This window comes from Amblyraja radiata, chromosome 6 (assembly GCF_010909765.2).
Source record: "Amblyraja radiata isolate CabotCenter1 chromosome 6, sAmbRad1.1.pri, whole genome shotgun sequence".
In the NCBI taxonomy this organism is placed as follows: domain Eukaryota; kingdom Metazoa; phylum Chordata; class Chondrichthyes; order Rajiformes; family Rajidae; genus Amblyraja; species Amblyraja radiata.
In genome coordinates, this window is record NC_045961.1 from 64,149,164 (window position 1) to 64,216,456 (window position 67,293).

At 43.8% G+C, this 67,293-nt stretch overlaps 1 non-coding gene across 1 annotated transcript; it reads left to right on the top strand.

Moving 5' to 3' along the window:
• The first annotated feature begins 41,107 nt into the window (after positions 1–41,107).
• On the top strand, positions 41,108–41,245 carry LOC116974766. The gene has a single exon (XR_004412428.1). It is a non-coding gene; the product is annotated as a U4 spliceosomal RNA (small nuclear RNA).
• The last annotated feature ends 26,048 nt before the right edge of the window (positions 41,246–67,293 follow it).

Consider the following 67,293-nt stretch of genomic DNA (forward strand, 5'->3'; position numbering starts at 1 on the left):
TGAAAATCAAACTCCTGGGTTGCAGATTCTGCACAAACCACTTCTGGGACTGGGATTATCAGAACAAACCATCGACACCATGTCAGCATCCCTTCGAACATCCACTGAAAAACAGCACTTGTCCAGCATCAAGAAATGGGAGAAGTACTGCTTGGATAAAGGGACCACCTACTCAACTGCTACAGTTACCAACGTACTGGAATTCCTGGCGAACCTTCACCACTATGAAGGACTCAGCTACAGAGCCATCAACACGGCTAGAAGAGCCATGCCTGTCTATTTAAAACCAGCTCCAGGACAACAGGCAATGGGGTCCCATCTGCTGGTGGTCAAACTAATAAAGGGTATTTACAACTCTAACCCCTAGACCAAGGTACACTCATACATGGGATGTCAGTGTGGTCCTGACATACCTCAGGGAATGGCCACCAGCCAGACCCCTTAACCTGGAACAATCTATGCTCAAAACACTCAAGTTGATGGCACTTGTATCTGCACAGAGGGTCCAGTCACTACACCTATTGCGACTGGACAACATGATCACAGCTCCAGACCAGATCTGTCATTATCCAGCGACTGTCAGAGCAGACCAGGAACACCTAATCCAGTCGTGGAATTCCGGGCTTACCCACCAGAACCATGGTTATGTGCCATGACCCACCTACTATCCTATATAGACACAACCAAAATATTCGAGGGAGATGAAAAGCCTTGTGGGTCAGTCATAAAAACCTTATGGTCGGGTGACGAGCCAAACCATTGCGAGATGGCTCAAGCAGGTGCCAAAAACTGCTGGGATAAACACTAACATGTACACATTTTATTCCACCAGGGCAGCATCCATGTCGACGGCTAAAAGAATGGACATGCCTATAGACCACATCCTGGCTACAGCAGGATGGTGGGGGGAAAAGACCGTTCAGAAATTTTATAATAAGCCGTTGGCAAAACCTGTTTTATTTGCAGTAAAGATTACGGACTGCAAATATTTAATTTAAGCCCAGGGGAGCAATTTAATTCTTTGTTGTTATTGTTTAAAAAATACCATTGTGTTTTTCTACAAATAGATTCATTGGTTGATTACGATAACACTTCCTCCCTCAAGAACTTCGGCAGTGAGTGAAATAAAACTGTTACACGGTTTGAAATCACAGAGCTTTGAAGTAAAATAGTAAGATTAAACGAGAACTTACCAGTTTTAAGTTTGATCTGTATTTTATGAGGAGTTACGATGAGGGATTACGTGCCCTCCGCTCCCACCCTCATTATATGGATCAAACTAATAAATTGATGTCTCCTTATCTTTACTATGTTTACTTCAAATAACTGTGTCTATCTGTGAATCCACACCGCTGCTTGGAAGTATGCCGCGCCTGCGCACTGAGCGGGTTCTTCACGTAATCCCTCATCGTAACTCCTCATAAAATACAGATCAAACTTCAAACTGGTAAGTTCTCGTTTAATCTTACTATTTTAGTTCATATATCCATAAACCTTTGGAAATAAAGCATAGTTTATAACAAAGACAAACATCTCCTTAACTGTGTGACCACATAATGTGTATTTTCTCATCTACTATTTTGTCCTGCTCCCACTAACGTGACAGGTGAATGTGAACCTGGAGGCACTATTATCTGTAAGCAGCAATGTGAGAATAAATAAATCCTAGATAAATCCGTTCCAGAAATTACTTGCTTAATACTCTATCATTTCTACCACTGCCCATGTGTACTTCCAGGAGACATCTGAGGGAGTTGCTGATGATGTCTGGATGTGTTTGACACTGAATGTCAGCATCAGAGTCAACTACTAATCCAACTGTGTCACTGTGATTGGACCCTTTCCTCAATATTTGATATATGAATTAAAGGCTTTGAAGGGATTTGTGAAGCCTTATAGTTTGTTTTTCTCACCCACCTTTCACCTTAAGAGGTGAAAGAAATTGGTTGATTAATATTAAAATGTTAAGATCCCTTGGAGCAGTCTCTAAAATATAGCCAGCTCATTAATTGATGTTAAGACCTGTGCATTGTTTTTTCACTCTGAATATTCTTGCTGTCTCCATAGTCTCCTCAATGAATTGAAATTTTGAAACACTGGAATGCAATACAATATAGTTAAAAGGCCCAACTTTCAAAGCAACAACTTTAATTTGTCAAACCACTTTGATATCACACCAGTAAAACACCAAAGGGTTGTTTTACTCTTTTCTGAGCACTATAGAATAGTAAAATTAAACAAGAACTTACCAGTTCGAAGTTTGATCGTTATCTTATGAGGAGCACGTTGAGGGAATACGTGAAGAACCCCACCAGGACGCATGCGTGTCATTCTTCAAAGCAGCGGTGTGAAATCACAGATAACTGTAATGACTAAACATAGTAAGATTAGAGAAGAAGATACCAGTTGAGTATATGATCAAGGGTGGGAGCGGAGGGCACGTATTCCCTCAACGTGCTCCTCATAAAATAACGATCAAACTTCGAACTGGTAAGTTCTTGTTTAATTTTACTATTCTATAGTGCTCAGAAAAGAGTAAAACAACCCTTTGGTGTTACTTACTATTTTACTTCGGTGACTACGTGACTACTGAGTGACTACGTGAAGATTTTAAAGCTCTGTGATTTCATGCCGTGGAAACGAGTCCATGCATCACATCTGCCTTGATTATGGGAAGAAACATTATTAGACATCAATACGGCATTGAAATCAACGATAAATTTATTAACACCAAATTATAGCCCCTATTATGGGGTAAAATTATATTACAGAACTTAAAATTGTTTCTGCAAACGTTCCAGGTTTAATTACTGGTTTGTGATAAAATCGTTGGAAAGTTTTCTCCATTGACCATCCTGCTGTCTTGAGGATTTGGTCCATCGGAACATCCAACTGCATAGCTGCCGATGTAGCTGCAGCCCTGGTGGAGTGAGATTTAAAAATGTTGGTATCCACTCCAGCCTTTATTAGGACCTGTTTCAGCCATCTCGAGATGGTCTGGACTGACACTTTTTTGTGTGGTTGTTTGTGGCTGATTAAAAGTGCCATTTCTTTGCATCTGATGATTTTTGTATACTCCATATATAATAGCAAGTGTCTTACAATACAGAGACGATCATCTGTCGGGTAGGCCCTAAATTCTATTTATAGGCCTGCTGACCCCTGTCTGTTCTGCTTTACTAATTCATTGATCTGAAAAGTTAAGTTGCGAAATGAAGAAGTCATGTTGTCCAGTCTTAATTTATGTTGCGACTGGACCCTTTGTGCCGTGACCAAGGCCATCAGCATGACTGTTTTCAGTGTCAGTTTCTGTAATGACAGAGCTGTAGCTGGAGACCAGTTCCTTAATATGGTCAGTACAATGCTCACATCCCATATTTGGGAGTACCTGGTTCTTAGGGGATTGACATTAAAAATCCCCATCATAAATTTAGTTACTAGGGGTGTGTCCCAACAGAATGCCGCTCTGTTCCTTGCCATAGGTATGTTGACAGAGCACTTCTGGCGCAGTTGATGGCACTATAACTGAGCCCCTCATCATAATGGAGGCTTGCCAGGAATTCCAGAACAGACGGGATGTTCATTGATCTGTGGGTGATGTTGTTGTTGTGACAGTACATTTCCCATTTCTTGATGTACACCAAGTACTGTTTTTTGGTGGACTGTCTGTGGGCCGCTGAAATAATGTCCACTGTTCGGTCCATCAGTCCCAGATGCAGTAGAGGTGCTTTTAAACTCTACAAATTAATAAGTTTATATAATTATGACATGGGTGGCTTTCCCTTGTTACGGGATGAACCAGTAAATTTGGTCTATTCCGGATGGTGATGCATGGTTCTAATACCATGTCGAGTATCACCGGGAACCATGGTTGAGTAGGCCAATCGGGTACTATCAAAATACCAGACACAGAGACTTGCTGTATTTTCCTTAATACCCGACTGATGAGGCAGAAAGGAGGGAATGCATAAATAAACAATTTCCCCCAATGCAGCGAAAATGCATCTGTTGCCGCTGCCCCAGGGTCTGGTTCCTATGAAACATAGTTTGATAACTGGTGATTAAGCCTGGATGCGAATAGATTGATATCTGGTGTTCCATAACGTGCTGCAATATCAGCAAATACTTTTTTATCCAACATCCATTCGGTGTTTTCATTGAATTTGCGTGACCTGGTGTCTGCCACTAAATTTAGTTTACCTGGTAAGTAGGTAGCTGATATCCAAATATTTATCTGGATACACCATTGCCAAATTGTGTTGGCCAGATTGTCACATGATGTCGATTTGTTTCCACCCATATGGTTGATATATGCTACCATGGTGGTATTGTCAATTTGTAGTCTAACATGCTGGTGATATAACCCAGAACAATATGACTTAAGGCCATGGAATGCACCGAACATTTCCAGGTACTTTATGCCCAGTGTTTGTAATAATGATGCCTCCTGTGCATTCCATCTACCTCCACAGCTGGAGATGGTATTGGTAGCACCCCAACCAAGTGCACTGGCATCAGTTTGTAGTATGATTGGATTGGAACAATGCCAAATGTTATCTTTCCACCATTTTAGTTCCATTAATGACCACCATTAATTTTGAGTGCTCGTATTTTTGCCCTCTGTAAATTTTGATAATGTAAAGGTCCGAATTGTGTGGCTGGAAAGCCACTATTTTGCCAATTATTCTTGCTACCAATCTGATGGATGGTTTACTGATGTCAATGATTTTACTGCAAGCCTCTGTTAAGGCTGTAACCTTTTCCTTAGGCAAAGTCACTGACATGTGAACTGAGTTAATGGTGAACCCCAGATAATCCATTGTGGTAGAAGGCGTTCATTTGGATTTAACTGGATGGATGATAAAACCCAGTTTTTCAAATAATTGTTTTGTGGCTGTTACCGTTTGTTTAGCCAATTCCAAAGTTTTGCCCACAATAAGTATGTCATCTAGATATGCCATCACCATGTGTTTTTGTGTCCGCAGAAACGCTAGGGCTGGTTTCAAAATTTTAGTGAACAGCCTGGGGGCTGATGTTAGATCATTAGGTAGTGCTCTGTACTGCCATGGCTGACCCATCCAGTTGAATTTTAAATAACGTCTGTGGTCACCTCGTATAGGTACTGAATAGTAAGCATCTTTTAAATCGATGCTTGCCATGTAGTAACCTTTGGAAATCAATTGCTTAGCAGTAACAAAGGTTTCCATCTTGAAATGAATATATTGTACGAAAGTATTCAAATTAGTCAAATCTATGATGATGCGACAACCACCATCTTTCTTGTTTTTGATAAAGATATTAGACTCGAATTCCAGTGATTCGTGTTGGGTTTTCTCAATTACCCCTTTTTTATAAAGCCGCTCCAGTTAAGCGTGTGCTTTTGATTTTTCTTTGCCTGAAAGCACGAACATTCGGTTCGGTACATGCTGAACTGGAGGGTTATGTTTATGTATAAATTCTATGGTATATCCCTGGATACTGCTTAAAATATAAGTGTCGGTAGTTAACTTATTCCATGCATCCAGATAGAAGTGTAATCTCCCACCAACCTCCATGCTCCCTTTAATTCGTAAGGAACCAGACCCACCTACCTCCATGGTTACCAGTGGTAGGTTTACTTCTTTTTCAGTATCCTTTGTGGACGTTGAGGCGCCGGTGTCTGGGTCTGTGGTTGGGTTGGTGTTGGGGGTTTGCGCATTTTCCAGGAAGGCCGGTCTGGGCCATGGCCTAAAAAAGACCGATGTTCAGTGTACTTGGCCTTCGAGCTTTCACCAGTTTGTCTTGTCCGACTGGTGGGTGCGTAAGGGTGCTGTTTGTGGCCGAAGAAGGTTTTAGCTGATGTTGCTTTGATGAGCCCCAGGGTTTTTGCCTCCTCATCGAGTTCTTTCACTTGTTTGGATAGATTACCTCCAAATAGTAGGATTGGTGGTTTGGGGGTTCCAGGTTTGCACAGACCTGCAAATTTAGGGTCTAAAGCGGGTTGGATGGCACTCTTCCTAATACTGTTTATCTCGTATTGGGTGTTACAGAATAAAGCAAGTGCATCCTGTTGATCCTGTGACATGTCTTTTTCGTCTATTGTGCGGGCGAAAGCTGTAATTCCCGCTGTTAGGACCTTCAGTACTTTTTGGAGTTTCAAGTCCCTGGCTCTGATTGCTGCTCCGACGTGTTTCCATATGCATTGGTTCACACTGGGAACATTCAGTGATGTACAGTTCCCTGGTGGTAAGTGTCTTGCTGTGGTGTCCAATAATGCCTGTCCTTGTAGCTAATTAAATGACATATAGTCAATACTTGCAGCTAGTTTAGGTTCCAGTTTTGGCCAGTTAGGTCAGGTTGTATAAATTGGGACACCATATCCAGTAAATTTTTGTTTTCTTGCACCCCTCGCACACTTGGTGTTGGTTCTGCAAACCCCTCTTCAGGGTCAGCCCAGAATTGACCCCCAGTACTCCCCTCTGACGACACGCATGCGTCCTGGCGGGGTTCTTCACGTAGTCACTCACGTGACCGAAGTAAAATTGTAATTTATGCTTGGTGAATATATCATTCCAAACATTTCTATTTTAATCCACAACTTTCCCATTGCTATTCTTTGGGTTGGTGCTTGACTGGTTAATATAATGATGCATAGTGCCACAGAACAGGTTCAATCCCGATGTCTGGCGTTTTCTGTGTGGTGTTTGCAAGTTCTTCCTTTGACCGCTTGGTTTACTCCTGGTGCACCGGCTTCCTCCCATATCCCAAAGACAGTAGGGTTGTAGGATAATTGGACTCTGTAAATTGCCCCTAATGTGTAAGAAGTGGATTGAAAATGGTATAACATAGAACTAGTGTGAACGGGTGAACGATGGTTGGCGTGGCTCAGCAGCCGAAGGGCCTGTTACCATGCCGTATCTCCAAACTAAACTAAACTAAATTCTCTGGTGCGGTGTTCATTTCATCCTCCATTCTTGTTAAACCCTCTACTTTTATAAGAACTTTTATCAGAAAGGGCTAAGAGATCGCAGTAATGGCCAAAGGTAAACACAGATTGAAGAGCGGTGCTGAAGGCAGAAAACCATTGTCAGGCACAGCATGTGAGGGTAGAATTTGAATACCAAATGAATAAGGTTAGGTAGCCACAAACACCAATGTTGCTTCCTTCAGTTTTTGAAGACCAGGATGCTGATGTAAATCTATCCTATTTTCTGCTGACTGTTCAATGGCAATCTTTTCTTGTGAACAAGAGATGATCCTAGTGAGGAAATTAGGACAGGATGTACCTGGAGGAACAGCCTCCTCCTATTGATATCTAAATTTATGTGTCTTTGAACTTATTCATATTGACAGAAAGCAAAGAGCATGAGACTTAGCTGAGTGCAATATTTTGATGAGGTCATCATCCCATCAGTTTCCAATAGTTTGGGTTCCACTGAACGGTCTTTGACTGAAACTTTGTTTGTCTTTCCTTGGATGCTGCTCGTCCTGCTGAGAGTTCCTAGCATGTTCTGTTTTAATTTTAAGTTAAAATATTGTCACTGACGTCTGAAAGATGATGCAAATGTGAAGAGATGGGATTTGCAGGTGTGGAATGTTGCCGTCGCAATGGAAGGATGTGGTATGAAAGGTACAGCAGTGATGAAAGAGAATTATAAACAATACAATAGTGAATCATTGTGAATACCGGAGGGTGCAGTTACCTCAGGACAAGTCAGAGAACATTTGGGACTGAGGTCTTACCTCTGCCCTATCAGGTTCCTAAATATTTTTGTTTCTGCGTTCAGACCACGTGGTTTGCTTCATACTTTGGGACTTACTCTATTACATTAGTCAATTGCTGTTGGTCTATTCTCTTGCTGCTGCCAACCATTTTGCCCACATATTAAATTTATTGAATCTAAACCTGCATGTATCCACTAATTAAGTATCAAGCAATTTTACATAGCTCTTAAATGATAATGAATGTCTCTAATTTCATGGATCAATGGGCCACTGTACTGTAGAGGCTGTTGCTAACAGTAAAAGTCCTTGAACAAGATGTTTTAGACTGTAAGAAAATTGATCAAACAAAACTGATTCTTCTGATTTATCCTCTGGAGAAAGGACATACAATGCATTCAGAAAGTATTCAGACCCCTTCACTTTTTCCACATTTTGGTACGTTACAGCCTTATTCATATTTTTATCATGAATCTACACACAATACCCCGTACTAAAAAAGCGAAAACAGGTGTTTAAACATTTTTGCAAAGTAATTAAAAAGAAATAACTGAAATATCACATTTACGTAAGTATTCAGACCCTTTACTCAGTACTTTATTGAGGCACTTTTGCAGCGATTACAGCCTCAAGTCTTCTTGGGTATGACGCTACAAGCTTGGCACACCTGTATTTGGGTAATTTCTCCCATTCTTCTCTGCAGATCCTCTCAAGCTCTGCCAGGTTGGATGGGGAGCGTCGAAGCACAGCTATTTTCAGGTCCCTCCAGAGATGTTTGATCGGGTTCAAGTCCGGGCTCTGGCTGGGCCACTCGAGGACATTCACAGACTTGTCACAAAGCCACTCCTGCATTGTTTTGGCTGTGTGCTTAGGGTCGTTGTCCTGTTGGAAGGTGAACCTTCGCCTGAGGTCCAGAACGCTCTGGAGCAGGTTTTCATCAAGGATCTCTCTGTACTTTGCTCTATTCATCTTTCCCTCGATCCTGACTAGTCTCCCCCTCACCCCACTCACCATCAACAACAACAGTCACATCTGTGGAGTCTTTTATGTTCCTGGGAACCATCATCTCCAAGGACCTTAAATGGGGGGCCACCATCAACTCCTCAGTCAAAAAGGCACAACAGAGGTTGTACTTCCTGCGGAAGCTGAGGAAGCACAATCTGCAACAGGCAATGATGGTCCAATTCTATACGGCCATCGTATAGTATGTCCTCACCTTCTCCATTATGGTCAGGTTTGGCTCAGCCACCAAGCATGACATCTGGAGGCTGCAGCAAATCGTCCGAACAGCTGAGAAGATTATTGGCTAACCTTCCCTCCATTGACAAACTGTACACTGCAAGGGCCAGGAAGCGAGCAGGTAAGATCAACTCTGACCTTTTTCACCCTGGCCACAAACTCTTTGAATCACTTCCCTCTGGAAGGCGACACCGGACTGCCAAAGCTGCCACAGCCAGACATAAAAACAGCCTTTTTCCACAAGTAGTAGCTCTATTTTATTTTAATTTTTTATTTTATATGGATGTATGGAAATCTAATTTCTTCTCTGTAAAGCAATTTGGCTTCAACGTGTTTTGATTTGAAAGTGCTATATAAATAAAAATTGCTTACTTACTTACTTACTTACTCATTAACCAAAAATCTGTAGCATCCTTTTGCTCTGGCATTTTATTTAAATCACATGTTTAATCAATAATGTTTTAATATTAATGTTTAATGTTTTATGTCATTCCAAACTGTCACTGTATGTCATGTTGTCACTTGCGGGTGGAGCACCAAGACAAATCCCTTGTATATGAATACTTGGCCAATAAACTTATACATTCATTCAGTTCCTGCCGCTGAAAAACATTCCCACAGCATGATGCTGCTACCATCATGCTTCCCCATAGGTAAGGTATTGGCCAGGCGATGAGCAGTGCCTGGTTTTCTCCAGACGTGATGCTTGGCATTCAGACCAAAGAGTTCAATCTTGGTTTCATCAGATCAGAGAATCTTGTTTCTTATGTCTTTTGGCAAACACCAAGCGGGCTGTCATGTGCTTTTTGCTGAGGAGTCGCTTGCTTAGGTTCGTCCTGTTTCCATTGATTATCCTTGAGATGTTTCTACAACTTGATTGGTCCACTAGTGATAAATTAACCTGATTGGACATGATTTGGAAAGGCACACACCTGTCTATATAAGGTCCCACAGTTGACAGTGCATGTCAGAGCAAAAATCAAGCCATGAAGACAAAGGAATTGTCCGTAGACCTCCGAGACAGGATTGTGTCGAGACACAGATCTGGGGAATGGTATAAAACAATTTCTGCAGCATTGCAGGTCCAGAAGAGCACAGTGGCCTCCGTCATTCTTAAATGGAAGAACTTTGGAACCACCAGGACTCTTCATAGAGCTGGCCGCCCGGCTAAACTGAGCAATCGGGGAAGAAGGGCCTTGGTCAGGGAGGTGACCTAGAACCCGATGGTCACTCTGGCAGAGCTCCAGAGTTCCTCTGTGGACATGGGAGAATCTTCCAGAAGGACAACTATATCTGCAGCACTCCACCAATCAGGCTGTTATGGTAGAATGGCCAGCCGCAAGCCACTCCTCAGTAAAAGGCACATGACAGCCCGCTTGGTGTTTGCCAAAAGACATGAGAAACAAGATTCTCTGATCTGATGAAACCAAGATTGAACTCTTTGGTTCACACTGCCACCCAGCTTTGTGTCATCAAATTTGCTAATATTACTTTGAATCCCTTCATCTAAATCATTGATGTCTATTGTAAATAGCCTTGCGGTACCCCACTAGTCACTGCCTGCTATTCTGAAAGGGACACGTTAATCCCTACTCTTTGTTTCCTGTCAGCCAACCAATTTTCTAACCCCAATACTAGGTGCCCTAATTTTGCCCACTACTCTCCTATGTGGGATCTTATCAAATGCTTTCTGAAACTCCAGGCATACTACACCCACTGGCTCCCTCTTGTCCATTTTCCTGGTTACATCCTCAAAAAATTCCAGAAGATCAGTCAAGCATGATTTCCCCTTTGTAAATCCATGCTGACTCAGACCGATCCTGTTACTGCTATCCAAATGTGCCGCTATTTCATCTTTTATGATTGATTCCAGCATCTTCCCCACCACTGATGTCAGGCTAACTGGTCTACAATTCCCTGTTTTCTCTCTCCCGCCTTTCTTAAAAAGTGGGATAACATTAGCTACCCTACAATCTACAGGAACTGATCCTGAATCTATAGAACATTGGAAAATGAACACCAATGCGTCCACAATTTCTAAAGCCACTTCCTTAAGTACCCTGGGATGCAGACCATCAGACCCCGGGGATTTATCAGCATTCAGTCCCATCAGTCTACCCAACACTATTTCCTGCCTAATGTGGATTTCCTTCAGTTCCTCCGTCACCCCAGATCCTCTGGCCACGAGTACATCAGGAAGATTGTTTGTGTCCTCCTTAGTGAAGACGGATGCAAAGTACCTGTTCAAACCATCTGCCATTTCCTTGTTCCCCATAATAAATTCACCCTTATCAGTTTTCAAGGGTCCAACTTTGTTTTTAAATAATTTTTTCCTCTTCACATACCTAATGAAGCTTTTACTATCCTCCTTTATATTTTTGGCTAGCTTACCTTCGTACCTCATCATTTCTCCCCGTATTGCCGTTTCAGTTATCTTCTGTTGCTCTTTAAACATTACCCAATCCTCTGGCTTCCCGCTCATCTTTGCTATGTTGTACTTCTTCTCTTTTATTTTTATACTGTCCCCGACTTCCCTTGTCAGCCACGGTCGCCCCTTACTCCCCTTGGAATCTTTCTTCCTCTTTCGAATGAACTGATCCTGCACCTTCTGTATTATTTCCAGAAATACCTGCCATTGTTGTTCCACTGTCAACCCTGCTAGGGTGTCTTTCCAGTCAACTTTGGCCAGCTCCTCCCTCATGGCTCCATAGTCCCCTTTGTTCAACTGAATGCTTTCTGAATGCACTGTACATGCTTAAACTGACAATAGACACAAAATGTAACTCAGCGAGACAGTCTGGAGAGAAAGAATGAGTGACATTTCGGTTCGAGACCCTTCTTCAGTTCTATTGCAATTCTTTGAAGAAAACAAAATTTTACACTTGACTAAATTCTCTGAAGAAAAATAAAGTTTACACATCACTGAGGAAATATAACTAAGAGTATTTCCCGGCAATGAAGACACTATTTTTTACCTGTGTCTTGGAGGCCGAAGATTAGGTTGTTAGCCAAGAAGGATAGACTTGGCTATCAATCAGTACAGCAACATCAAGATAGCCAAGTCTATCCCTCATTGCTGGCAGCTGATGGGAACCGGCTGTAAAGTGGGAAGCGGCTGTAAAAGGACAGCACCGCTGGAGGGGGGAGATGGTTCCTTTCATAGCGTGCGGGGAGTCTGGTCTGGGTCAACAGGGCCTGGGCTACTCAAATTGGCTGGGCCGCCAGGGGTAAAGTTGCGGGGAGGGGAGGATCCTGGAGAAGGGTGGGGGGGGTGGGGGTCGGGGATCATGCCAGCAACTCATTCACTCACCGCTGCCGTGGCGCTCCAGGCACGGAGCCACCACATTGTGGCCGGGCAGGGAAGTAACTCGGGTGGCTGCGAGCGGCCAAGGGACTGGACAGCGGAACCGGCCTCCACCTCAGGCCTTCTGCCGGCCCACCCGCTAGCCAGCCAAGGTGTCCTTCGGCACAGGTGCAACCGGTGGATGTGGTGGTTGGTGGGTAGCTACTGGACGGAGGGCTGGCTGCTTCGACCCAGGATCATGCTCTCTCTCTCTCTCTCTCTATTAGTCCCGGGGCAGGTGACCTGGGCACTACAGTCTGTCCCGGGGCAGGCAACCTGGGAACTGCAGCTAGTCTCGGGGCTCGTAGGTGACCTGGGTGTTATACAGCCAGTCCAGGGCAGGCAACCTGGACGCTACAGCTAGTCCCGGAGCTCGCAGGTGACCTGGCAACTGCAGCTAGTCCTGGGGACGCGAGGGATCTGGGAACTGAAGCCAGTCCCGGGGAAGTGAGGGATCTGGGAACTGCAGCCAGTCCCGGGGCATGCTGGCGATGTTGCCGACCCTTAGACTAAACCAAACCATTGATCCTGTCCCAACACCCTTTTAAAAAAAATGTAGCAACTTAAATTGGGGGTGCGTCTTCATTGCCGGGAAATACGGTAAATACAACAGCAGCTCCAGCAAAAATCCCAATTTTATTATTATTTTTTGAATAGCATAATTGCGGAAGACAGGAAACTGAAGCAAGGAGAGTAGACAATAAATTTTGACAAAGAATAATATTAAGAAAAGAAGAATTAAAAAGAGTGAGCTTGCAGTGGAGAAAGAAAGGTTTAATAGAGACGATTACAGTTGGAGAAAAAATATCCTGGAATAAATATTCATGGGGGTTATGCCAAATTACCTGTTCCGCTCCCTTATCAAAGTTTCTATTATTCACAAGAGATGGATGAATGCAGTTGCATTAAATCATCATTTTGTTTCCTCATCTCTGCAGCAGTGTGCCTTACCTTTGTTCAGCCTTCTAAATGTTTTGCTAAAGTACGAATTCGCTATTGTAAGAATTTACAACTGCACACATCTTCATTATTCTGCCAGTCCTTAGTTTAACTATAATTCTTTGCCTCACCTTATTCATGAGATGATTTATCAGTTTACAAGTGCAATTATCAAGGAGTGTAATTAAAGACTCAGCAGTGCTATAAATCCATTTGAATCTTGAAAATGAAGGTATTATCTTATAGAAACAGATTGTTGGAACAAATACGAAACACATGCAGACTGTTGCTATGTGATTCTATTCTTCATTTGCAGTAAGAATCATTTATAGGTATTCAATTCTTGTTTATTTTTCATTTTAGATCATGTTTTTGGATTAAAAATAACAAATAAAATATACTATACAAAGAAAATTTGCATTTGCATTACATAAGTGGAACATTCGTAAATTGTATTCATATTTGTCTAGCTCAGGCGTTTCCTCAATCTTTGTGACTCTCACTGTAGAATTGTGGCAAATTATACTGTGTATTTTATCTTGGTTTAACATTATGATCAGCTGAAAAAGAATGTCTAAAGTGTTTATTCCTTTTTAAGAATCTCCTGAGCCATTTTCTCCCACTAAAATGAAGTCTCAAATCAAATTTTCATCCTTCAAATGATCAAACAGAAATCAGAAATGCAGACCAAGGTTTTTCACTTAACTTTCAAAACTAATCATTAGTTTGTTGACACCTAGTGATTTAGTTTAAAGTCAGGTTGCTTTACACAAAGTACAGTATGTGAGGATTTGGCAACAAATATTTCTAAATTTTATTTAACTCGTCATTCTTGGGGCTTGGATAATTAAAATATCTAAGAAATGCTGGGTTTATATTGATAAGGAACTGAGAAAAAAAGACAAAGTGCTGGAGTAACTCAGCAGTACAGGCAACATTCCCGGAGAATATGGATAGATGACGTTTTGGGTTGGGACCCTTTTTCAGATCGATGGTTGGGGGGAGAGGAGGTTAAGAAAGCTAGACGAGGGGAGGGGCAGCACAAAGTGTGGCAGGTATTAGGTGAACATAGGGAAGGGTGGGGGGGGGGAGGGGGTGAGGTGATATGCAGATGGTAAGACAAAGGCCAGAGATGAAAAGAATGCAGAAGAATTGTTAATTATGAAGCCAGAGGAAGGAAGGTTGGCAGAGGGGGAGGTTGAGAGGTGCAATTCTAGGGGAGAAAGGGGAGAAAGGGGAGAAAGGGGAGGGGGGCTTTTAGAGGTTACCTAAAATTGGAGAATTCAATGTTCATACTATGGGGTTGTAAGCTACCCAAGTGCTGTTCCTACATTTTACATGTGGTCTCACTCTGGCAATGATGGAGGCCCAAGACAGAAATGTCAATATGGGAATGGGAAGGGGAGTTTCAATAGTGAGTAACCAGGAGATTCAGTAGGTATTTGACAACGTACTGGGAGAACATTCAGAACACATTAATTTCTCTCTTATTTAAGTAAAATCTACCATTGATCAAGTTTGTGATCAGAATTTCTAATTATTCTTTCTTACTTCAGTTACTTATTATAAGATTTCTCCATATTACTCCTCATATACTTCCTCTGCATTGTATGAGTAATTAGGCTAGATCACACAAGTAATTAGTTATTAGCTTCATAAAGAACCACTTGCATATTCATCAAAGCATTCCGATCTTCCATATCTGTGCATTATGATACAGAATAGCTGAATGCATTGTAGGAAAGATGTAGGAACATCTGACCACCTACTTCACTCCTTGACTTACCTCTGAATCCAGGGGGATTCAGAAATTTACTGAGTCGTGGGGCCGGATGCATTTTGGGTTCCGGCGATTATTTCAAAACATTTGAGACCGGCCATGAAGTCGAAGCCGGTTGCGATGCTAGTTTAAGGTGGTTGCCGGAGGTTGCAGGAAGTGATTTTAACAATAGGAACCTATTTTTAGTCGCGGCCGGTTTTGAATTTTTTGAAATAATCGCCGGAACATAGAAGAAACGGAAATCACTTTCAACCATTAGGGAAACTGACAAAAACCTCCGGGAACCTCCGGGAAACACACAAAAACCTTGGGTGGGGCGCAAAGTCTCCAGAGGTTTCCGTTCAGGTTTCCAAAGTGGGACAGTGGCATTACACCACTGATTTTGACTTTAATATGTTATTTCCACTTTCTCATCAACTCCCCACACATCATACCACTGATCTATATGCTGCTGGTAATTTACAATGGGCATTTTAACTCCCAATCCCCATATTTGTGAGTGGTAGGAAGAAACCGGAGATTGCAAACTACACACAGACAGCATCGGAGGTCAGGATTGAACCTAAGGTTCTGGCACTGTGAGATAGCAGCTTCACCAGCTTTGCCTCCATGCCCCACTGAAGGCTGAAAAATCCCCAGGACCTGATGGTCTGCATCCCAGGGTACTTAAGGAAGTGGCTCGAGAAATTGTGGACTCATTGGTCTTCATTTTCCAATGTTCTATAGATTCTGGATCAGTTCCTGTGGATTGGAGGGTAGCTAATGTTACCCAATTTTTAAGAAAGGAGGGAGAGAGAAAGCAGGGAATTATAGACCAGTTAGCCTGGCATCGGTGGTGGGGATGATGCTGGAGTTGATTATTAAAGATGTAATAGCGGCACATTTGGTTAGCAGTAACGGAATTGGTCCAAGTCAATGGATTTATGGCGGGGAAATCATGCTTGACTATCCTGGAATTTTTTGAGGATGCAACAAGTTAAATGGACAAGGGAGAGCAAGTGGATGTATTATACCTGGACTTTCAGAAAGTCTTTGATAAGGTCCCACACAGGAGTTTAGTGGGCAAAATTAGAGCACATGGTATTGGAGGTAGGGTATTGACATGGATAGAAAATTGGTTGGCAGACAGGAAACAAAGAGTAGGGATTAACGGGTCCCTTTCAGAATGGTAGGCAGTTACTAGTGGGGTGCCGCAAGGCCCGATGCTGGGACTGCACCTATTTACAATATACATTAATGATTTAGATGAAGGAATTAAAAGTAACATTAGAAAATTTGCAGATGACACGAAGCAGGATGGTAGTGTGAACTGAAAGAGGATGCTATGAGGATGCAGGATGCAGGGTGACTTGGACAGGTTGGATGAGTGGGCAAGTTGGATGCATGGCAAATGCAATATAATGTGGAGAAATGTGAGGTTTTGGCGGATGGAGACAGGAGTCAATGTTTCAAATCAAGTTTTATTCAAAAATGATCGAACATGCGATAAGTCTCACAAACACCAATAACACAGATCCAGCCATGACGGTGGTCTTGATCAACTGAAGGGTCACAGCCCAGAAAACGCACAAAAAACGCAACCCCTCCCAGAGTCACATGTCCGAGGGTCCCAACCGCAGGGTTCGACTACCTGCAAGCACGAGCAGGTGCCACTAAATGCCCCCCCCCTCCCCCCCCCCCCCTCAGTACCCGAGGTACGGAATCGAGCAGGGACCCGGATGCTTCGTCCGGAACGCATGGCTCTTGCAAGCGGGGCGGGCGTATCAGTTGGGACCGGCAAAACAGGGCCGGTAGGACGTGAGGACCGCGAAAGTGGGATGGTCGTAACGATGGACCACCGGCTTGTCCCCATCCACATGGGCAGGTTTGAGACGGCCGACGGAGACGAACTCATGCCAGCCACCCACGTCCAAAGTGAACGTGGGGACTACGTAGCACCCGAAAAGGCCCTTCATAAACCCGCTGCAGTGGCGAGTGGTGAGTGTCCCTGCGGATGAAAACATAGGCACACTGCTGTAACACCACATGCACCTCGGCTGACCCATGCCTGGAAGTGGGAACGGGAGCCAACGTGCGCACCCGTTCACGAAGGTTGGCCTGCAATGCCGGTGCTGAAACCTCCTGACCCCGGGCGGCAGGCAGGAAATCCCCAGGCACCCGTAGGGCTGAGCCACACACGAGCTCAGCTGAGGAAACAGACAAATCCTCCTTAGGCATGGTAAGTATACCCAGGAGGACCCAGGGCAGCTGGTCCAGCCAGTCCGGTCCCGTAAGCTGGGCCTTCAGCGCCGACTTAAGTTGCCGATGGAAGCTCTCGACCAGCCCGTTAGCCTGCGGGTGATTGGCGGTCTTCTGGTGCAGCCGGGCGCCTTAGAGCGGTGCCAGGGCCGACCACAAGGAAGAGGTGAACTGGGCCCCATGGTCCTTGATGATGTCGGATGGCACCCCGAACCGGGCGATCCAGTGGGCCGAGCCAGTGTAGCTCGGTCACAAGCTTCGGCGGAGGTATTCGAAAGTGGAATTTCCTCCGGCCACCTCGTGAAACGGTCCACGATGGTGAGCAGGTGCGCGGCGCCTCGAGAATGTGGCAAGGGACCAACGAGGTCCACATGCACATGCAGGAACCTGCCCTCAGGGACAGCAAAATCCTGCACCGGAGGCTATATGTGTCGCTGGACCTTGGAGGTCTGGCACGGAATGCAGGCACGGGCCCAGGCAGCCACCTGCTTACGGAGTCCGTGCCAGACGAACTTGGCAGCCAACAGGGCAGACGTCGCACGTATGGACGGGTGGGCCAAACCATGGACCGCGTTGAAAACCCGGCGTCTCCAACTGACGGGGATGACCAGGCGAGCGTGTCCTGTGGAACCGAAGGCCAGTGCCGGCGATGCGGTAGTCTGCCATACTGGTATCATCCTGCTGAGCTGCTGCCAGCTCGCCGTAGTCTACGTCGTGGTCCAGGGCCGAAACGGAGGGAATGGCGGGGCAGGACAAGGCGTCGGCCACGACGTTGAGTTTACCAGCTACGTGACGGATATCTGATGTGAATTCAGAGACACAGGCAAGGTGCCAATGCTGTCGGGCAGACCACGGGTCCGCGATCATAACAAGGGTGAAGGTAAGGGGTTTGTGGTCCGTGAATGCGGTGAACGCGCGGCCCTCGAGGAAATACCTGAAATGCCTGACGGCTAGGTAAAGCACCAGGAGATCTCGGTCGAAAGCGCTGTATTTGCACTCTGGAGCCCGCAGCTGCCGGTTTAAATACGCCAATGGCGGCCAGCGTTTGTCAACAAACTGTTACAGAACTGCACCAACAGCAGCATCCGAGGCGTCGTCGGTCAGCGCTGTGGAGCAGACGCGCTCGGGTACACCAGCATGGTGGCATCAGCCAACCCTGCCTTGTCACCCTCAAACGCCGCATCCACATCTGCGGACCACACTAGGTCCCGCTGTTACTCGCCAGGCACTGGAACAGGGGGCGCATGACAGCAGCAGCCGCCGGCACAAAATGGTGATAAAAATTCACCATGCCGACAATCTCCTGTAACCCCTTGACGGGTAGCCATCGGGGAAACTGCCGGATGGCTTCCACTTTCGCGGGGAGCGGGATAGCACCCTGCGGGGTAACCCGGTGTCCCAGGAACAAAATGGAACTCAAGCCAAACTGACACTTCGCGGGGTTAATTACCAGGCCGTGTTCGCGGAGGCGGTGAAACAAAAGACGCAGGTCAGCGACGTGCTCAGCCTGGGAAGCGCTGGTGACCAGGATGTCATCCAGGTAAATGAAAACGAAAGGCAGTCGCCATCCAACCTGGTCCATGAGCCGTTGGAACGCCTGAGCAGCGTTCTTTAAGCCGAAAGGCATTCAAAGACATTCAAACTGGCCGAACGGCGTGATGGTGGCGGTTTTGGGAACGTCATCAGGGTGGTCGGGGATTTGGTTATAACCCCGGACTAGGTCTACCTTGGAGAAAAACCCAGCGCCCTCGAGATGCGTGGAGAAATCCTAGATATGGGGCACCGGGTAAAGGTTCACCGTGGCTGCCGCGTTGAGGGGCCTGTAATCACCACACAGTCTCCACCCCCCCAGTTGCTTTGCGAACCATATGTAGCGGGGGGGGGGGGGGGGGGCACGAGCTGTCGGACTGCCGGACAATGCCCATGTCCTCCATCAGCTGGAATTCATCCTGGGCAAATAAAAGACAAAGAAGGGAGGTATATCATAGTAAAGGGCAAAGTTGATTATAATATCCTGACACTGGTGAATATCTATGCACCCCCAGATAGTGATAAACATTTTTTCAAATCCCTATTTGATATTATTGCAATGGAAGCAGAAGGAATTTGTATATGTGGGGGGATCTGAATGTTGTACTGAATCATAGGCTTGATACGACAAGTAAAAAGAAGAAGAACCAGTTAACAAAACTACTAAACACTACCTGTGAAGAATTTTGTTTTCTTGATGTCTGGAGGAATTTTCACCCTCTAGAAAGAGACTATACACATTACTCAATACCGCACTCAGTTTACTCCAGAATAGACTATTTCTTAATGCAGAAAGAAGACTGTTATAGGGTTACAGATTGCAGAATTGGTGTGGCAGATGTATCAGACCATAATGCCATATACTTAACAATTCAAATGGACAGTAGAAGGAAAAACACAGTGTGACGATTAAATGTTGGAATACTGAATGACAAAACAACTGTTAATGATATTAAATTGGAAATCAAAACTTATCTAGAGGAGAATGACAATGGATGGTGGACCCATCCATACTATGGGACACACATTGAAGGCTGAAATACGAGGTAGGTTAATAGCGAGGGCATCATATATTAAAAAGGCCAGAATGAAAACATATAATAAGTTGATATCAGACCTGAAGGATTTAGAACAGAAGTACAAAAATAATAAGGATCAGAGAACTTATAAAGAAATAGAATATTTGAAGAGACAAATGGATGGAATATTGGGTCACGAGGTGGAGACAAATGCAAGATTTGTAAAAACAGGCACATTATGAGCTAGGCCCTAAATCCACTAAAATACTTGCCCGAAGGCTATGCAAAGAACAGGCTGACAACACCATACACAAAATTAAGGACCCCTGTACACAGAAATTGAAGAGTGATCCAAAAGAAATAGAATATATCTTCCAGGAATATTTTAAAGAATTATATACACACACCTCTACAGTAGATGGGGAATAAATGAGGACTTTTTTTAAGTACAATAGATCTGCCCTGTATTGGAGAGACACAAAATAAAATAATCACAGCAGAAATATCACTGGAGAGATCGAGAAGCCAATTGGTAGGATGAAAACAAACAAGGCCCCAGGCAGCGACGGTTTCCCTATAGAATGGTATAAAATATTTCGGAATGAGCTGAACCCACTTCTTCTGAGAACCTTTAACAGGATTATCAAAGAAGGCAAGACACCCCCGTCATGGAAAGAGGCAATTATAATATTAAACCCCAAAGAGTACAAAGACAAGGAAATTTTACCAACTACAGACCGATATCAATTCTCCAAACGATTTGAAAAGTTCATGCCAAATTTACTTGATGAAGACCAGACTGGTTTTATAATAGGCAGACAAACACAGGACAGTATTGGAAGAACCCTACATATAATACACAAGATTCAAAAGGAAAGTACGCGCGCTGTCCTGATAAGCCTAGATGCGGAAAAGGCTTTCGATAGGGTTAATTGGGAATTCTTATATCAAACACTAGAAAGATTTGGCCTTACCGAAGATTCAATTCAAGTTATTAAAGCAATTTACCAGCAACCTATTGCAAGAGTAAAGGTGAATGAGTCCTTAACTGAGAGATTTGTGTTAGGAAGAGGAACAAGACAGGGATGTTGTCTTAGCTCTACCTTGTTTGCTATATATATTGAACCATTGGCTCAAGCAATTCGTCAAGATAGGGAACTGAGGGGAGTAACTATAAGAGACAGGTAACATAAAATTGGCCTTTTTGCAGATGACATAATGATGTATCTCACGGAAGTAAACACCCCATTTCCAAGGATGATGGGAGAGAGGAGGAGCCATCTTGGTGAACGGCTGCTAGCCAGCAGCCGTCCGTTTTAAATCCATTTTTTTTATAGTTTTTAGTGAGTCCTGTTTTTTGTTTGATGGGGATATGGTCTTTTTAATGTGGGGGGTAGGTGTAAACTTAATTTCTAGGTCCCTACCTGGTCGGTGTGGCAGCCTTTTCTCCGGGCTGCCCGTCGACTCGTCCTCGTGGCCTACCTACGGGCTTGGAGCGCCGTTTCCTGGCGGGAACCGCCCAGCACCTCGGCCTCGGCGGCGGCACAGCATTGGAGCGCTGGAGCGGAGCGGGCGATCCCTTGCCTAGGTCGCCGCGCTGGAGCGACGCGCTGGAGCTTGGCGAGCTGGACCGCCGAGAGCAACAACTCCGGGCTGCGGGTCTGCGGAGCGGAGCGGGCGGCGCCGACTTGGTCATCGGGAGCCTGGGAGCTCCAAACCGGCGCGGCCTTGTCGGCTTCGGCAGCCGCGGGCTCCATCCAGGAAGCGGCCGTTCCAAGTGGCCCAGCCGCCGAAAGGACTCTCCCGACGCCGGGGCAAGACCACCCGGTGAGAACGGCCAGGGACATCGGGCCTCCGTAGAGGCAATTGCGGTGGCCTCAATAGGCCTGACTTTGGGGTGAACATGGGGTGGGGACTGGACATTGTGCCTTCCTCCAGTGCTATCCACTGTGGGGGGATGATTTTTTTGTCTAATTGTAATCTTGTAGGTCTGTGTCCAAGATGGCTGCCGTGAAGAGAGAGTGAACGCTGGCGCGCTTTGGCTGCCGCTGCTCCCTCTTCACACTGTGTTTTTGATTTTCTGTTTTTGGATTGAATCCTGTTTTTAATTTGTGTCTCTGTGATGTCTTTATTACTTGTTTTATTCCGATTATATGTTATTCCGATATACTATGTAAGGTGTCCTTGAGATGTTTGAAAGGCGCCCATTAAATAAAATTTATTATTATTATTATTATAGAGAAATTTAATTTTTATGCAGCTTATAAAGTGAATATTTCAAAAACCTCAAACCCTCCTCTTTAATTGTGCTCCTCCAGAAGAAATCAAGCAAAAGTATAATATTAAATGGGATTCAAAATCAATCAAATACCTAGGGATACATATAACAAAAAATATATCAATGGTGTATGGGGCCAATTTTAATCACATCAACCAAAACATAAGAAAGGATATAGAAAGATGGTCCACCTACCCAATGGTGAGGTGCTGTTCCTCCAATTTCCGCTGTTGCTCACTCTGGCAATGGAGGAGACCCAGGACAGAGAGGTCGGATTGGGAATGGGAGGGGGAGTTGAAGTGCTGAGCCACCGGGAGTTCGGGTAGGTTATTGCGGAATAACCTACCCGAACTCCCGGTGGCTCAGCACTTCAACTCCCCCTCCCATTCCCAATCCGACCTCTCTGTCCTGGGTCTCCTCCATTGCCAGAGTGAGCAACAGCGGAAATTGGAGGAACAGCACCTCATATTCCGTCTGGGGACCTTGCGTCCGTATGGCATTAACATTGAATTCTCCCAATTTTGCTAGCCCTTGCTGTCTCCTCCCCTTCCTTAACCCTCTAGCTGTCTCCTCCCACCCTCCCATCCGCCCGCCCTCGGGCCCTTCCTCCTCCTCCCCTTTTCCTTCTTTCTCCCCCATCAGTCTGAAGAAGGGTTTTGGCCCGAAACGTCGCCTATTTCCTTCACTCCATAGATGCTGCTGCACCCGCTGAGTTTCCCCAGCAATTTTGTGTACCTTTGACCACTAATTAATTGGTGTGAGGACAGCTATATAGCTAGGTGGAAAGAGATTGAGACATATATCCCTGACTTCCACATCCAAACACACTTGGGAGAAAAAGCACTTCCTGGACATATCAGAAGTATAATCAATCCAATAACGATATTTACTTTAGAAACCTGGTTCACTCTTACCAGACAACTTAAACTGAATAAAGGACAAAAAGTTTTAAGATGGATAGCTGTGGAAAATGAATTTAAACCAGGGATGTATGACTCAACATTTAAAGGGTGGTTGAAGAAAGGAATTACTGCATTTTGTACTGTTACTGAAAATGGAGACTTAAGAAGTTTTCAAGATTTGAAGGATTGATTTGCACTTCAGAACCAAGACTTGTTTAGATACCTCCAACTGAGAGATTATTACAATAAAAAAGTAAAAATGGAGGCACTAGAAGAAAATAATCCAGTGATAGAAGTGATAGTTAATGTGTATCATCAAAAAACATTAAGCATTATTTCTAAACTTTATCATAGTTTAATGGAATGTCAAGCTAAAACTACATTTTATGTAAAATGTAAGTGGGAAAAGGAATTGAACATCACAATCTCAGAAGAAGAACGGCATCATATGTGTGTAACACTACAGACATCCACTAATTCACAAAAATGAAGAGAATTTAATTGGAAAAATTTGATTTGTTTCTTTATTACGCCTAACATAAAAAGCAAGCAAATTCTAAGGCAGCAAACATGCTGGAGGCAACGTGGCCAAACAGATGCAAATCATGAACATGTCTTCTGGAGTTGCCCAAAAATAGAACCATTTTAGGACAGAGTGAATTCAGAATTAAAGGAGATATTAGGATATATAGTCTCCAAGAAGTGTTCCATTTTATACCTGGGTAATATAACTACAGTGGTGCTGAAGGAAGATCATTACTTGGTTAAAATCCTACTCACAGCTGGCAGAAAGGCCATTACAAGAAACTGGCTTGCAGCGGACACCCCCAGACTTAGACAATGGTTAGACATAGTACAGGAAATATTTGTCATGGAGAAAATAACATATTCTCTAAGAGTGAAAGAAGACGAGTTTAACAGAAAATGGGAAAAATGGATTAGGTATAGAAATAAAGTAAAAATAAAAGACATCAACACTGTATAATTTTATTGACAATAATGTAAGTTATTGGAAAATGTTTTAATAAGAAAATAGTTCTGTATACTGCATCATTAATTGTAAACTGAACCTCCCGCTGTACTGTTGTACGTTTCACTGCATTGTTGTACGTTTCGTTGTTATATTTGTGTTTTATTTGTGTATGCATAAAAGCAATAAAGACTAAAGTGAAAAAAAAAAGAAAGTAAGCATGCAGGTACAGCAGGCAGTGAAGAAAGCTAATAATGAGAGGAGTTGAGTATAGGAGCAAAGATCCTTCTGCAGTTGTACAGGGCCCTGGCGAGACCACAGCTGGATTATTGTGTACAGTTTTGGTCTCCTAATTTGAGGAAGGACATTCTTGCTATTGAGGGAGTGCCACGTAGTTTCACGAGGTTAATTCCCAGGATGGCGGGACTGTCATATGATGAAAGAATAGAGCAGATGGGCTTGTATTCACTGGAAATTAGAAGGATGAGAGGGTATCTTATAGAAACATATAAAATTATTAAAGGATTGGACATGCTACATGCAGGAAACATGTTCCCGATGCTGGGGGAGTCCAGAACCAGGGGTCATAGTTTAAGAAAAGGGTTAGGCCATTTAGAACTGAGATGATGAAAACCTTTTTCACACAGAGAGTTGTGAATTTGTGGAATTCTCTGTCACAGAAGGCAATGGAGGCCGATTCACTGGATGCTTTCAAAAGAAAGTTAGATAGAGCTCTTAGGGCTAGCAGAATCAATGGAATTGGAGAGAAAGCAGGAATGGGGTACTGATTGTGGATGATCAGCCATGATCACATTGAATGGTGGTGCTGGATAGAGGGTCAAATGGATTACTCCTGCATCTATTGTCTATGTATCTATGTATCATATGTATCTTTGTAACAGTGTAAAAGCCTTTTATAATCAAAAGGCCTTTGATAGCATTCACTGTCAGAAGGCCATCTAGGGGCTATGTTTGTGAGGTCAGCTGCCTAGCCATCACTTGTAGTCCATGGTGCCACCAAAAACAACCTCAGTACTGCCAATGAGAGTACGTTCAGAGCTGTGCATCCACAAAAGATAAATGTGACCCTGTCAGTAGCATGGCATGGTTAAGTTGGGCAGGACATCTGCAGAGTATTGCTCCGATTCCGCACAATTCTCCCAATTATTTTAAATGTCTTCTCTTTACAGCATTGTACTTGTATTGTGAGCAATAGATTGTGGAAAAGAAGAAACAGTAACGAAAGCAATAAGGTTCCTAATGATGCTAGAAATTTACTGTAGGGCCCTTTAGAAAGTATTCAGTATAAAATCACATTATAACAGCAGTGGTTGCCCTGGGCAAGTGGAGTGCTAAATGTGTGTAAGTAGTTGAAAATTATATGAACATCTAACGAAAATTGTAATCAAGTAATATGAATATAATTAACTGTAACCTCATGAGTGCCTCAGCATCAATACAAAACCAGATGTTAAATATTGACTGCACTCATTGAAAAGAGTTTGGTATAATGGATTAGAGTGTAATTTCGCAATCAGTTTTTCCAATCTTTGACATTAATCTTGTGTAATGATAGAATGGAAGAACTTTAAAAACACAGAAAACATGTGGAAAGCATTTGTATCATCCGGTACCAGATTAGTTGGATTCAATTTACTGTCTGAATATGAAATTAGAGTTTTTACTTCCTGCGAATTATAGACACCTGTTAATTTCCATATATATTTGACCAATCCATTAAGCTCATCAAGCAGAATAGCATAATCCCAGTATGCAAATGCATTGCATTGGTGGTCTCTCTTTGAAAACATAATATGATGAATGTTGCTCTGCATTATAAATGCAGTGGAAATAATCAATCCCTGAAAGTACTCATCCTGAGTGTGAATTAATTTTATTGGTAAATAAACATTCAGCGTAAAGAATAAAACATCATCATTTTTCAGACATGTCACACACAACTGACGATGCTACAGGCAAGCCAAAGAATTGACTAATTTATTCTGTTAGAAAACATATTAGCTAAGAGACAGAGAGAGAAAAAAAGAAAAAGAGAGCATGCATGGAAAACAAATTGAAAAGAAGAAAAGAAGCTGTTCTACGGTGAATTTGATGGACAGTGAACGGCAAATGGCAAAATATAACAATGCAATCTTGGACATGAGGAGGTTGGGCGATCGTTCTGAAAAGATCGACCTGAACTCCCGGTGGCTCAGCACTTCAACTCTCCCTCCCATTCCCAATCCGACCTCTCTGTCCTGGGTCTCCTCCATTGCCAGAATGAGCAACACCGGAAATTGGAGGAACAGCACCTCATATTCCGCCTGGGTTGCTTGCGTCCGGATGGCATGAACGTTGAATTCTCCCAGTTTTGCTAGCCCTTGCTGTCTCCTCCCCTTCCTTAACCCTCGAGCTGTCTCCTCCCATCCCCCCGCCCTCGGGCTCCTCCTCCTCCCTTTTTCCTTCCTTCTCCCCCCCACCCCCCATCAGTCTGAAGAAGGGTTTCGGCCCGAAACGTCGCCTATTTCGGGAGAAGAAGTTACACAGGGCAGAAATTCCCATGTACAATCAACATGGGAGGCAGGCCCACAATTAGCATGAATTGGTTACCTGTTTTTGGAGGAAACATTAACATCCATCCATCTGATGGTGCAGCTTTGACATTGTCCTGTTTGGAGAGAGAATGTGAGAGAACTGGAGCAGCATTTGGATGACCTCAGGGCCATCCGGGAAAATTAGAGTTTCCTGGACAAGACCTTCAGAGAGGTTGTCACAACAAGGATACAGGACAAGCGGAGGTGGGTGACTGTGAGTAAGAGGAGTACACGTGGAGTGCAGCAGACCCCAGTGGATGTATTGTAACTAATGGATAGGAGATTATGTGGCAGCAGGCGAGACTCCAGGATTGGTGTGTTGCCTCCTTGGTGCCAAGACGTCTCAGAGCGGCTACACGGCATCCTCAAGAGTGAAGGGGAGCAGCCGGAGGATGTTGAGCATGTTAGCACAAATGATATAGGTCGGAAGAGGAATGAGGTTCTACAACAAGAATTTATAGAATTGTGTAGAAGACTGAAAAGCGGGACCGGCAAGGTAGTGATCTCAGAATTCCTTCCAGTACCTCATGCTCGTGAAGCTAGAAATAGGAAGATAGGAAAAATGAATGTGTAGGTAAGGAGTTGGTGCAGGAGGCAAGGGTTCAGATTTCTGGATAGTTGGGATCTCTTCCGGGGCAGTGAAGACCTGTATAAAAGGGATGGGTTACACCTAAACTGGAGGGAGAACAACATCTTAGCGGGAAGGTTTGCTAATGCTACACGGGAGGGTTTAAACTAGATTGGCAGAGGGGTGGGATCTCGTGCAGGACAGAGGCACATGAGAGGCTAGAAGTTGGTATGGAGGGTGGTGTGGGAAAGGTTAGTGGACAGAATAGGCAGGTGAAAGGCAGAGTGCGAGGAAGGAGGGTTGGTTTAAACTGCACGTATTTTAAAGTGAGGGGCCTGACGGGTAAGGCATTATGGACTGTTCGTCTAGTGAGCGTATCTAGGTGGAGCTGAAGAACAAGAGAGGGTTGATCACCTTGTGGGGGTGTACTACAGACCCCCGAATAGTCAACGGGAATTAAAAGAACAAATGTGCTGGGTACAGTGTCAGATTATTATATCATTCAGATTATTATATCATTGCTCCCTCTAGCCACTAGGAGAAAGCACGGGGTAGGGAGATAGTGTTGTATACGCATGGGAGCTCTCCACAAGACTTTCAAAGCCGTCGAAACATAAATCTTCAAACACAGTCTCTTGAATAATAATTTCTTTATTGTCGAAGTAAAACAATAAGATATTCATCCAGACTGACCAATGTTAGAAGGCTCCGCATGTGGCTCTGACCCTTCTCTAGAAAGCTCCGTATGGTCGAAAGATATGCCTTCCCGCCATGCTTCCTCCGAACTAAACTAAAAAACTATAAGCTTCAGGCTCAGAATCCCAGCACGCCCCTGACTATGTAATAAATCCCACCCTCATAATTACAGGCAGAGAAAATGTAAAGGCAAATGCCATAATTTATGACACCCAAAATTAAGCCAAATGGCCATTACATCCCGGCCCGTAATTGCTCTGAGTAAATAACGAGGCAATTACTAATAAACATCAAAAAAATAGCTATGAATCCTTAACATATTTCAAAAACAAAAAATAGCATGCATAATATATCCGCATTCAGGCTTCTTCAGCAATTCCTCCATGTTCACCTTTGCCTTCTAGAAGCAAGCATAACTTGGTTATTGGTCTTATTAAAACATTGTTTTTAGTTTGAAGTCGTACCATGCGCACCAAACCCTTAACATCAGGCATGATACCCAGTATATAGTCCAAAACAAAAAAGCCCAAAGTTTTGATAGCATGAAAATTCTTCCTCCATGCCCGATCAACTTATGGATGTGTTGTAACAATAATGTTGAAGTGTGAAAATCCTTCGAGAGATTAATAGGATTTTTCGCAATCACGTTCACTGTGATGTTTTGTTTAATTTCCGGATCATTAGCAGAGGTTTCAAATCCCAGCTCAAGTTTTGGCCATTCTCTGTCTGGCTTACAGAGAAATCCTGGTCCATTGATCCATCTCTTATTGCTTAAGAAGCGATCTGTTGTCAGTCCTTTGAAAGCTTCATCCGCAGGATTTTCTTTTGTGTTAACATATTTCAATTGTGAAACATTAGTAACTCCCAATGCTCTTTCCATTGGCAAATTGTCTTTGTCCAAATCCAACTCTCTGGTTTCTTTGGGTCTTTCATCTGGTGGAATGCTTTCCAATACAACATAACTGTTGCTGATCCACTTGGAAAGCGTGAATCCTCCCTTATTGCAGATGTTTTACCATTTGAATTGCTTCCTGCTCAGTAGACATCGATTTTAAGCAATCATCCACATAGAAATTATTCTTCAAAGTGGTTATTACCTCCTCTGGAAAGTGAACTTTATTGTCCTCTGCGGTCTTCTTTAATGCAAAGTTCGCAAAACTTGGTGATGACACAGCTCCAAAGAGATGTACCTTCATCCAGTATTCAACAAGATCTTGTTGTACATCCCCTTCAGGCCACCATTAGAATCGCAGGTAGTCAATGTGTTTTTCTGATACTTTGACGATGAAACATCGCTCTGATATTAGCCATCAAAGCAATTGGTTCTTGTCTGAATTTAATGAAACGCCAATGAGTGAGTTGGTAAAGACTGGACCTTGCAGTAGTTGACAATTAAGTGATATTCTTTTGAAGACTGCAGCACAGTCAAAGACCACCCTCAAGGTCCCTTTCTTTGAGTGATACACGCCATGGTGCAGAATGTACCAATGCTCTTCATCTCTTTGATTCAGTTGGTTTGTTGGTACCATTTTGGCATAATCATTATCAATCATATCCTTTGGGAAGGACGTATAGTCCTCCTTGCATTTCAGATACTGGGTGTGTTGTTCTGCCATACGACGATTATTCGGCAGACTAACACTGTCTTGTTTGAAAGGTAAGTCCAGACAGTAGTGTCCGTCTATCATCTTTATTGAGTAGTTCATAATATCCAAGAACTTTAACTCTTCCCTGGCCATGTCTTCAGATTCCTTTCTGGTACTTTCATTGTCATAATTGTATTGCTTGATCAATAGCTTTTCTAATTTACCAGTAGATATTTGATTAACAGCAGCGGCAGGGTAGTTCTTCTGTTTTCCGCTTTCGTTGTTCCTTCTCAAGGAGCCATAGATAACCCATCCAAGTAGGGTTTTCACAGCAAATGGTCCATCACCTTCTGTATAGGTTCCAATGCCTTCAAAACATTTGTTCCGATAAGTAGGTGAATACCAGAATTTATTTTAGATATTTTGACATCCTTCAAGTAAGGCCATTGTCACAAGTCCTCATGTCTGGGTATATTTTGATGAACAACAGGCATGGTCTCATGTGTAAACATTTCAGATATTGGTATAAAATTATCTTCATCCAGACTAGATATCTCATTACTTATAATGTAATAACATACTCCTTCTCTTCATTCATGGTATGCAGTCAAATCTTAATCTCTCTCCTGTGATGTCCAGCCTTCTCATCAACCTTTCGGTGTAAAAGGTAGCCGAACTTCCATGATCCAAAAATGCATATGTTTGCAACACTGTATTTGTCTTGCTATTCCTTACTTGTACTGGTAAGATAGAGAAGATACAGGTTTATACCCCATCCCAATATGAGCAGTTATCTGAGGTGAGGTGACAGCATCACTAGTAGCTGGGTTCTTCTTCTGTTCTATTTGCTCCGGCTTCTTCTTTACAGTGTGAAGTGATTCAGGATGATTTTGCTTGCACTTATCACAAATTATAGGACTCTTACAGTCTTTAACCATGTGTCCTTTTTTCAAACATCCAAAACAGATTCCCTTCTCTTTTAAGATATCGACCCTTTCTTTATATTCCTTCTTCTTGAATCTTCGACAACATCTTATGGTGTGACCAACATCATCACATAAGAAACAAAATCCTTTTTGCTTGATAGTAGATACATCTCCTTTCATTCCACCTGTTGTTTCCACTGTTATTATAACGGTAGTAAAACTGCCTTCCTTAGGTTTTGGTAAAGGTAGAACCTTTAGTTTTGGTAAAGGTAGAACCTTTGACAGTTGCAATCGGTTTATGATCTTCAATACTCCCGTGGTGTGGATCTAACATGTACCGTACTTGCTTTTCCAAGAAATTCACCAGGTCTGGTAACATGGCTACTCGCTTCTTCTTATCCAATATTCGGCCTGATTTATCTCTCCACTTTTCTCTAAGTTGTCTGGGCAGTTTTTGAAAGATGGCTCTAGTTTCACTAACAAGATTCATCTCCTCCGTGTGGTTGAGATTTTCCATCGAGCTCCAACAACCTCTAAGAAATATTGAAAAATCACTAAATGCCTCTACATCTCGGGCTTGATATCTTTCCAAGCAGAAGCCTTCTCCATGTACGCATTAGCAATCTTCTGCTTGTTACCAAAACGTTCTTTAATTAACCTTCTTGCCTCTTGATAGCTTTGGCTGTCAGGCTTATTTTGACAACTTTCAACAAATACCTTAGCATTTCCGCTTGTGTAATGCACCAGAAATCGTATGCGCTCTTCACAAGTAATTTTGATTTCTACTACTTCATCAAATGCCTTTATGAAAGCTTCATACTGCAAAGGATCACCATTATATATAGGAATTTCTATTGGTGGTGGGGTGAAAGAGAGATTTTGTTGAGCTATGAGCTTGTTCAATTCAGCTTGCCTATTCGCCAATGCAAAAAATCCATCCTGAGATCCTTGGCTTGGCGCAAACGAATGATAGACAGGTTTCTGATAATAATACTGGCTTGCTCGAGCCTGTGTATCATGCCTTGGAAAAGCGCACTGAGCTGTTGGTTTGTCCCTAGCCTCTACAGATGCCCCATAAGTACTTCGCTTCGGTCTAGCACCAAGTTGCTGAGATTATGTTTTACCGGCCCGCCAATGGGGGGTGTTCAAAGCGATGAAACCCGGTGGTCCTCAGTTGTGGAATTGATCCAACTCGTGTCTCACTTTGAGCAGTTATTCCTCTCAAATCAGAGTTCATGACATCAGATGCATTAGAACCTTTAAAATCTTGAACCCTCACTTTCCATTATCTCCTTCTTTGATTTGTCAACCGCCAACTTTGTGGCTAGTTCCAGGTGTTCTTTTTGTCGCCTCATCTCTTCTTTCAGCTGCTTCTTGTCACCTCATCTCTCCTTTCAGCTGTTCTTCTTCTCGCTCAATCCAATGTTTCTTCTCCAAGGCATCTGCTTCTATTGAGAGAGTGGCTAGATCAGCATCAACTCCCAATCGAGCAGAAGCCCTTGATGCTATAGAACTAGATTTATGTCTTGATCTTCATGTAGATACATTCAAGATCTATCTTGTGGTGTAATATCCTCCTCCATTCCAGCACCTTGTTGCATAGCTCTTTCAACTGTACCATAAGTAAGTTGTCCAATTTCGACACCTTGATGAGTAGCATCTCCTTCTATAACACACGCAGTCCTATGTTGAACTTCAGCTAACCATCTCTTGGCATCTTCCATAGAATAATCAAATAACTTCACCTTTTCTTCAAACCACTGGATATATCTTTCGGGTTCTTCCTGAGATGGCTGTGATCCCAGCAGTGCTTTATGCTTATCTCCAACCTGTTTACCGAAGCTGAATATTTGGCTCAGATTAGATTCCACTTTCTTCGTGTTCTTATCTGATTCCATTAGTTTCTTCTGGTTTTCAATTGATTTGGTAACCTGTTTCCATAACTTGTTTCTCTCCTTCTGGGTTTCTTTCAGGTAGGCAACTTGGGCCTTATCTACTTCTTCTAGATACTTTAGCCTCACACTGCCACCTTGTGGCTCCTCTGACTCACCTATTCCATCTTGCTCCATGGATTTAAACAGGTCAGAGTGCCAAATCTGGATTTTCGACAAACAGGGAATTCTTCAGTTTGCTTCAGTCTTATTGATAAACTTTGGTTGAATGTTCTATAAACATCAGATAAAAAATCAAAACAAACTGGACTTTCAGACAACATCCAAAATATTTTCGAAGTTTAGTGATGATCTCAGTTCACAAAGAATGTGTCTTATCTCAATTTCAAATCAATTCAAGTACAAGCACCTGGATTATCCAGGCTGGACTGGCAAACAAGCTTCTTGGCTTTTCTCCAAGTTTAGCAGAACTAGCTTTCTCCAAACTCTTCAGAAGCCATTCAAATTAAAGTGTTCCAGCTTCAGAATTCAGCCTAGTATAATAGTTGTTCTACTCATGATTCCATGGTAAAGTCTTCCTCCCTTAGATAAATCGCAGTAAATCTTGAAGCCTGGCCGGCTTAGATCTATTTTCTTCAGTTCCTCTCCCTAGGAACCGGTCTTCAGTTCCTCTTCTGGAACAAATTCTTCTGGCCTAATATCTCACCAGAGATCCAGCCGAATCTTCTGTCCGTCTTCCTAGGGACAGATTCTACCACCTCCTGTCTGTAAGGTACTTACGACTCGATATAGTGACAGATTGTTATATCATTTAAGGAATTTCTCCCTCTAGTCACTAGGAGAAAACATGGTGTAGGGAGATAGTGTTGTATATGCATGGGAGCTCTCCACGAGAATTTCAAAGCCGTCAAAAGATAAATATTCAAACACAGTCTCTTGAATAATAGTTTCTTTATTGTCAAAGTAAAACAGTAAGATATTCATCCAGACTGACCAATGTTAGAAGCCTCCGCATGGCTCCGCATGTGGCTCTGACCCTTCTCTAGAAAGCTCTGTATGGTCAAAAGATATGCCTTCCTGCCATGCTTCCTCCGAACTAAAGAACTATAAGCTTCAGGCTAAGAATCCCAGCAACAAACATGCCCCTGACTAGGTAATAAATCCCACCTACATAATTACAGGCGGACAAAATTTAAAGGCAGATGCCATAATGTATGACACCCATAATTAAGCCAAATGGCCACTACACCGGGAGATTGCAGACAGCTTCAGGTCAAATAAGGTTGTTGTAGTAGGGTTTTTTAACCTTCCCAATATAGACTGGGAAAATCATAGCGTGAAGGGTTCAGATGGGGTGCAAATCTTCAAAAGTGTTCAGGATTATTTTCTTAAGCAGTATGTGGAGGCCCCCACATGTGAGAGGGCAACGCAGAATCTAGTATTGGTAAGTTGGGAAGGGAAAGTTAATGAAATGTGCGTGGAGGAGCCTTTTGGACCAGTGACCACAGTTTGATTAGGATTAAGATAGTTATGGACAGGGACGGAGATGGTCCACGTGTTAAAATGCTCAACTTGGGTAAGGCCAACTTTTAGGGTAAAGAGAAGGTCTCGCTCAAGTTGATTGGCAGGTTATTCGAGGGGGAAGGAACTTCAGCCAAGTGGGATGTTTTTAAAAAGTGTACTGAAGAAAGCTCAGGATGAATACGTCCCCATTAGAGTGAACGGCAAAGCAGGCAAACATAAGGAAGCTTCACGGAGGAGGGAAATTGAGACGTTAGTCAAAAACAATAAGGATGCATGGGACAGGTATAGGCAGCTGGGATCAAGTGCATCGCTGGAGGAGTTTCAGGAACTAAAGAGTAAACTAAAAAAGGAAATCAGAAGAGCAAAAAGGGGCCAGGAGATAGCTCTGGCAGGTAACATTAAGGACAATTCCAAAAGATTTTATAAATACATAAGGGAGAAAAGGGTAACTAGAGAGAGAGTGGGACCTCTCAGGAATCAAAGTGGTAACCTCTGTGTGGAGCCACAGGAGATGGGCAAGGTCCTAAATGAGTATTGCTCCTTTGTATTTACCGAGGAGACAGACAGTGGGATGAAGGAAATTGGAGCAATCACTTGAAGTGTCTTGAAAGCAGTCAGGGTTACTGTCGAAGAAATACTGAAGATACTGTCGTGTTTGAAGGTAGACAAATCTCCAGGGCCTGATCTGATATATCCAATGACATTGTGGGAAACCAGAGAGGAAATTGTGGGAACCCTGGTTAAAATTTACAAGTCGTCCTTAAATACAGGCGAGGTGCCAGAAGACTAGAGGGTGGCAAATGTTGTACCTCTTTTCAAGAAGGGCTGCAGGGAAATTGCTGGGAAAATGCTTAACATCTGAGGGCTAGGATATACAAGCATTTGGATGGTCAAGGGATGATTAGGGATAGTCAGCATGGTTTTGTACGTGGGAGGTCGTGTCTCACAAATCTGATTGATATTTTTGAAGACGTGACCAAAAAGGTTGATGAGGGCAGAGCTGTAGATGTTAGGTGCATGGACTTCAGTAAAGCGATCAACAAGGTTCCGTATGGTAGGCTGCTCTGGAAGGTTAGATCATATGGGATCCAAGGAGAGATAGCTGAATGGATAGCAAATTGGCTTCATGGAAGGAAGCAGAGGGTAATGGTGGAAGGTTGCTTCTCAGACTGGATGCCTGTGACTAGTGGTGTGCTTTAGGGTTCGGTGCTTGGCTCGTTACTGTTTGTCATCTATATCAATGGTTTGGATGAGAAAATCCAGGGCAAGATTAGCAACTTTGCTGTTAATACAGAACTTAGTGCTTTTGCAGATAGTGAAGATGGTTCTGAACTATTGCAGCAGGATCCGGGACGATTGGCCAGGTGGGCGGAGGAAAGCTTGATGGAATTTAATACAGAGGAGTGTGAGGTGTTGCATTTTGGGATGTCGAACAAGGGCAGGAACTACTCAGTAAATGGTAGGCCTCTGGGTAGTGTTGTAGAACAGAAGGATCTAGGAGTACAGGTGCATGGTTCCTTGAAGGATGAGTCACAGGTAGATAAGGTGATCAAAAATATTTTTGTCACTTTGGCCTTAATCAGTCAGAGTATTGAGTATCGAAGTTGGGAGGTCATGTTGCAGTAGTATAAGACGTTGGTGAGACCACATTTAGAATATTATGTTCAGTTCTGGGCACCATGTTATAGGAAAGATATTGTCAAGCTTGAAAGGGTTCTGAAAATATTTATGAGAATGTTGCCAGGACTAGAGGTTATGAGCTACAGGGAGAGGTTTTGTAGGCTGGGTCTCTATTCCATGGAGCGCAGGAGGATGAGGGGAGATCTTATAGCGGTATACAAAATCATGAGAGGAATAGATCAGGAAGATGCACAGAGTCTTTTTCCCAGTAGGGGAATCGAGGACCAGAGGACATAGGTTCAAGGTGAAGGGGAAAATATTTTATAGGAATCTTAGAGGTAACCTTTTCACACAAAGGATGGTGAGGTTATGGAACAATCTGCCAGAGGAGATAGTTTAGACTGGGACTGTCCCATAATTTAAGAAACTGTTAGACAGGTACATGGATTGGACAGGTTTGGAGTGATATGGACCAAGTGCAGGCAAGTGGGACTAGTGTAGCTGGGTCATTGTTGGCCGGCGTGCGCAAATTGGGCTGAAGGGCCTGCTTCCACACTGAATCACTCTATGACTCTATGACTATCTGTGATTGCATTTCCTGCTGCATCTGACCTGGCCTAGCCATGACAAGCAGACCCTCATACAACTTTGTCATCAATCTGAAGAAGGGTCTCGACCCGAATCGTCATCCTTCCTTTCTCTCCAGAGATGCTGCCTGTCCTGCTGAGTAACTCCAGCATTTTGTATCTTCGATTTAAATCTTCAATTTAAACAAGCATCTGCAGTTCCTTCCCTCACACAACTTTCACAGGTGCACCTCATATTTTGCTTGGGTAGCTTACAACCTTGATTAATCTTGATTTATTTAACTTCAAGTAATCCTTTTGTTATTTTTAGTCTGTCTAAAAGTTTGTTTTTGGAGGTCTTTTATTCTTTTAGTGGGCGGGTGGGTGGGGGAGGGGGGCGAACCGTCTTCTCAGTCACTACCTGGTCGATTATGTGTGTTTTCTCCGAGCCGCATCTTCGCCCCCCCTCGTGGCCTACCATCTGAATTGGCGCAGCCTTTCCTGCTGGAGACCAGCCAGAGCTACAGCAGCAGCGCAGCAGTGAAGCAGCCTGCCGACGTTAACACCGTGGAGCTGTGGTCTGCAGAGCTTCCAGCTGCGGGTGGCACTGACTTTAACATCGCGTAGGCCTGGGATCTTTCGCCGAGGATCGCCAGTGTTGGAGCTCCGCCCAGCTCGGCCTGTGGACTTCGGAAGCCGCGGTCTCCGGTAGGAAGCGGCCGATTCGTAAACTCCAAGCCGCTGAGAGTGTTCTTCTGTTCAGACGCTGGAGCTCCGATCATTCGATCATCCCAGCGAGAGGTCCCGAAACATCGGGCCGCCATTGCAGCGACTGTGGAGGCCCAATAGGCCCCGACCACGGATGAACAAGCGGAAGATGACTGAACTTTGTTGCTTTCCCTCACAGTAGGAAACGTTGATTCTGCTGTGGGGGATGTTTTATGTTAAATTATATAGTGTTGTGTTTATCTTATTTGTGTGCTGCATGGTAACTCAAATTTCACTGCACCAATTGGTGTATGTGACAATAAATGTATCTTGACTTGACCCTTGCTTTCTCTCTCTCTCCATCCATCCCCCACCCTAGTTCTCCGACTAGTTTCACTGATCTTCTGATTAATTTTTCTGTTTGTTTGCCTCCTTGTCACCTTCACCTCAGCTAACGATGAACCATTCTACATTTCCATATCATCGCCCACTTTGATCTGTGTTTTAACACCTCATCTCTCCGTAGCTCTAGACTCCCTCTCCCCAGACTGAAGGAGAGTCTCTACCCAAAATGTCACTTACAGTATTCCTTCTCTCCAGAGATGCTCCCTGTCTCTCTGAGCTACAGATTTGGCATCTATTTTCACAGGTGAGGTCTCTGGCCATTGTATTGGGGAGTGTGATACTGTTGCTTTTGATCATTTTGTGTCATTGGTGCCTGGCCTCCAGATGCTTCATACTCACATGGAGTTCCTCCACCTCCTTCAGTCCTCTGCAGCCATTTCCAAGTTGTTAGTGACAATGGTAAAATTTGTCATATCTCTTTTAATCGTATCCTTGTATTGAAGCTTTGGTCTTCCTCTTTGTCACCGTGCATTGGCAACCTCCCTCTATAGCACACCTTTGAGGATGCATCCAGTTTCTGGCCTGTGTACATATCCAAGCCAGTGGAGATGCTTCGACATGAGGATTGTAGGGATGGTAGGCATGTTGGTCAGGGAGAGGACGGATTCGTTGGTGATTTTGTCCTGCCACGAAACTCTCAGTATGTGACAAAGACAGCAGAAATTAAAATTATTTTGTTTCCATTCTTGATGTAGGTAGGTCGTCTAAACTTCAACTGCTGAACCGTAATTTACTCAGACAGTTGCCTTGGTCTTGACTGTGAGTTTCCTTTTCTTCCTTGCCCAGTTGATTGGCCTACGAAAGGTGATAATGCTGCCTTTCCTTTCCGTGAATTAATTTCCTCATCCAAAGTGAGGTGATCAGTCACCATAGATCCCAGGTAGGTGAATATAAAGACAGTTTGCAGCTGAGAGGTATTCAGGGTGATTTCAGGGTGGAATGGGTTTCCCTGTCTCATTGCAACAGTTTTCTTAACTCTGATTGTTTGTTGGTATTTGTTGCAAGCATGGGACAGCCTGACCATCAAGCCCTAATTCTTCTGTCGGGGTGATGAGTGCAGCATCATCAGAGTACAGGAGTTCCCTTATATGCACAATTCTCACTTTCTTCTTGGCTTTCAGGCTTGCTAGATTGATGAGCTTCCCATCACTTCTGGTGACAAGATACACTCCTTTCGTTTCTGTCGGGAAGACAAAGGACAGAAGGGCAGATAGGAAGATCTGAACAGAGTGGGAGCTAGGACGCAGTCTTGCTTCACTCCACTTCTCATGGGTAAACTGCCTGATGTAGCGCTATCAAATTGTACGGTACCATGCATATTCTCATGGAAGGTGATTGATGGGTTAATCCAGTTCGAGCCAGTTTGGTTCATCATCAAGCTCACTCATCACTGGCACCTATTGCATTGAAGTGTGGTGGAGATGTCAACCTCGCATGAATATAGTTTTCGGAGGAAATTAGTGGTAAAATATATTAGTCAATATCTTTTTTGAGATCAGGATACTGCAAAATGTTTCACATGCATTTAATATGTTTATCTTGTTATCATTTGTTGTATGAGAGAAGGCAAAGTTTGAGCTTTGCACAAAGAACATTATCCAAAATCCAAAAAACCTCAGAATGTATGGTTACCTTAAGTACAATAGTTACCAAATTTATTTTATGAAGAACACTGAAATGACAAACCTCACAATGCATTTCTTTGCTAAATGGCACATTAATGACGGCACATTAATGACTGCACATTAATGACCACATTAATGATCCAACAGGCAATGGAAATATTTGAAGTATTTCTGCTTGTGTGTTATTCATGCTGGTCATAAAGCAGTGGTGGTGATGAGATTGTGATTTTATTCAGCCCTTTCCTACCAATCTTCATGGGTTAAAATAAGGGCATATTTGTTAAAGCAGCTCTAATAATAGGATTGTGAATATCTACGTTGTTATGCTTAAATAAAGCAAAAATACTGTAACTAGCCTTTGAGTGCCTTTCTTTAACGAAAATATCAATGCATGTACCAAATTTGCTAAAGGAAATTGACTGAATTCCAGGCAAGCTGGCTACTGAAGTACCATTCATAACAGATGAAAAAGTTGATATTTAATTAATGATAGACTCCGATCATGCTTTTGTTTTATACTTTGAACATTACTAATGAAATAATCTATTTTACTTTTGCATATTGGTGCACATACTAATATTATCAAAATACATAGATGAAGCGAAATGTTGTCTCGTAATAGAAAATAGGTGCAGGAGGAGGCCATTTGGCCCTTCGAGCCAGCACCGCCATTCATTGTGATCATGGCTGATCGTCCCCAATCAATAACCCATGCCTGCCTTCTCCCCATATCCCTTGATTCCACTAGCCCCTAGAGCTCTATCTAACTCTCTCTTAAATCCATCCAGTGATTTGGCTTCCACTTCCCTCTGTGGCAGGGAATTCCACAAATTCACAACTCTCTGGGTGAAAACATTTTTTCTTACCTCAGTCTTAAATGGCCTCCCCTTTATTCTAAGACTGTGGCCCCCTGGTTCTGGACTCGCTCAACATTGGGAACATTTTTTTCTGCATCTTGCTAGTCCAGTCCTTTTTTAATTTTATATGTTTCTATAAGATCCATCCTTATCCTGTAATAATCCAATCACAACTATAATTCGAAGCCTGTGACCTGATTATTTTTTTAATCATCACAATCATTCTTCTGAGTTGCATGGTAGACTATATAATTATGAAAGGTCTTTGAACTAAAACATTAACTCTTGTTTTTTAAATAATGCACAAGACACATTTATTTGTGCAGCCTGTCTTAATTTTCATAATTCAGATGTTGCACACTTCAGTATCATGCTCAAGTTGATCTTCAATTATTTGCATTTTATGCCGTTGATTGCAATTCTTCACATTTTTGCTATAAAATTGGCAAGACATCTGCCCATGTGGCACAAATAAATTGTAAACATTTCAAAATTATGAAATCGTGACACATTTCAAAATATGTATATTATTTTGTAGTCACGTGATTGACTACGTGAAGAGCCCGCCAGCCCGTATGCGCGTCAATATACGTCAAACGCATAGCACGCAAGTCGGAGCAGTTCGCAACTGCTCTGGGAGGTAAGTCAATTTTATTTCCAGCGGGCCGCTCCGATAGTGGTCCTACAGTAGCTGTTGGAGGTGTACGGGATTTGGGCCACCGTGGAAGCCCAAGAGAAACATTTTGCGGCCGCCATTCGTGTTCCGCACGGGAGCAGGCGGTCGAAATTGGAGACCGCCATGGGGCTCCAAGGAGCTGGGATGACGGCTGCCGGCATCAGAGCTCCGAATGGGAGCAGGCAGCCAGATTTGGAGGCAGCCGTGGGGCTCCGTAAGGAGCTAGGATTTCATAAATTGCGGCAGGATGTTTAGCAGCCGGTGAGTTAATATTAGCCGCGGCCAGGAGCTACTGCTCAGGTAAGCTCAGCTGCCGTAGCGCCGAGCAATTTTAAACATAGTTGCTGCTAGCTGAGGGGCTCAGCTATGCTGCAGCAGCATATAGTGTATGCTTTATTTTCGGGCGGCTATAGAGTTGGCATTAATAGCGGTTGCCACTCGCTCACGTTTGTGTCTATCGTAGTAGATAGCATTCAAAGGTCATGTTTAATTCTTTGGCAATAAAGGGGAAATCATTTAGGACTGAGATGAGAAAAACATTTTTTACACAGAGATTGGTGAATCTCTGGAATTCTCTGCCACAGAATGTAGTTGTGGCCAGTTCATTGGCTATATTTAAGAGGGAGTTAAATGTGGCCCTTGTGGCTAAAGGGATCACGGTGTATGGAGAGAAAGCAGGTACAGGATACTGAGTTGGATGATCAGCCATGATCATATTGAATGGCGGTGCAGGCTCGAAGCGCCGAATGGCATACTCCTGCACCTATCTTTTATGTTTCTATGTTTCTATAACGATATATCTTATCATGTCAATAAAGTTTATATTAAAAATGATAATTACAAAGGACATTTATTATCACATACACCAATGGTGTAGTGAAATTGGACTTGCCATTGCAGTCTAGAGCTCCTGCCTTTTTTGAGCAGCTTTGCGCAGTGACAGTATCGTAGCCGATGAGGTTTACCCGAGGCACGATTATTGCTTATTAAAAACTTTTCCCAATACCCCGCTATGACTTGAAATATAGTCGGCAATGGCAATTTTTGACAGTCTCTGCGGAGACATAGAACAAAAATAAAAATGTACCTATCAGACACTTGTGGGAGCTACACCTGGTGGCGTCATAGTAATTTCCGCTCACTAGAGGGGACTGTTGGAGATTCTTTTATAAGAGACTCCAACTATGTGGATATCGATAGAACAGTCGAATCTCTGATTTAATGGGGATATGCTTCTTTTAATCATATGAACTTAATTGCCTGTTACAACACCTGGCAGGGTTGCAGTATTTCTCCCACTCTGTCTTACGGACTATCGGGAAGAGGTGACTCTGAGTATAATGCCAGCTCATCCGAGTCATATGGGGGCCAGAGGCGCTCCAGTCCTTCCCTGTAATACTCCGTTGGGGCTCCAGAAGGGAGCAAGGACTCTAGCAGGTGCAACCTGTCTGGTAAGTATAATGATGATACCAACAGATCACCGATCTGCACAGCTAGTCCCGGTTCGGCTGCTGAAGGGAGCAGCCTGACAACCCTGAGTCGGAGCAAAGTCAAAGCCAAGTCTGTGGAACAAGTCTTGTCGGATGATTTGGGACATCTATGGCAGATGTGATTGGGCGTTTGTCTCAATTACAACATCTGATGAATCAGATGGTGGCACAAGAAATGCTCCATGTTACGAAGGCATGTCAGGCAGCAGGTCCTGGTTCAGGGTTGCAATATTCCTCCCACTTGGACGAAAGGAGGGTGGAGATGGTGCCAAAGTATATGCACATATGCCTGAAGCAGCTTCTGGTTCAGGGTTGCAATATTCCTCCCACTCGGATGAACGGAGTGGTGGAGATGGTGCCAAAGTATATGCACACATGCCTGAGGCAGCTCCTGGTTCAAGGTTACATAAGTCCTCCCACTCGGATGAAAGAAGTGATGGAGATGGTGCCAAATATTATGCTCTGTGTTATGGAAGCATGCACAGGCAGTCCGAGGCATACGCATGTGTCAACGCCTGGCTCGGGGTGCACTATTTCTCCCACTCTAAGAGAGTGTCAGAGATCAGTATGGAACTGACTCCGAACATTACTAGGTGCCTGAATCCCATGCTGTAATTTATGATGTGCAAGAATCGCATTAGGAAGAGCTGCCTGCTCTTGCCTCTAAATTTGCTGCTTCCTCGGGGACGGACAAGCCACTACAAGAGGAGTTGGCCAGCGGCATCAGCTATCTAACAGATATGACAAGCGTGACAGACAGGGTCTGCAAATGAAACCTCACTGAAGCTCCAACAAACAAATCGACACGGGGTCAGCGACGCTGGTAAGTAAGGTCTCGTTATTAACCTCGGTAAAATCCGAAATGGAGCATTCTGTCTACCCAGATTTGGGCTGTCTCTGGAATAGATCAGGTTGATGTAGAGACATTGGCAGGGTGCCTTGCATAGTAACCTCTGTAAGTTCCAAGTAGGAACAGTTTGGTTACCCTGGTTCAGGGTAGACCATCACGGAACTGGCTGGCCACAGGGGTCATAGTGACCAGGGAAGCACTGCCTCATCATCTGCGATTGAGGTTATCAGACTGCTCAGTAGAATGAAGTAGTTGAAGTCTTCCTCAACATATGGTTTATTTCTCCTCAGTTAGTAGAATTGCTGGTTCATTGGAATCATCATTGCCATCCTCTCTGGGATAGGTAGTTACCAGCAGGAAGCTGGTCTGGCATCTAATATAATTTGTATCTGACCTGCAGGTTCATGTGTGAATCAACAATGTATTTATAATAATCCATAGGCTCTCAATACCAGTATTCCTGATTGAATGGCGGGTCGAAGAAATTGTGTTGTGCACTCTGGCGACTTAGACATGTGGTTTCAGTCAAAGGACTGCGAGGTAATTCCTGATTCAGCCTTGCATTATACTAATTTCCACTCTGAGGGAAAACGCTGCGTATTCATGGTGACTCCTAGTCAAGAGTTGACAGGGAACTCGTATTCCCACATCAAAGGGAGACTGTGGTTTCAGCTCTAGTCATTAGGTTCTGATTATATGCTATCAGCAAAATGTATGAAAGAAGATAATGCATCTTCCGCGGGTAGAAAAGCCAAACATTTTCCGTCCGTATGGTCAATAGAGGAACAGGGGTTCCAAGTGCAATCAGTGACAGCTCATCCGAGGATGAGTGGTCTGGCCAAGGACTAGAGGGGTATATTTCTGATATTTCTCAAAATTACAGAAACATGGTGCAGGTCGAATCAGGTTAGCATTTGACTAATCTGATCATGGGCTTACTTACCCAGTTTAAAATGGATGATTGGCGTTCTGCAATTTAACTGATTCAGAGAATCGATCTTGTAGTTGCATACTCTGCCATATTTTATACACATAAGGCACAGATTTTGTTGGTTTGATAACAAAGCTAATGGTGAAAGCCTATGCTGCCCTACTCAGATTAAAGGGCATTGTGTTATCGAGTTTTAGGTAATATGCAAAATTTGCAGCTGATAAAACTTATGGGTTATCAGTAGATACCTTTTGTGATATTACAAATGAGGCAACATGAAATTTAACAGTGCCTATTGTGCCTATTCATATGATAAGGCAGCTGAAGCAACTCTTATTTACTCAGTCACGAGTGACGGCTGGGGCAGCCTGTCTTCTCGGGCAGCTAGCTCTGCACGATTGTATGAGTAGCTTGTGAACAACATATGTGAGTTAATTTTAATCGGAAGTAACAGAGGTTTGTGTGGCTTTCAGTTTGAGCCTAGCGAAGTGTTTATGTGATAGCACCATTGACATTGCTTGTGCTGCTTTCTCATTTTCCATAGTACCATAAGTGGGAAAATAAATGATTGGTTATTCACCTTCTGTTCACTAATGTTATGCAGGGTGGCTTTTATTTGACCACTCTAATAGCCTACACTCATTGTAGTGTGCGATGTATATCAGTAAATTATTATGCAAATATTCTTCTACTTTTTTCTAATGGGTGCAGTATTTTAAGATGATTATGCTTTCAGCAACTGATCTCAGCATAAAGAACACAGCCTTTACTCAATCTCTGGCTTGGTCTCTACGTCATAACTGACATTAGGGTAGCTTGTTATGGGAATGATCTCTTAAGCAAAATGAGCAGGATTGCGTACATTTGAAGTTGACCGCATACCCACCAGTGCAGAGATCGGGGATGTCATTAGGTATACAAGTGCGCTGAGATTGCTAGTACCTATGAGATGAAAGATAGTTTCTTTTTTGTTATTCAATACTCAAGATATTGCTGATGGCTCATTAGCAACCAATAGAATGGATTTTCCCTTTCATCATACTGCAAGAGGCTTACATAGTGCGTGTTAATAAATTATAAAATTTGGTTGAATATGTCTGGGTATTTACAGATAGAATGTTGCACAGTGTTGCATGAGTTATTGTCTAACTCAACAGTCTATTGGGACAACGGTCCGGTTAAGAACAATGGCATGTATGCAAGTTAGCATCAAGATATTAATAACCCATGTTTTTCCTACCATTAATGGTTTATCTGTTTAAGTGTTTCACACACAGATTGGGTTACTGCACGAAACCACAGAGCTTTGAAGTCTTCACGTACTCACTCATGTGACTTTTGAAATAAAATAGAAAGATTAAACGAGAACTTACCGTTTGAAGTTTGATCTTTATTTTTTGAGAAGTTTAAGTGAGGGATTACGTGCCCTCCACTCCCAACCCTACTTCTCATAAAGATCATTCGGTAGTTCTAAATTTGTTAATCCTTATATAGCTTAGGTCAGCAACTAGTCTGTGGTTTCATACAGCTACTTTGAAGATTTATGCACATGCAGGCTCTTCACGTAATCACTCACTTCAACCTCATAAAATAAAGATCAAACTTCAAATGGTAAGTTCTCGTTTAATCCTTCTATTTAAAAACATTTGCCAGATCATGTTGCCAACAGCAAAGCTGTGCTTATTGTTGACCACAATGGCAAGAATGAACTTAACATCTGCTAATGTTGAACTGTTAATAAATGGTGCTCTGACCCTACATCAGAATGTGGCACAAGAAGTGCCTTGGGCAACATATGGGGTGGGATATGCCCTAGCAACAAAACATTTTCAGAGCCGATGATGCCTCCTGGCTGACTCAAAAGTAAAGTTTAACAACATTTTGACATTCAAAAATAATCAAGAAGCCTTAACATTTTTAATGCAAGAAGGCAATGCATTAGTTAGAGTCATAGAGTCATAGAGTTATAACCCTTCGGCACAACTTGCCCATACTGGCCAAAATATCCCAATTGCAATTATTAAGTTAGGTTCAAAATACAACTGAACCAATGCATTGCCTTCTTGCAGCTATTCCTTTTTATTTATATGAAAACATTCATCCGTTTAAGAATGGGTCTGAACTGGTTTGGGATTTTCACAAGAATAGCTCATCATGAATGCTAGGCTATTAAGTGAAGTTTGCCACCAGTACAAGACTCCACGACAATCTAATATAACAATGCAGTTTGCAAATTCCTATTAATCCCATCTGTAGAGGGGTCGCGACCGAAACGTTACCTATCCATGGTCGACAGAGATGCAGTTTGACCTGTTGAGTTACTCCAGAACTTTGTATCCTTTTGTGTATTAACCAGCATCTCCGGTTACTTGTTTCTACATTCTCCCATTAAAGAACATTCACCAAATTTAGGACTCAAATTTACACGGGGAACCTGAACTTGGTGACTTGGCAGAAATGATGTAGAGAAATGCCATTATTTTCCAATAATTTCCAGTAGGTCAGATACCATCGAAGGTATCAATTCCTTGTGACTCCATGGCTAAATATTCTGTGAAGCTATGTCGAAACATATTGGTTTCATTTTTAGTCCATCTCTACACCTCACTCATTTCCTTCATCTTCATCTACTTCTTTCCATTTTGCCAAGTGTAAATGCATACTTACTTTAAACATTGTAACAAATTAAACTTGTCTTTCTTGGCTTCTTTCTGAAAAAAACAACGTTAGCTTATTTCACAAATTATCTGGGGATATCATGTATTAAATGACTTCAAGAAATCGTCCATGAACACAAACATTCTAAATTGCTTTAGTAATTGTTAATTTAGGATCTACCAAATGTTTCATCCTTTGAAGAGCAGCATATGTATTATTTCATCATTTGTTTTGAGACATTTACCAGCAGCTTTAGATCAAGTTATTTGTAAAGCCTTTTGAAGATTAAAAAAGTCATTCAGGTGAAAAGAATAATTAACTTGTTTATCAGGCTGTTATGAAAAACAAAATAAAAATGGTGGCATCAATGCAAATTCTGTTAGTAAGACTGTTATCTGCACTGATAGATTTCCTTTATCATCAATGTGTAAGAGGCAAAGTATATCAGTGGCAAGCTGGAAGGGAGGGTAGTGATGGGATTGAAAGTGCGGGGAAAAAATACAGATTCTGTAAATCTAAACAGAAAAGAAAATCAGAAAGTGTTGGAAATACTCAGCAGGTCAGCATGGTGGTGCCACGGTAGAGTTGCTGCGTTACAGCGCTTGTGGCGACGGAGACCCAGGTTGGATTCAGACTACGTGTGCTGTCTGTATGGAGTTTGTAGGTTCTCCGCGTGGGTTATCTCCAAGATCTTAGATTTCCTCCCACACTCCAAAGACGTACAGGTGTGTTGGTTAATTGGCTTGGTGTATGTGTAAATTGTCCCTAGTGTGTGTAGGGTAGCATGAGTGTGCGGGGATTGCTGGTTGTCATGGACCCGGTGGGCCGAAGGGTCTGTTTCTGTGTTGTATCTCTAAACTGAACTAAAGGTCAGGCAGCATTTTGGGAACGAGAAGCAGAGTTCAGGTCTGGAACACTTTGTCAGAACTGGGGGAAAAATTGAGACACAAGGGACTTCAGATGCTGGATGTTTGTGCAAAATACAAAGTGCTGGAGGAGCTCAGCAGGTCAGGCAGCATCTGTGGAGGGAATAATGGTCTTTTGGGCAAGTGATAGATGGATAATTCCTTATCTGATAATCCCCTCACCTGTATCCACCAATTATCTGTCATGCTTTGACCCACCCTCACATCTTTTCCAGCTTTCTCCCCTCTACTACAATCCGTCTGAAGTAGAGTTCCGACACAAAACATAATAAATTCATTCCCTCCACAGATGCTGCCTGACCCACTGTGTTGATTAAACACTTTATGTGTGGAGCAAAAGTTAGCATGCAGAGGAGAAGGTAGATATCTCTGAGAACAAATGGGTTAATGTAGCAATTAGAAATCTGTGTGCTTTATGCCGTTAATAGTAGGACTGAAGGACATGTCCATAAAGACAGACTACAATAATATACAGAAACATGGTGACCTGATAACAAGTAGATAATTGTCTGAAATGACACATTCTGATACAGACAGGAGAGTGCAATGTATCCATATTTTTGGTATTTGATACTGAATTTGGAAGGCTACAACCTGCCCAACAAAAGAAGAGTTATAACAAAGGAACCAGCAGTGAACACACTTTCACCTTCCAAGCCATCAACATGTAGCAGAAGGTACACAAAATTGCTGGAGGAACTCAGCGGGTGCAGCAGCATCTATGGAGCGAAGGAAATAGGCGACGTTTCGGGCCGAAACCCTTCTTCAGTCTGAAGAAGGGTTTCGGCCCGAAACGTCGCCTATTTCCTTCGCTCCATAGATGCTGCTGCACCCGCTGAGTTCCTCCAGCAATTTTGTGTACCTTCGATATTCCAGCATCTGCAGTTCCCTTTTGAACAACATGTAGCAGAAGGCAGATTTGAGATTATTTTTCTCCACCTAATCTATGGGTTGAGAAACCCCTATCTCTACCATGTGTGGCTAGTTTCGAATTGCAGAGACAGATTTTTCCAGTGTAATAGTAAGATTAAACGAAAACTTACCAGTTTGAAGTTTGATCTTGATTTTATGAGGAGTTACGATGAGCGAATACGTGAAGAAGGCCGTCATCCCACTTGGCGCGTCATACTTCAAAGCAGTGGTGTGGAATCACAGAAACAAGTAGTTGACCATGAACATAGTAAGATTTTGAGAACTGGAATTACCATATGACCTTGATAATATGAGGGTGGGAGTGGTGGGCACGTAACCGCTCATCGTAATTCCTCATAAAATCAAGATCAAACTTCAAACTGGTAAGTTCTCGTTTAATCTTACTATTTTATTTCGGAGTCACGTGAGTGACTACGTGAAGATTTCAAAGCTCTGTGATTTCACGCCGGAACCGAATCCATGCGTAACACACTGCTTGAAGTGACCATGGATGAGTGAAAAAAGATTCATGCATTCAGACATGACTTGGTTTGTTATGCTGATGCTTGATCATCCAATGAAAATAATAGCGGCCCCTTTCATCCAGAGGAAACTATTAACAAGTCAAAAAATTTAGTTGACAAATACCCCCGATTTGGCAACGGTTGTATTAAAAATTGGTAAAGTATGTTCGTTTGACCATCCTGCAGCTGCTAGGATGTGGGCCAAAGCAAATGTACAGTATATAAACCTTATGAGCTGATGTGGTAGAAGCCCCGGTGGAGTGCGTGTTAAAATATTAGTATTGACTCCTGCATTCACCAAACTCCCGTTTTACCACATGAAGATGGTAGAACTACTTCTTATGAAATTTATATATATATTACTAAAAGTCTGATCTTGACCGTCTTTGGCACACTGTGCTGCGATTTCTGAGAGAACGCCGCAACCTACGGCCGTCATGTTTGGCCACCTTGATCAGAGCCCACGTTTGCCTTCCTGGACCAGAGTATTGTTCCCATCGATGAAAAATCAGAGAGAAATTAATGTTTATAAAAAATTCACCATTCTCTCTGCTGCCCCTGCTAGAGGGAGGGGTAGGGACTATAAAACCAGGAAGTCGCGTGCCTCAATCAGTCTCTGCAAGCTGGAGGGCACTCTGAGTTCTGAATGACACTGAACAAATGTCTACACAACTGTGAGTAAGTACCCTTAATGTGGTTTGAAAATGAAAATATGGATAGTTTGAAATAAAAAAGCACTGCCTGCAAATGGTTGTTTGGGGGGTTTGGGTTGAAGTAAAAAGGCACTCTCTTTCTCTCTCCCCTCCGCTCCCTCCCCACCTCTCTCTCTCCCTATCCTTCTCTCTTTCTCTCTCTCTCCCCCCCCCTGTCTCTCTCCCTTTTTCTCTCTCTCTCTCTCTCTCTCCCCCCTCTCTCTCCCCACCCTCTCCTCTCCCCTCCCCCGCTCTCCTCCCCCCTCTCCTCTCCCCCCATCCCCTCTCCCCCCTCCCCTCTCCTCTCCTCCCCCCCTCCTCTCTCCACCCCCCTCTCTCTCTCCCCTCCTCCCCTCCATCCCCTCCCTCTCTCCTCCCCCCCTCTCCCCACTCCCCCCCCTCTCCTCTCCCCCCTCTCTCTCTCCTCTTTTCTCCACCTCCTCCCCTCCATCCCCACCGCCACCGTCCCTCCCCTCAACCCCCCTCCCCTCCACCCACCCCCACCCCCTTCCCTCCACCCTCCCTCCCCCTCCCTGCTCCCCACCTCTCCCCCTCCCATCACCTCACCCCCCTCTCGGCACACACTCTCTCCCCACCCCCTCCCCCCCTCTCTCCCCCCTCTCTCCCCCCTCCCCGTCTCTCCTCTCCCCCCCGTCTCTCCTCTCCCCCCTCTTTCCTCCCCCTCCCTCTCTCTCCCCTCCTCCCCTCCATCCCCTCCCCCTCCTCCACCCTCCCTCCCCTAAACCCACTACCCTCCACACCCCCTACCCTCCACCCCCCCCTATGCGTCAGTAGACAGTGTGGTTATGGGGTAAAAGGAGCAAATTAATAATATTAATATAATATCAAGGGGGGTAATTAGCGTGAGTACGGGGGGGATACTTAGTGTGTGTGATGCTGCATGCCGCATCCCCCCCCCCCCCCACAACCGCACGTTGGGGTAACAAACCCAACGGGTCTGCACTTGGTCTGGTATATATATATTTCTTCCACAAAACATTGTTTTGTTTGGAGCCTTTGAGGCTCTAAGTCATCTAGACGTGTTGTGAATGTGCGACCACACATTCCCAAAGGTCCATCAAGTATGCCATGAAACTGTTTGTACCTCACGCCTGGTTAGCTCTATTGAGAGCTGGCTTGAGATAAGGATGTAGCTGGAGCCCCCTGCTGAAGTAATGTTAACATTACGTCATGTCCCATACTCCCATATTATTGGGCCTGGGAGAAACTTGTGTTAAGATATCCTATATAATTCTGGATATCAGAGGGTGAGGCCCGACAGAGTGGGTTCCACTTGCTGCAACAAATATGATGAGAAGCAAGTTTGCACCGTTTAATGGCACTGTAAACTGAGTATTGTCAAAGACTCATAAGAAATAAACTCTAGGACATCATTGTTTCGTGCTGTATAGCATGTAACATGTGTATTCAGCTAAAACCGTTTCCCATCTGCTGAAGTGGAGATGTCCTGCCTCTTTTTGGTGCTATCCTGCATTCTGCAGTGAGCACTCCGCGGATTTGTCTGACAACCCGCGGCGCAGGATATCGTCTCGGAGTCTTCAAGTCAATGACGTGATGTATCATGCAGACGCTGGTCTCCCGAGTCACAGGCTGTACCAGCAAGTTTTATGCTTTGAATTACCATATAGGTTCTATATAATTCCCTATATTAGCGGGATTCATGGCTGCATATGTCAGTCAGGCAGATTGAGGCCTGAAGCGGTGTCTTGCTGGATAAATTGCAAAACCCCACTGCCACTGTATGCCACATGTTTTGCAGCTGGTAAATAAGCCTGTATGTAAATATATCGATATTCAATGTTCCATCGAGCCAAAATGACATTAAATACTTTGTGGTCTAACATCCATCCTGTGTTTCATAGATTTCACATGAGATAGTAGTTTAAAAAATACGATTAGGTAAATATCACAGGATATTTAAACTTCATAGCACCCATGTGACTAACATATGCCACCCCCATAGTGTATCAACTTGGAGTTGAGCATGCAGGTTGTGCATATTCTTACAATAACCTTTAACGTAATAGAATGCACCGAGTTATAGGTAGTTGATACCAATTACTGAAAATTGGTAATTTATGCAACCCGCATCCGCCTCCGTAACTGGAGATGGCATACCATACTTCTCATCTTTGAGCACTAGTATTAATTTATAATACTAAGTATACCCGATCAAAAATACTGGAGCAATGCTGAATACTGCCACCATCGTGATTTCGGTAGCTTCAGCTGAGAATAGCATAGGTTTATTTGTAATGAGCTATATGGTACTAGAGGTTAATTCTTTGCATGTTTTAACTTCAGGTAATGCAAAGCCCAATTTGTACCGCTGATACACAGCTGCTAAATTGTCAACTACATCTTGATGAATAGAAAGCTGCTTAATAACCAACTAGGTTGTTACAGGCTTCTGTTAATTGCATCTCTTGCTCCAGGATGGAATCCCTTGATAGTTGATAGTTAAATGTAGTCCCAATAATCAGTAGTTCTGATTGGTATCAACTTAAATTTAGCTGGATGGGTGGGACCCTGATTCTTCAAATATAGTTTGGGCCTATAACAGTTAATTTTTAGCAAAACCCAGCATTAACATATTCCAGATAAATGATAACTAATGGTCTTGAGCTCTGAGCAGCCCAAGCTCCGTTTGGAAAATTGGTAAATAAACTGGGAACTGTAGCTAGCCTATGTTGCAAGGCTTTAACTATTAATATAGCCCCTTCCAGGTAAATTTCAAATATCTCTGGCGATTCCAGTGAATGGGAAACTGCATAGCATGCATCTTTGAGATTGATGCTTGCCATAAAGCTCCTATAAAACAGTTGTTAGACCGTAACAAAAATTTACTATTCTGAAAGTCTGTACTGCACATATGAGTTAAACCTGGATTAAGTGACATCCTCCATCTGTCACCTGTCCTGAAAGGCAATCCTGCCTATAATACTGGGCCTGCCTCGAAGACAACTCTGGTCCGAATTCCAAGTCTGCTTGGAACCTATGTATGTTGTGCAGTAAAAATAATCACATATTATTATCTGTTTTTTAAAACCAGATCTGAAACTCATGTTGTTTTTCATTGTCATTTTGAACAAAAACACAAGAGTAAAAATTACCAACATGTAACTGGTCCACAATCCCTTGTTTCAGTAAACCCACCAACCTCCATGGCTACCGGTGGTCTTGTGGTAAGCCCAAAGGCCCCTGATGCGGGTTCCTTTTCTCTCCTTGATTGGGAGTAGGACGGGTAGGGAGTGTGGATTCCATGTTTCTCCTGACCCCTGCTTGGGTCTTGGTCTGAAACCACATCATACTGAGCCTGCCTTGTAAGACAATTCTGGCCATAACTCTGAGTCTGCCTTGAAAGACGACTCTGATCATATTTGCGTGCCCAGCTTTCAAGCTACCACCGGCTTCAGTGAACCGCTTACCCCCTATGGAGGTGTGGGGTGTGTTGTCGCCTACTGATGAATATTTCCTTGTCGGTGGTACCTTGATTGGTCCGACAGCTGTTGCTTCCTTCTTCTGGTCTTACCTGAAGAGAGGATTCGGCGGCTGGTTTTTCCAATGTTCCCTTGCCGGTACTTGTAGCGTGAGAACTCTGGCCTCTTCCGGGTATTCTGCCAACAGTTAGAGACCAACTCTTCTGGCAGCAAACCCTTTGTTTGCGAGCACTCTTGAGGCCATATGCATGTGCTTCAGTATGTTCATACTTTAAATTTGAGATCAGTTACCTACTGATCACTCGCACTCCCCTCCACTGAGAGTGAGATTTGTAGGCAGCCCTGAAAACAGGTGCTGCCACAGGCCCCTGAGGATACCTGCGCTGACATGGCCCCCTCCAGCGGACCTATATCAGGTTCTTGCTTTGGGTCAGACTGAAACTGACCATGGATGCTCCTCTCTTCAGAGCAGGAGACATTTGTACAGCCCTGAAACAGGTGCCGCTGCCTGTGGGTTCTCCATAATACCCGGGCTGATAACTCCCTCCTTTGGAGTATATCATTGTGGAGCACTTCTCCATCAGGTGCTCCATGTGGGTTTTGAACGTTTAAACACGTTACCCATGAAGGAGGTTATCCTCTCCATCCGGAATCCTCCTGGCCCGACTAGTTTGCGGGTTTTCTCCTTGTGCTCCCTTCCTCAGAGCGAGAGATCAAATAGTGTCTAACCCTCCAATTGGGTTTGCCTAGGTACTCCTGGCCCGTTTTGCTTTTAATGAATGGGCCTCTTCCCTACACTCCTCTCCACAGAGAGGAGATATAATTTAATGGCTAACCCTCCAAACGGGTTTGCCTAGGGTCTTCTGGCCCATATGTTTAAATGCATGGGCCTTTTCCCTGCAATCCCCTCCGCAGAGAGGGAGATACAATTTTCCTGACCAACCTTTAAAGGCTGTCTAGGTGCTGTTGGCATCAGTCCGACACTGCTGGCTCCATTGCCAGTGATTCGTGAGGCGAATTTTGACCGCCACCCGCACTGCCGCGGTCTCTGTAGCGGGTCCCGCGGTCTCTGTAGCGGGTGCCGCGGTGCCGCTCCATTTCCGGGTATCCCCGAGGTCATGACCGGGATTCCCTATCCGTGGCTGGGATTCCCGCGGTCCATAGAGTTACCCGCGGCCCGTCCGGACTTCGCCCCCACTCCAGCAGGCAAACTCTGAAAATTAGTTTCCTGCAAAACAAAAGCAATTCCAGAGGCAAGTTTAAAAACTTACCTTGTTGGTGAAAACTTACCGCTGGACAGCGCGAATGCTGCCGCCAGTCGGCTCGTTTGCGCAAAGCGAGTCAACGTAATGACGCGCCAAGTGGGATGACGGCCTTCTTCACGTAGTCACTCACGTGACTCCGAAGTAAAATTCAAGTGAGTCACCACATCAGGACACCGCCACTGGTGGAGTGGGGTGACAGATTTAACGGCATCTATCGCTTATCATTTACAGGAAGCTAATACAACTGATTTATCACAAAATGCTGGAGTAACTCAGCAGGTCAGGCAGCATCACTGGAGAAAAGGAATAGGTGACGTTTTTGGTCGAAACCCTGAAGAAGGGCCTTGACCCGAAATGTCGTCTATTCCTTTTACGCAGAGATGCTGCCTGACCCTTTGACTTACTCCAGCATTTTGTGTCTATCTTTGGTAAAAACCAGCATTTGCAGTTCCTTCCTATACAACAGTTTTACAAGTTTGATTTGATTACTGATTTATTTTGTATTACATTTGAAAGGGACAAAAATCACATACCAATATGCTGAGTTGCTAAAATTGATCCAAAACTGGCTTGGTCAAAGAAGTCAGAGGGTAATGTTGGAGAGGTTTTTCAGACTGGAGGTTCCACAAGAATCAGTGCTGGAACCTCTGTTTATAATATATATAAATTATTTAGATGACAATATATGTGATTTGTTTAGTAAGTTTCCTGATGACACAATAATTGGTGGAATGTGAAATTTGTTGGAAGTAATGTTACAACTGTATAACACTTTAGTTAGACCATATTTGGAGTATTGTGTGCTAGGAAGAATGTGGGATGCCTTGGTGGGGTACAAAAGGGTTCACCAGAGGTTGCTTGGAGTGGAATGTATTTACTATAAGGAGAGGATGGACAAACCTGAATTGTTTTCTCTGGAGCGTCAATGACTGAGGGGTAAGCTGAAAATACTATTAAACATTATGAGAGGCATATACTGTATATAAGGTAGATAGTCAGAGTTTTCCCCTGGGTGGAAATGTCAAATATTCACACAGGATTAGTTTGGATTGTCATTAAGGTTGTGACATATGTGGTGAGCTGAAAGGCCTGTTCCTGTGCTGTACTGTTCAAAGTTCTATAATGCTGAAGTTAAGATTTGTCGCTACCACAACTTTGACAGTAACCACTGATATTTTATATGTACATTTAAGTGCTGGAATGTGGAAGATGCTTTGAAGATAGATATATACCAGTGCTAGCTTTTAGATTCAGTTCTACAAGAAAACTTTTAATGGGATAACTAGACAAAGTGGGACCAGTTGGATCCCATTCCCCCAACGCAATATTCCACCACTCACCCATGGCCCCCAGCTGCGCAGGTGCAGCTGACGGGTTCCCGTTGTGCAGCCCCCAATCCCATTGGGTGAATCAAATTGGCAGGGGTGCTGAGGAAGAGGATTTCTTGGAATGTATGCGGGATAGTTTTCTAAACCAACATGTAGTGGAACCAACGAGAGCCCAGGCTATTCTAGACTGGGCATTGAGTAATGAGGAAAGGTTAGTTAGCAGTCTTGTTGTGCGTGGCCTCTTGGGGAAGAGTGACCATAATATGGTTGAGTTCTTCATTAGGATGGATAGTGGCATTATTAATTCAGAAACAAGGGTTCTGAACTTAAAGAAAGGTAACTTCGAGGGTATGAGACGTGAATTAGCCATGATAGACTGGCAATTGATTCTTAAAGGGTTGACGGTTGATGTGCAATGGAAGGCATTTAAAGACTGCATGGATGAAATACAACAATTGTTCATCCCAGATTGGCAAAAGAATAAATCAGGGAAGGTAGTGCATCCGTGGATAACAAGGGAAATCAGGGATAGTATCAGAACAAAAGAAGAAGCATACAAATTAGCCAGAAAAAGCAGCCTACCAGAGGACTGGGAGAAATCCAGAGTCCAGCATAGGAGGACAAAGGGCTTAATTTGGAAAGGGAAAATAGATTATGAAAGAAAACTGGCAGGGAACATGAAAACTGACTGCAAAAGTTTTTATAGTTATGTGAAGATAAAAAGATTAGTTAAAACAAATGTAGTCAGAAACAGGTGAATTGGTCATGGGGAACAAGGTCATGGCAGACAACTTGAATAACTACTTTGGTTCTGTCTTCACTAAGGATCTGCCGGAAATAGCAGCGGACCGGTCGTCAAATGAGATGGAGGAACTGAGTGAAATCCAGGTTAGCCAGGAAGTGGTGTTATGTAAATTGAATGGGTTAAAGGTCGATAAATCCCCAGGGCCAGATAAGCTGCATCCCACAGTACTTAAGGACGTAGCCCCATAAATAGTGGATGCATTAGTGATAATTTTTCAAAACACTTTAGATTCTGGAGTAGTTCCTGAGGATTGGAGGGTAGCTAATGTAACCACACTTTTTAAAAAGGGAGGGAGAGTGAAAACTGGGAATTACAGACCAGTTAGTCTAACATCGGTAGTGGGGAAACAGCTAGCGTCAGTTATTAAAGATGGGATAGCAGCACATTTGGAAAGTGGTGAAATCCTTGGACAAAGTCAGCATGGATTTATGAAAGGTAAATCATGCCTGACAAATCTTATAGAATTTTCCGAGGATGTAATTAGTAGAGAGGATAAGGGAGAACCAGTGGATGTGTTATATTTGGACTTTCAGAAGGCTTTCGACAAGGTCCCACATAAGAGATTAGTACACAAACTTAAAGCACATGGTATTGGGGGTTCAGTTTTGATGTGGATAGAAAACTGGCTGGCAGACAGGAAGCAAAGTGTAGGAGTAAACTGGTCCTTTTCAGAATGGCAGGAAGTGACAAGTGGGGTAATGCAAGGCTCAGTGCTGGGACCCCAGCTATTTACAATATATATTAATGATTTGGACGAGGGAATTGAATGCAACATCTCCAAGTTTGCGGATGACACGAAGCTGGGGGCAGTGTTAGCCGTGAGGAGGATGTTAGGAGGCTGCAAGGTGACTTGGATAGGCTGGGTGAGTGGGCAAATGCATGGCAGATGCAAAGGGATCAGGGGGTATGGAGAGAAGGCAGGTACAGGATACTGAGTTGGTTGATCAGCCATGATCATATTGAATGGCGGTGCAGGCTCGAAGGGCCGAATGGCCTACTCCTGCACCTAGTTTCTATGTTTCTATGTTCCTATGTGATTTGGAACATGGGGGTATTACTGGGCAGGCATGGCTGACGGGCATGGCAAGTGGAAAAAGGGATTTATTAAACAAAATGTGAATAACACTTAAAATATAACAACTATTTAAAAATTAAAGTAGATTTATTCAGTTCTTTCTTGTTACGTCTCTTGTTCCCTTCTGTTTTGTGTTCTTTCTCGTTGATCCTCAACATGTTCAGTTATTTCTTGTTGCGTCTCTTGTTCACTTCTGCTGCTCACTGCGTCCCAATGTCTCTTTGCTGTTGATGAAATAAAAGACACACAATTTTAATATAGAGACATTATTGAGTGGTCAAACTTTAACTTGAAGAAAATCTGAGAATTTACTTTAGAAGTCATCGTTCAATCAAGCACGCATTTAATGACACCATTCTTGGTTGATGTTCCATCCTTCAGGAAAACTTTGACAATTTCCTTCGCCTTTCCTCGGCATGGAGCCACATACAATTGTCCATGCTGAAATACCGGTTTCTCAAGGTATATCAACACCTTCTCCATGGTTTGTCCTTGCGCTTTATGGATCGTCATTGCAAAACTTGACTGAATCGGGAATTGGCTCAGCTGAAATGGAATGTCTTCGCCTTCTATCAAATTGAGCGTTATCCGAGAAAGCACAACAATCTCAACTTTGAAGGCTCCCATGTTGATCCTTGCAATGATCAGATTATTGTTAGCTCTTCCACAATCATCCTCATTCCATTACATAGCCTTGGGGGTTTCAACTTTCTCATTAACATGATTGGAGATCCTTTTTTTCAACTCCAATTTGTGTGGTGGTAATCCAGAGATCTCGAGTCAATTGAGGAATTCTGTTGGGAAGTGAGTTGCATTAGTTCCCTCAGTCACAGCATTGAAAGAAAAGTACTCCTTAATGATTCCAGGGAAGCGTCTCATACATGTAGAATTGATGCTTCTCATCGTATCGTTGTGCGTATTTCAGCTTGCACAAATCTGTCAAAATGTTATGGTCTTGGCTTACTCGCTTCGTCAAGCCACAGCAAGCCACGGCAGGCCTCTTCTGATATTCCACAGTTGAGAGGAAAGCTATACAGTTGTCAAAGAGGCCATGTGTTCCAGTAAAGTACTTTATTTTCAGATCGAATACTCTTGCAATCAAGTCTGGTCTATCACATGGCTGCTGATTGTGAAAAAGACACTGTCGCATCTCGCTTCACTTCGGATTGCAACTCATCGTAATAAAGAATTAAGCATTGCCATACTTCCGAACGTACATCATCACATCCTGGCAACATTCCATCATGTATTTCAATCCACCGACAAATGTTGAGGAGAGGATGATGCGCTTTCCGTTTTCCAAATCATCATTATCGTTTAATGCATCTGTGATGCCTCTGTATGTTGTTGATCTCAACGATGCTTGATTCATGCAAATATAATTGAGCCTATCACTCAATCTCAGCTGCCATATCAACGACATATTGTTGAAAGAGTCGTCCTCCTCTCAAAAGGTGGTTTTATTAATTATCATGATTAATGATCCTATAGGCATAATATCGCATTGCTGCCAATTTCTTGCTGCTACTCATTTGGAGTTAGTGATGCCAAGAAAAGGACGTATTGGAAACTATCATATGACCTATGAGACTCTGAAATGATATGCAGACCTCCTCCTCTTTCTTTCAAGAAAATGTGCCCTGATGTTGCCTCAGGGTCATTATCGTGGCATTATGATGGCAACTTAGTTGGTAATTTGCGTGTTAAACCGCCTTTCATGTTGCAAAGCTGGCCGACGATATGGATGAATGACAATTGATGCCTCTGGTAAACCTCCAATTCTTTCCTTTGCCATTTTAAGTGATTTAATGTAAGGGCTGTTTGGTCTTATCATGTTTTCAAGCATTGCAACAATTTCCCTTTGAATACCAGCATTTACCATGCAGTATACTTATTCGCAATTCAATGCTATCTTGTGGTTTCATAAAATAGATCAGCAAGAATCAACTTTGCTGGCCTAGGTGTGGCTTCAATGAACCAAGGTAATGATGAATCTGGCCTTGAATGTTAACTGAAGGATTCCATCCAGGTGGCACCACTTCCTTGGCACCGAATGACGTCAGTTGAAAGAGACAGTTGTATAGCGCCACCACAACTCTCCATGCTCAGAACCGGCCAGCTCCACGATGGTAGGTCCGCAGCTCCGCCGGCTCCGTGACTTGAGCCCCAGGTCGTTCCGGTTGGAGGCCGCTCCACGGTGCTAGGCCCCAACGACAACGGAGACCCGACAGGGAAAAGGTCGGGTCCCCGTGCAGGGAAGAGATTTAAAAGTTTCCCCTCACCCACCCCCCGCCCCCCACACATACACATTTAAAAACCCACTACAAACTATACCCTCAACGGGACAAAAAAATAAAAAAAAGACAGACAGACTGCAGAGGCCGCTGCACCTAGGTGTAGTGAAATTCTTCTTGCCAATGCAGCACATAAAGAAAGAATACTGACATAACAGTAATAAAGAAATGTAAACATAAAAAGATCCCCCCACAATGGTTCCCATTATGAGGGAAGGCACAAAGTCCAGTCCCCATCCCATGTCCACCCATAGTCGGGCCTATTGAGGCCTCCACAGTTGCCTTTACGGAGGCCCGATGTTCCACGTCGTTCTCGCCGGGTGTTGGTGCTCCGGCGTCGGGAGAATCTTCTCAGCGGCATGGGAACCCTGGAACAGCAGCTTCCCTTACCGGAGACCGCAGCTTCCGAAGCCAACAAGGCCGCGCCGGAAGGAGCTTCACCACTGGTGATCTCAGCGAGAGATCCCAGGCTCCCGATGTTAAGTTTGGCGCCGCAGCCCGCAGCTGGCCGCTCCACAGACCCGCAGCTTCGCGATGTTTTTCTCGGCGGTCTTCAGCTCACCGGAGCTCCAGCGCGGCGACCCGGGCAAGGCATCGCCCGCTCCGCTCCACGATAGCGCTGTGCCGCCGCCGAAGCCGAGGCTCTGGGCGGTCCCCTCAGGAAATGCCGCTCCAGGCCCGCTGGTAGGCTGGTAGGACGGGTCGAAATTGCAGCCCGGAGAAAAGCTGCCTCTCCGACCAGGTAGGGACCCTGAAAAGTAGTTTTCCCCTTCCTCCCCCCCACCCCCCACATAAAAAAGACTCGAACTCCAAAAACAAAACACTAAAACTCACTAAAAATAAATAAAGAGTGAAAAACTAACAGCTGCAGGCTGGGAAGCCATACCGCACAGGACGGCGCCCCCTATCTGCAGCAGCAGCTGGTTGTGAGGCGTAGCAGACAACCAGCAAGCTTGAGCCGGAACAGCGACCAATCGGGCGTCGGACGGTAGGTCGGAGCCAATAAATCGATCCCACGGGGGGCGGGAGGAACCAATCAGGACTGCCAGACACCATGTGGGGGGGGCTGGTATGGAGGGACGCTGTCAATTTGCATGACTGACGGGTCACCGGTGGTTTGCGTGACTGCCGCTTCACCACCGTTTTTATCAAAAATGAATAAAAGTGCCGTTTAGTGTAGTGTAGCCTAAGCACATGTAGCTGTAGGGGATTTTTATCTCAGAATGAAATGAATGTGAATGAAAAGCGGGATTTTTTAATGTAAATTCATTTGTGATCGCATTGTGAAGTCATTGTGAGGTGGAATGCTGCTTTTATGTAAATGAGATCCAATTGTGATGTCATTGTGGGGGTGGAAAACTGCTGACAGAGAGGGGGAAACATGTTTATTTTAAGTTATTTTTTTTAGTTCTTGTACCATATATATACTATAAACCCGTTGGGCCCCGTTTCCCCAATGCAATATTCCAGCACTCACCCATAGCCCCAACTTCGCAGGCATGGCTGTTGGGTTTCCATTGTGACACCAGAGAATCTCGTTGTGACGTGAGTCACGACAACTCTCCCCCAACTACGCCTTGCCCAACCCTCCCCCAATTGCCCTCTCCCTCCTCACTTCCACCACTTTCCCCTCCCTTCCCCTACCTACCCCCATCCTCTTCCTCAATCCCCCCAGACTCCCTCCTCACCTCCCCAGGATCTCCATGTAAACCACCCGCTTTCCCCAGCAAGGCGGTGATGAAGTTGTACTTAAGGCCCGCGGCTGTCGGGGAAGAGCAGGGTGGGTGAGCGTCCTGGAACCGGGGAGGGCTTGAAGGGGGCACTGTTGAGGGGGGGGTGCAAGCGTACTTGAGCCGGGGTGGAGGGAGGGCTTGAGGCGGGGGCTGTCGGTGGGGGGGGGGGGAGGGTGGAAGGTAGCATCCTGGAGCCGGGGAATAAGGTGGGCCAAAAATATTGTAGCACTATCGTTTACCGTTTCAACCTAGTTCGGGAGCACAGCCGCACAGATGTAACAGACATATAAGCAAACAAGATGATTTTAGTAATATATATATATACCTAGACCAAGTGGGTCTACAGGAGGTCACAGGAGGCCTGGTCCACCAATGCAACCCGTTCCCCGAATGCAATATTCGACCACTCACTCATAGCCACCACACGGGAGACCTGGCCCCCCCAACGCAACTCGTTCCCCAATTAAATATTCCACCACTCACCCGTTCCCCCATATTCCAGCACTCCAACTGTACAGGGACATATCCCCCAGCACTGCCTCCCCCTCTTCTTCTTTCGAGGACTTTAAAATTGTGTTGCAATATTTGTTTAATGCATTTCTTTGGTCCATCTCTTTTGATCCCATCTGTTTTCCCAATATCTTGCTTTCTTTACTTGATTAAACTCTAATTTAGAACTCTTGTTTAATATTCCTGTCAGTGACACTACATGTTTCAATAAAAAAACCTATCTAAGTGCTCTTTCTTAGTTTGTTTTATAAGGTGGTAGATTGAATAAGATACCAAATTAGATCAAGACAAACACTGAAAAAAAAGTTGCACATGTATGTCAGCGTATTGAACAATAAACACTAATCCTTCTCAGGTAACCTTAAAATTTGGAAACATTTAATGTTCAGAGAACATCATCAATTATACTGTAAATGTAATTTTATTATAATACTAAAATAAGTGATTAAAAAGTATGGTGAGGAATTAATATGAATAATGTTTAATAGTCTGGGAAAGCTGCCAGTCAAGTATCACCAATGTTCCAATTGTTCTGGATGATCAGATAATTTCTGTAATGCCCTTCAAATAAACTTACAGAACCATACATTTTGAATAAGGAAGACCCAAAACTGAAATTATGAAATTTCATAAAGAAATTTTCAAAAATGTAAATTTATGAAATGTCATTGTTAATCTATCCATACAGCCAGTTGCCCATTGTTTATTATGAACGCATGCAGCATTTTACATTTCAGCAATGATTGCCGGAGATAGTTGTCTGTAATTTTGTAGGATCTTATTGAGTATGTCCTTTGAGTCATAGAGACTCATCGAGTGATACAATGTGGAAACAGGCCCTAAGGCCCCACTTGCCCACACCGGCCAACAATATCCCAGCTACACTAGTCCCGCTTGCCTGCGCTTGGTCCATATCCCTCCAAACCTGTCCTATCCATGTACCTGTCTAACTGTTTCTTAAACAATGGGATAATCCCAGCCTCCATGACCTCCTCTAGCAGCTTGTTCCATACACCCAGTCTTTTGTGAAAAACTTATGCCTTGGATTCCTAATAAATCTTTTCCCCTTCAACTTCAAAGTCCTCGATTCCCCTACTCTGGGCAAAAGACTGTGCATCTACCCGATCTATTCCTCGCATGATTTTGGGCACCTCTATAAGATCTCCCCTCATCCTTCTGTGCTCCATGGAACAGAGACCCAGCCTACTCAACCTCTCCCTATAGCTCACAACTTCTAGTCCTTGCAACATCCTCATAAATCTTTTCTGAACCCTTTCAAGCTTGACAATATCTTTCCTGTAACATGGTGCCCAGAACAGAACACAATATTCTAAATGCAGTCTCACCAATTTCTTATCCTACTGCAATCTGACCTCCCAACTTCTATACTCAATACGCTGACTGATGAAGGCCAAAGTGCCTAATGCCTTTTTGGCCACCTTATCTACCTGCGACTCGACCGTCAAGGAACCATGCACCTGTACTCCTAGATTCCACTGCTCTACAATACTAACCAGAGGCCTACCATTTACTGTGTAGGTCCTGCCCTTGTTTGATGTCCCAAAATGCAACACCTCACACTTCTCTGTATTCAATTCTATCAAGCTTTCCTCCGCCCACCTTGCCAATCGATCTAGATCCTGCTGCAATCGTTCACAACCATCTTCACTATCTGCAAAACCACTAACATTTGTGTCATCAGCAAACTTGTTAAGCTTTCCCTGTATGTTTTCATTCAAATCATTGATGCAGATGACAAACAGTAACAGGCCCGGCACCGAACCCTTGCTTAATTATTTTTATAGGCCTCTGCAGTCTGTCTGTGTATTTTTTATTTTTTGTCCCGTTGAGGGTTTAGTTTGTAGCGGGTTTTTTAATGTGTATGTGTGGGTGGGGAAAACTTTTAAATCTCTTCCCTGCATGGAGACCCGACCTTTTACCTGTCAGGTCTCCGTTGCCGTTGGGGCCTAGCGCCGTGGAGCGGCCTCCAACCGGAACGACCTGGAGGCTCAAGTCACGGAGCCTGTGGAGCTGTGGAGCCTGTGGAGCTGTGGAGCTGCGGACCTACCTTCGTGGAGCTAGCCAGCTTCGGAGCGTGGAGAGCTGAGGCGGCGAGCTGCTGCGACCCGACTCCGGTGGATGGTGACACCGGGAGCCCGCGGGTCCCCGGTGGGAGACCGCTTTGCGAGGCACCGGCAACGGCGACTTCTCCTGCTCGAATTGCGGGGTTCAGAGTGACCTGGAGCGGGGCCTTACAATGCCCGGCGCGGCTTTAAATTGCCGCGGACTTGCTAGCGCCCGCCGGGGGCCACAACATCACGACCGGGGCAGGGCCTTACATCGCCTGGCGTGGCTTTGAGTGGCCGTGGACTTGCTAGCGCCCGCCGGGGCCTTTGACCTCGACTTCGGGAGAGGAATGGAGAGCAGGGGAGAGATAAGACTTTGGCCTTCCATCACAGTGAGGAGGAAACTCACTAGATGGATGTTTGTGTGAATTGTGTTTGTGTGTGTCTGGGTTCTTTTCTTGTATGCTTGCAGAAACCAAATTTGTTGTAACCTCATGTGAGGTTCAAATGACAATAAATAAAGGTATTGTAATACAAGCAACAGCTTAAGGGGAAATATAACCTAATCTAAATTGAATTTGAGGCAGGATAATAAATATCACCAAATGTCGTTGTCTCTCATTTGAACTGCAATTCACGTTACAGCCTTATTCTAAAATTGATTAAATTCATTTTTTAATCATCAGTCTACACACAATATCCCATAATTAAAAAGCAAAAACAGGTGTTTAGAACGTTTTGCAAAGTAATTAAAAAGAAATAACTGAAATATCACATTTACATAAGTATTCATACCCTTTACGCAATATTTTGTTGAGGCACATTTGGCAGCGATTACAGCCTCCAGTCTTCTTGGGTATGACACTACAAGCTTGGCACACCTGTATTTGGGTAATTACTCACATTCTTCTCTGCAGATCCTCTCAAGCTCTGTCAGGTTGGATGGGGAGCGTCGATGGACAGCTATTTTCAGGTCCCTCCAGAGATGTTCGATCGGGTTCAAGTGCGGGCTCTGGCTGGGCCACTCGAGGACATTCAAGGACTTGTCACAAAGCCACTCCTGTGTTGTCTTGGATGTGTGCTTAGTGTCGTTGTCCTGTTGGAAGGTGAACCTCCGCCCCAGTCTGAGGTCCAGAATGCTCTGGAGCAGGTTTTCATTAAAGATCTCTCTGTACTTTGCTCTGTTCATCTTTCCCTCGATCCTGACAAGTCTCCCAGTTCCTGCCGCTGAAAAACATCCCCACAGCATGATGCTGCCACCACCATGCTTCACCGTAGGTATGGTATTGGCCAGGTGATGAGCAGTGCCTGGTTTCCTCCAGACGTGACGCGTGGCATTCAGAGTTCAATCTTAGATTCATCAGACCAGAGCACCAGAGAAAACAACCCTTTTGGCACCCAAGAAGGCTGTCATGTGTCTTTTACTGAGGAGTGGCTTACATCCGGCCACTCTACTATAAAGGCCTGATTGGTGAAATGCCGCAGATAAAGTTGTCCTGCCAAAAGGTTCTCCCAACTCCACAGAGCTCTGACAGAGTGACCATCGGGTTCTTGGTCACCTCCCTGACCAAGGCCCTTCTCCCCCGATTGCTCAGTTTGGCCAGGTGGCCAGCTCTATGAAGAGTCCTGGTGGTTCCAAAGTTCTTCCATTTAAGAATGATGGAGGCCACTGTGCTCTTCAGGACCTGCAATGCTGCGGAAAATGTTTTATACCCTTCCCCAGATCTGTGTCTCGGCACAATACTGTCTCGGAGGTCTACGGACAATTTCTTCGTCTTCAGGCTTGGTTTTTGCTCTTACATGCAGTGTCAACTGTGGGACCATAGATAGGCAGGTGTGTGCCTTTCCAAATCATGTCCAATCAATTTAATTTACCACTGGAGGACTCCAATCAAGTCGTAGAAAGATCTCAAGGATAATCAATGGAAACAGGATGGACCCAGGCTCAATTGTGAGTGTCATAGCAAAGGGTCTGAATACTTATGTAGGTACGATATTTCAGTTATTTATTTTTAATTACTTTGCAAAAATTTCTGAACACCTGTTTTTGCTTCTTCTTTCTGGGGTATTGTGTGTAGATTGATGATAAAAAAATGAATTTAATCAATTTTAAAATAAGGCTGTAATGTAACAAAATGTGGAAAAAGTGAAGGGGTCTAAATACTTTCTGAATGCACTGTATGCACCATTCTAAGTTATGTTTACTGATTGATTTGATGATGGCCTGCACCTCAACCTTCCTGAAATTTATCAAAAGGCTGCTAGTTTATTTAAGGACTATCCATAATGTTAACACCATATTTTAGGCATTTCCTCAGTTCTCATGCATTGGAAACAAGCAAACAGTGTGACTTGCAGATTGATATTCTCTAACATTAAATTCCAGATGCATGATTCTCATTTATCTTGTGTGACAAAAGCTGGCAACTATTAACTCTCAAATTCAACGTGCCAAATGATTTAAATTATTTTAATGAGCAACATTTCCCCCATTATTTTTAATTTTGCACTACACTGCAATCCCTTCTGGGAATTATACCCTTAATTAATGAGCACTATCAAACTGTATTGCTAGTCTTCTTCATTATTTTCACTGTCCTTATAAGCATAGAAATAAGAAGTTCTAGAATTATTGATTTTACTACCCACAGTTTCCCTAAAGGGCAAATAATCAGCCAAGTTTCCCAAACTCACTAAGTGTATGCTGCATCTGTCATTAATTGTATATAGAGAGTGGCCCAATGGTGAAACAAATCGAGCAACCACCTCACAGTTCCAATGAACCAGCTTCAATCCTGACTTCCTGTGCTAGCTCTATGGAGAATGCATGTTCTTCCTGTTACTGCGCGAGTTTCCCCTGCGCGCTCCGGTTTCCCCCCCTCAGCTGAAAGACATGCAGGTTGTTAGATTAATTAGCCATTGCAAATTGCCCGTATGCTGTAGACAAATCATAGAATTTGGGGACACTTGATGCAAATGTGAGAAGAATCCTATGAATGGATTGATGACCAGTGAAGAGTGGAGGGCCAGGGAGAACGTTTCTGCCATGGACTTGTTGTGATGGTAGACAATCGGCAGTGGACCAAGGCTGTCTGGGAAGATGGAGTTAATGTGGATCATCACCAGTCTCTTGAAGTGCTTCATGAAGGTAGGTGGATATCAGAGCCACCGGCTGGTGGTCATTCATGCACGCCATCTTGCTTTTTCCGTGGCACCAAGATAATTGTTGTATTTTTAAAGCAGATGGTAACCTCAGAATGGATCAAAGTGAGTGGTTAAGCATATCTGTGAATATTCTTGTTAGCTGGTTATCACGGGTCCAGAAGAAGATCCAGGCCAGTTACTTTCTGAAGGTTCACTCTCAAGAAGGCTGATCTGACATATATAACAGTGCCCATAGGTGGAATTACATCTGAGCCAGTCAGGGCAGATCAAATCATTCTACTAATCTTCTGTTCAAAGCCAGCAAAGAATGCATTGAGCTTGTCAGGGAAGGATGTGTTGTTGCCAATGATACTGCCCAACTTCACTTTGTTACTCACACCAGAACTGTCAAGGGCAAATGCAACTGTAACAACTAAATTGTTAAAG